The sequence below is a fragment of the Lactuca virosa genome, chromosome 7, assembly GCF_052849685.1.
Source record: "Lactuca virosa cultivar CGN04683 chromosome 7, Lactuca_virosa_CGN04683_v6, whole genome shotgun sequence".
Taxonomy (NCBI): domain Eukaryota; kingdom Viridiplantae; phylum Streptophyta; class Magnoliopsida; order Asterales; family Asteraceae; genus Lactuca; species Lactuca virosa.
The window spans coordinates 176,303,621-176,375,709 of record NC_136432.1 but is presented as its reverse complement, the minus strand read 5'-3'; the positions used below and the strand labels follow the sequence as shown (position 1 = coordinate 176,375,709).

Below are 72,089 nucleotides of genomic sequence, written 5' to 3'. Positions count from 1 at the left end.
TCGACCTTACGTAGAAAATAAATTAAAAAATTTGTCCCTATAATTTACAAAAAAGATTGTTGTGTATTTTTTTTATAGAAACATTCCATTTATTTAAAAAAATTACAGAAATAGTTTGTACCTAATAGAAAATTTGTAGATTATTCCTCTTGCACGGCCCAACAATACATTTACATGTTTCGTACATGAATTTTATATATTTGCAGGTTTGCTCCCTATATTTTCGTAGTTACGCAATTTCGACCACCGCAAAGTGGGGATAGTAACTTAGTAGTTTCTTTAATTAAAACAAAATGTAGTTTTGTCATCCTAGCCAAAATAGACAAAATAATTTACTTTTATAAATAATAGTAATATTTTCTATATATTAGGTTCAAACGAAACAAATGAATTTTGAGAGACGTAGAGACGTATTTCTAGCAAATTATTTCCGTTGTCAACAAAAAAATATTATAAAATGCAAAATAAATGGAAAATTTTGAAAAGTATAAGATTAATTTCGTCATTAATTTAATGAAAAAATAAAAAAAATGATAAAAAATATCGTTTTTTTACATTATATGAAAAAAAATTAAAATCGTTAAAATATTCTAATATTCTACTAGAATATTACACTATAAATATTCAAATTAGAACTTTAACCTATTTTCCATATGGATTTGTGACTCTTGATATATAACTTTTAATCACATTGTAATGAGATTCTGAGGTTTGTTATTCTTGTGTTAGTAATGTCCTTATATTTTCCGATCAATATTAAATGACGATCAATTTCTAAGAAAAACAAGATTGGTTTATGTTTTTTATGTTAGTCTTTACGTTTGGTCTTTAACTTTGGAATGTCCCGACTTTCAACCCAATTTTTTTCATTTTTATTTATTAAATTATATCATAGTGTAATTACATTATGCGGAAACATGTTGTGAATGTGCGTGTGTACAGCCGAACCTTGCCCTTCTTACGAGTTAATGAAGTACCTGAAAAACAATTATATTTAACTGGGTAAGCACGAAGCTTGGTGAGTTTCCCAAAATATCATATACCACAATACATATATCAGGCCCCACCCAAACTATACAATGGGCCTTGCCCAACCTACTTATAAACGGGCCTCGCCCAAACTACCTAATGGGCCCGACCCAATCCATGATTGGCCTTGCCCGACATGCATACATTATGGGCCCCGCCCGACATACATAACCATATTGCACATATAAAGACTACAATTTTAGGCTATACTACTACATGAACATAAAGACTGTACTTTCTACTATACTAGCTTCGAATACACTAATATTGGGCACATAGAGACCATACTATCGGCTCTACTCTACTAGCTCTTATATCCTAACACACATGGACATGTATTGTAATACACAGTATAGTGAGATAACTCACTTGGACAATTACTCTGACGATTGACTGCGATTTAGGTGATCTTAATAGTAATCCAACTAGCAGGTAACGCACCTCACAATTATTAACCGATAATACTTTAACTTATTAATCTCTATGACGATCTGGTAATGAAATCTAGATCATTCAGTAATCCCAATGAATACTGAATGTTCTATCAAATAAGGTTCAGCCAGGTTGGACAGTTGGGAGGTAGGACCATTTCGGCATATAACCTTTCTGAAATCCAATATGCAATCCAACATGACCATTCTAGACACCTCTCCCATAAGTAGATCAATCAGCATTATAATTCGAATTACCGATAAATCTTATTTATAAGTTCATAATAACGATTATTATTATAAATATAAGTTACACTCAAAGCAATATAAGTGTAGCTTAACTTACAAAGATTTTCCTGAAAAAAGTCTGGAAATTGCACTGGCAGAATCTCGACTCGAGAGTTTCCAATTTCCGGGCTCTCAAGACTCCATAGCCTTGCTAGAATACCCTAAAATCTAAGGATATTTTAGACTAAGGGACTGGTTTTTTCCGGATGAGAGAATAGAAAGTATGTGGGAAAGAATGATGGGTTGCTGCCCTTTTATAAGCCGAATCTAGGATTGTGCGCCATGCTTCTTGAGGTGCGCGTCGCGCCCTTCTGACACGACGTTCCTCTCGCCTTGTGACACAAGGCATGCTCAAACTGGTCTGACGTGGCCCCCTTATAGAAGCGCACGTCGCGCCTTTGTACGCGTGAACCAAAACATGAATCTTGTGAATTCCGTAACTTCTTCATACGAGCTCCGTTTTCAATTTTCTTTATATCTACGCGTAGATATCGATGATATATAAGCTTTCGTTTAGACTCTGTCAGCTAATTCTCACTTTATTTTTAAATTTATATTTTTAACAGACTTACTCTATTAAAACTCATATAAAAATCATAACTCTTTCATACGACATCCGTTCTCGTTATATCGAAGGAATTGTATCTACGAGATCTTCAACTCTCGTTTAGATTGTTTCGACTAATAATCAACCGATTTGTATTTAGATTTTTATGTCGCACACTTCTGCGTTGCAACTTCTAAAAATCACAAGTTCCACATCTGAAGTCAGATTTGGACGCTCTCTATATACACGCTCTCGTTTTTACGATTACTCATGACTTGCATCAAAACTAGTTATCCTACATAGCCTTCTATAAAAAACGTCTATTTACGTAACTGGTCGTTTATATTGTAAGGCGAAAATAGGTGTTACTACTCTCCCCCACTTACAACGATTTCGTCCCTGAAATCCTACTCCTAACGCACCTTAGAATAATTCCAACATACTATCCTACTGGGGTTTCACGAAATCAACTCAGGATCTAGCTGACGTTGCTGCATCGAATTCGTCCATCCGTACTTATTTAGTTGCAGAACTTCGTTTTCTGTCTTAGACATACTCCCGAATTCCTCGCAAAATCTTCCGAGACCGGGAATTTGTCGGTCTGGACTTCCATAATTTACAAGCTATGTTTGACGATCGCCTTTAGTTGTAAAATGTCGAGACCATTGACTAGTTATGAGGTGATTAACTATGGAATTTTATCTACGACATCCTAACGGAATCCTTGTTTGGGAACATGCCTCTAAAAGGATTATGGCATATCCTAAAACACACACTAATCTAGATCCCAACATTCTGAAATTTACTATAACCGGTTTAGTGGCTTGAAAACACTGGAACAAATACTCTAATATTGGTGACAGACTCATGATAAGGCTTGCTTATCTTCCAACCTACTAGATTATAATGAACACTAGGTCACCAATAACCTTCTCGCAAGGTTCTAACTACTTCTCCTATATCAAGGAACAACTATTGTTCACACAATTCGTTCTTCTGCTCGTTCACGACACGTCATGACAATATCCAACTACTGGGATTTCGATGTCGGATCGCTCTTGTCATCATATCCCCTCGGGCCTGAAGACTCACGATCAACCCTTCGATGGTCCTAAATACCCACTATCTGTAACGCCCGGTTCCTGATACGTATTTTAAATAAGAATTATGCATTTTTACTAAGGGACTCTACGAGTTGGAGGCCCCAAACTCGTCGAGTAGGAATGGGAGAAGTTTGGACGCGGGGCTCAAAATCTACTCAACGAGTCGAGAGCCTCGACTCGACGAGTAGGGCTGCCAGAGTGAAACCCTAATTTTTAGGGTTTTCACCCTATTTAAACACTTTATTTGGCCTCAAATTCAGCCTCCATCACCTCCAAACATCAGTCACAAAACCCTAGCCAAATTTGAGTGTTCTTGAACCATTGTTGTGTGGTTTTGGTGGTTTTGAAGCTTGAGAAGGAAGTGGAAGCTTGGAAGATCAAGAGGAAACAAGTAGATCTAGAGTTTGTGCTCCATTTCCAACTCATTTGAGGTATAAAGTCTATACTTTGTCCATTCATTTACTAGATCCTTTCATGGTGTAGTTTAGGGCTTTTTGGAGCATAATATGAGACCACTAATGGATGCAAGCATGTTTTGGGGTAATAACGTTAGATCCAGAGTCTTAGAGGGACTCTATGGCATAAAGGTGCCAACTTTATGGCCATGGGAGTCCCATGCATCCTATGAATCACTTTTCAGGGCTTTTGAGCTAAATAGCCAATGCATGAACGTAAAGTTTGTAACTTTACGTGTTATATCGACCCTAGGAGGCCAAATCTATGTTTTGGATGCATTAAGCCCGACAGAAATCGACTGTATGGATTTGGAATTTGGGGGACTCAACGAGTCGTTCTTAGGACTCGGCGAGTTGGGTCGTGGTTCCCCAACCTTTTATGTTACTAAGAAAACTTGTTGAGTCTAGAAGATGACTTAGCCAGTTAGACGTGTTTATGGACTTGAAGATCTAAGAACTCGACGAGTCCAAGGATGAACTCGGCGAGTTGATAGCAAATGTCCCGACCTGTATGAAGGAGAACTCGACGAGTCCAAGGAATGACTCGACGAGTTCAAATGGAAAGTCTCGATTCTGTAGTAAGGAGAAACGCGGCGAGTTAGAGAGTAACTCGACGAGTTAGATCGCTAGTTCGAGATTCTCTGAATTATGGAACTCGACGAGTTGATGGACCAACTCGGCGAGTTGAGTTAACCAGGATGTTGACTTTGACCAGGATGTTGACTTTGACCAGGGTGTTGACCTTGACTTTGACCGTTGACCAGAGCTGGCCCTAAAAGGGGTTATAAGTTTGAATGAGTAATTAAAAGAGATGTTATGTGTAGAAGTTTGAAGGAGAGTTGATACCAGCACCAAGGACAGTTCAGTTACTGCACGACATTGAGGTGAGTTGTCTTCCAGTAGAAGTGGGTCTAAGGCCACAATGACGGCCCAGTAGTAGGAGTTGTTGTTAGATGATTGTCTTCGTGATAATTGTCTGGTATGCCACTATCTGATATGCTTTATGTGCTAGGATGCTATGATATATGTGTTAGTACTAGTAGGGGTGAAATAGTCCCCGATTACCGGTTGAAAGATACCGAAGGGGTAGACAGTACCCATGCATGCCTAGCAGTAAGTTCATGTTATGTTATTATGTGGTAGTGGTAGGGGTGAAATAGTCCCCGGTTACCATTGAAAGATACCGAAGGGGAGGCCAGCTCCCGGTTACCGGTTGAAAGATACCGAAGGGGAGGCCAACTTCCAGTTATGCCAGTCAGATACCGGTTGAATGATACCGAGGGATAGGCATTTTGTGTTTATGGTATGTAGTATGATGGGGGAACTCACTAAGCTTTGTGCTTACGGTTTACAGTTTTTGTTAAAGGTCCTTCTTCTTCGAAGGGAAAGGAGCCAACACGGTAGCAGCGCATCACACCATGATTTTCCGCACTATGTTGTTCTTGGGATTGTACTATGACATTATTACTTTACTATGACTAGTTTTTTATACATATGATATATGGCTTTCAGAAATGAATTAACTTGATGTTTTCTATAAATCGTTTTATGAATCGTTATATCAAAAATGAAATTTTTGGTCATGATTTTTGGGATGTTTCAAGTTGGTATCAGAGCCTTGGTTTGAGGGATTCCGACACACCTTCGGGGGTGTCTGGAATCAAATCGAGGGCTTGAAAGAATTTTACAAGAAAAAAATAAATTTTCCAAAATTAAAATAAGGGTTTTGAACAAAGAACAAGGTGTCTGATGCGTGCAATCGGCCGAGCTCAAGTAAGTTTTCCCCAAGATACCCATACATGTTATGTTATGATATATGATATGATTATGAGAACTGCATGCTAGATTAGGGTTGAGGATCTAGGAAGGATGCCTTATATGCCTACTATATATGTATGAGATCTGCATGCTAGATTATGTCACACCCCAAAACCGAAACGGCGGAAACGTTCGGGGGTGGAGGACGTCATGTTCAGTATCACAACAATGCAAAGTAGTAAACAAGCAACAACATCATCCATTGCATTAATAATATAATTTCATACAAGTGTGTTCTGTCAAGTTATATAGACACCAAAAATATACATAAAAAAAATAAAAGATGAGTCTTGAACGAGCTCCATCTTCTCAGAACCTGGCACCGGTACCTGTCTACTGGTGACCTGAGAATACAAGTTATTTTGAAAGAGTTTATCAGCTTTAAAGCTGGTGAGCTCATAAGTATATTAGTGTCTGTATTTGTATGAAAGTGTTTGTAAGTCTGTAATGTATAAGTTTTGTAAAAGTTTATAATTGTTTGAACTCTCCTAGAAAACCCTATGTTTCCTACTAAAAGTAGCCTTCTACCAAGGCATCTAGTGTCTGTGTGTGTGCCTCTTGTAAGAGTATGTATTTTCCCAAATCTGACTATTATTAACCAAAAATATAGTTTTTACATTATTGTTTATTGTGTGAATATCACAAAGTAAATGTAAAGGGAAAATGAAATAGTATTGTAGTGTTGTATTAAGTAACTACTGTTGTACTAATTACTTCAAACTATTTGTTATTTAAGGTACCATGTGATCGGCCTGTATCCTGCTACCGACTCTATAGTAAAACGACGATGTAAGACGTCGTAAGAAATGACATTTGGCACCCGTAGACTAGCAAGTCCCACTGTAGCGAGCAGCAAGGTGTAGGATAGTCAATCCAGTATAGATCTATACACAAACTCATACGCTCCCCAATTAAGGAGATTCTGTATACAAAACGGGTCATGACAGGTAGTGTCATGCCCCCGTTAAGTGGCTCACATAACTATAAGTAATGTATATGTATATGTATATGTGTGTGCTAGCTGTATTATGTGTTCTTTCTCTGTCTAGCTTGTATGTTTTGTTTCTCATCACTGTATATTACGTTTGTTTCTCATCACTATGTATTATGTTTGTTTCTCATCACTATGTATTATGTTTGTTTCTTTTCACTATGTATTATGTTTGTTTCTCATCACTAACTCATGAATGAACTGACTCATTGTATGTTTCATTGTTCTAGTAATAGTATCTTCCTAAACTATACCTATTATAGTTTACTAGTAATGTTGTTTGTGTATATGAACATGTTTGTATACCTTTGCTACCCAAAGGCATTGAACTGAATGAAAGAAGTAACCTTTTATATCTATACACATATACATGATATATAACTAGGATTCAAACGACCTTCGGACAAATAACCTGAATACCCTAAGTCCACAACCAAACAAGGAACAGGAAGTAAGGTGAGCTATCAGTCCTAAGTCCTTTCAATCCTACTTATATAATTATATCCATATAGATACACAAAATATAAGTTAAAAAGTTTAATAAAAGTATTTGATAAGTAAAACAGTTTGAAGTAAAACAGTTTGATAACACAGTTTGAAAAGTAAGAAATCCACTTGTTTGGTAGTTACTAATCACATGTGATTGATATAATAACTATAATAGTTCAACTTGTATTCCCCCCATAAAAGCATTTAAAAACATTTAAAAGGTTAATTAAGGGGTATGAACTCACCTGTAGTGAGTGGTTTGGATGAAGGGAATGTATAGGATGCTAGGTGTCAAGTGAAGACTTGTACACACACGATGATCCTAGTTAACATATAATATCACATATATGTATCCAATTAGTCTTTAAACAACTAATTAACAAAGTTAAGACATCATAGGACATGTAAAACACCTTATATAAGTGCTATAAGTCCTAAGGATTGCATCTAAGTGTTGTAGGACATTGCTATTGAGTTTAGGGTTCAAGGGGACCCTTTATTTGAGTTTACGGTTTTGTGACCATAACTCATTGAGTTTACGGTCATAAACCCATGAGTTTACGACCGTAAACTCATGTTTCTTGACCATCTTGTGTTTTGAAGCCTTAAAGATCACAAGAAGCATTCATACTTCATGTTTAAGCCTCAGGAAGAGATTAGGGCACCATTTCACTCCTTTTTAGGAGTTTACGGTCCTTGGACCATTTCCCTTTGGGTTTACGGCCGTAAACCCAAATGGTTTGTGGTCTTTTGATGTTTTAAAGTCCTAAACACATTAAGGAAGGGATCTAGGCTAGTTTCCAAGGCTTAGAAGGGACTAGGGCACACTTTGGCACCCTTAATAGGGTTTACGGTCCAAGAACACCTTGGACCGTAAACACCTTGATCTTGTGTTTCTTGGGTGTTTTCTTGATGTTTAGAAGTGTAACAAGCCTTATAACACACTAGGGTAGGAGTACTTACTAGGTAGAAGCTTGAAAAGGTGTTAAAAGTCCAAGAACACTACTGTGTGTTCTTGGTGAAACTTGAAGATCTACACTTTTGGAATGATTTCACGGATGGAATCATGTTAGATCACTAGATTAAGTAAGATATCAACTTTTTAGGGCTAGAAACACTTACAATGTTGAAGATCAAGAAGAAAAGTCGATGATACTTAAGAGAGAATTGAGATTTTGGATCTTGAAAATGTGAAAAGTGATAAATAATGACTAAGTGTCATATTTATACCCTCTTTTAGGGTTTACGGCCGTAAACACCTTTGTTTAGGCCGTAAACTCCAAACTCTTGGAGTTTTGGAATTTTATTGTTGCACAATAAACCCTAGGGCATCCTCTCTCCTGTTATCTCCTGGAGTACTAATCTTAAAATACTCAAACTTATTCCAAAAAGCTTGAAAATTAGCAGAAACAGTTTTGACTCCTATTGAAGTGAATGGTTGTACAGAATAGAAATTTCGGGTTGTCACATCATCCCCCCGTTAGAAGGAATTTTGTCCCGAAATTAGAATTTAAGCAAATATGTAGTTACAAATAACTAAGTAAAAAGAAGAGGATATTTCAGTTTCATCTGATCCTCTCGCTCCCAAGTGAATTCAGGTCCTCGCTTGGCGTTCCAGCGAACCGTCACTATCGGGATACAGCTTTGTTTCGTTTGCTTGACCTCCCGGTCCATGATCTCTACTGGTTCTTCCACGAAGTTGAGGCTCTCGTTGATCTCGATCTCGTCGAGTGGGATTACAAGAGTCTCGTCGGACAGACACTTTTTCAAGTTCGCTACGTGGAAAGTAGAATGTACGTTACTGAGTTCGCGTGGTAAGTTAAGTTTGTAAGCTACAGGGCCAATTCTTGCGAGAATCTCGAAAGGCCCTATGTACCTTGGATTTAGCTTTCCACGCTTTCCGAAGCGTATCAAGCCCTTCCAGGGTGAGGCCTTCAATAGAACACGGTCGCCCACCTGGAATTCCAACGGTTTCCTTCGTTTATCAGCGTAGCTTTTCTGTCGGTCTCTAGAGGCTTTCAATCGTTCACGAATCTGAACGATCTTCTCTGTCGTTTCCCGAATGATCTCCGGACCTGTGAGAGTGCTTTCAGGAACTCGTCCTTTAGCTAACTGGGTATCACCACCTCAGCCCAGCACAGAGGGGATCTGCACTTTCGGCCATAGAGTGCCTCGAATGGAGCAGCCTTTATGCTCGTGTGATAACTGTTGTTGTAGGAAAATTCGACAAGGGGTAAATGAGTATCCCATGCTTTCCCAAAGTCGATCACACAGGCTCGCAGCATATCTTCCAAGGTTTGGATAGTCCTCTCACTTTGCCCGTCTGTCTGTGGATGGTAGGCTGTACTCATGTCCAGCCTAGTTCCTAGGGAACTTTGTAGCGACTGCCAGAACCTCGAAGTGAATCTACTATCTCTGTCTGAGATAATAGATATGGGAACACCGTGTAGTTGTACAATCTCCCTAATGTAAGTTCTTGTAAGTTTCTCCATCTTGTCTGTTTCCTTGATAGGTAGGAAGTGTGCGGACTTGGTCAATCTGTCGACGATGACCCATATGGTATCAAGTCCACCCGTTGTCTTGGGCAACTTGGTTATGAAATCCATAGTGATCTGCTCCCACTTCCATTCCGGTATCTCTGGCTTTTGTAGTAGACCGGAGGGTTTCTGGTATTCGACCTTGACCTTGGCACAAGTAAGGCATTTACTCACGAAGGTAGCAATCTCTGCTTTCATGTTAGGCCACCAGTATAGCTTTTTAAGATGCAGATACATCTTATCTGAACCTGGGTGGACGGAATAACGAGTGTTGTGCGCCTTGTTCATGACCAAGTCTCTGAAACCACCAAGTTTCGGGTCCAGATCCGATCCATGAGAAAATAAGCTCCGTCATCCTTAACCTCCAAGTTCGTATCCATCCCTCTCAGGGATTCACCCGCCACATTTTCAGGTTTCAAAGCATCGAGCTGAGCCTCCTTAATTTGCGTGGACAAGTGTGAATGGATAGTCATAGTCAATGATTTGACTCTACGACCAGAATATTCTTTCCAACTTAGGGCGTCAGCTACTACGTTGGCTTTACCCGGATGATAACGAATTTCGCATTCGTAATCACTGAGTAGCTCGACCCACCGTCGTTGTCTCATGTTGAGCTCTTTCTAGTCGAATATGTGTTGTAGGCTCTTGTGGTCTGTAAAGATTGTGCTCTTTGTACCGTACAGGTAGTGTCTCCAGATCTTCAGAGCAAACACAACTGCTCCTAGTTCAAGATCGTGGGTAGTGTAGTTGACCTCATGTGTCTTTAGCTGTCTCGAGGCATAGGCGATGACCTTACCTCACTGCATCAGAACACATCCGAGTCCTTGATTTGACGCATCGCAATAGACAACGAAGTCTTCTATCCCTTCGGGGAGGGATAGTATTGGTGCGGTGCACAAGGCTCTTTTGAGCGTTTGGAACGCTCTCTCCTGCTTCTCTTCCCAGTCAAAGGCCACGCCCTTCTGGGTCAGTGTCGTAAGAGGTTTCGCAATGCGGGAGAAGTTCTGAATGAACCTGTGATAGTAGCCAGCGAGACCTAGAAGTTGACGAATTTCTGTAGGCGTCTTCGGTGCTGACCAGTTCTCAATGGCTTTAATTTTGGAAGGGTCCACGTGTATTCCCTCTTCGCTAACCACGTGCCCTAAGAACTCGACTCGTCGGATCCAAAATTCGCATTTTGAGAACTTTGCATAGAGCTTCTCCGAACGAAGGGTTTCTAAGACTAGTCGCAGATGTTGACTATGCTCCTCCTTACTACAAGAGTAGATAAGTATGTCATCGATGAAGACGATGACGAACTGATCCAAGTAAGGACGACACACCCTATTCATTAAGTCCATGAATACAGCAGGTGCGTTTGTTAATCCGAACGGCATCACTACGAATTCGTAGTGCCCATAACGAGTTCGGAAGGCTGTCTTCGGAACATCCTCCCCTAGCACTCGTAGTTGGTGATATCCGGACCTTAAGTCGATTTTTGAAAAGAAGTTCGCCCCTTGAAGTTGGTCAAATAAATCGTCAATACGAGGCAAAGGATAACGATTCTTGACGGTCAGTCTGTTGAGCTCCCTGTAGTCGATGCACATATGAAACGATCCGTCTTTCTTCTTGACGAACAAGACTGGAGCTCCCCAGGGTGAGAAGCTTGGTCTTATAAAGCCCTTGCTGAGCAGTTCGTTAAGTTGACAGGACAACTCTTGCATCTCTGCAGGTGCTAGACGATAGGGCGATTTGGCTACGGGGGTAGCCCCTGGAACTAAGTCGATTCGAAACTCGACTTGACGTTGCGGAGGTAATCCTGGGAGTTCTTCCGGAAAGATGTCGGGAAAGTCGCGTACTACTGGAATGTTCTGAATGTCTTTCGCTTCTTGGCTCACATCGACCACATGAGCAAGGAATGCGTGACATTCCTTTCGCAAGAATTTTTGAGCTTGAATGCTAGAGATGATACGAAGGTTCGTGCCGGGTTTGTCGCCATATACTACTAGGGTTTCGCCAGACGACATATTAAGGCGTACAGCCTTTTCGTAACACATGATGTCGGCACGATGAAGACTCAACCAATCCATGCCGATAATGACGTCGAAACTTTTAATAGAAACCGGCATGAGGTCGATCAAAAATGAATGGTTATCAAGTGTTAGGGTACACCCTATGAATATACTGCTAGTGCTCTCTGTCTTTCCATTAGCCATTTCTACCGTGAACGGTTCTTTAAGTGCTCGTGATTTTTGCTTAAGTAAATGAGCAAATTTTTGATTCACGAAGCTCATCTCCGCTCCACTATCAAACAGTATGCATGCATAAGAGTTATCAAGGAGAAACGTACCAGTGACCACTGTGGGGTCGGCAACCGCTTCCTCGTGGCCTATGGCCAGAACTCTTCCCACTCCACCGGCATTCCCTGCCTTCGGGCAGTTCCTTTTGTAGTGGCCCACCTCGCCACAACCGTAGCAAGTTTGGCTCACACCAGCGCCGGGGACTTGGGTGATTGGCCTCGTCGGAGCTTTGCAGAAACGGGCAGTGTGCCCCTTCCTGTTGCACTTCAAACACTGCATTTCCCGGCAGGCTCCTACGTGGTGGAAGTTGCACTTGTTGCACTTGGGCAAACTTCCAGCGTACTCCTTTACCGGAGCAGCAGCGGCAGGTGCTATCGCAGCATGAACTTCCATGACCTGCTGCTTTTTGGCAGCCTTTGTCTTTCTCTTGTCCTCCCAAAACTTCCGCTTGGAATCAGTGGTTCTGGCGGGTTCTGAGATGGCCAGGGTTGTTGTTGCGGCCGGGGTACGAACCCCATGGTCTATGAGCCGCTGTGCCAATCGCTTGGCACTATCAAATGTAGTGGGGTTTGAAGCCAAAACATTTCCTTGGAATGGAGGCACCACCCCCATATGTATCTTTCAATCTTCTTCCTCTCTGTATGAACCATGTTGGGACAGAGGGCCACCAGTTCACAGAACCTGGCGGTGTAGGAGACTATGTTGGAGCCCTTCATGGTTAGGCTCCACAGTTCTTCCTCTAGCTTTTGGATTTCGCCCCTCGGGCAGTACTCCTCAACCATTAGCTCTCTCAGAGCTTCCCAGCCCATAGCATTTGCCACTATAAGGGATAGTGACTTGACATGGATATTCCACCATGTTAGGGCTTTTGACTCAAAGGTGCAAGCAGCAAACTTGACCTTGCTCCCTTCTGGACAGGAGCAGATCTCGAAAACCGATTCGGCCTTCTCGAACCATTGCGAGAGGGCAATGACTCCGCCAGTCCCTTTGAAGGACAATGGTTTGCAGTTTGTGAAGTCCTTGTAGGAGCACTCTCTGGAGCGCACAAGGATTTCACCATGAGTAGATAGGAAAGGGGTTCATCCTCCAGTGGAACCAGAAGAATGATATTGTGCCATGGCCGTAGCCACAGCCGCAGCTACAGCAACATTCAGGGCTGCCGTGTCGTATTGAGGAGCAGGTGGTATCGGCGCGGGAGGATCGCGTCTTGTTGATTTACGTGGAGGCATATTTTAACTAAAAGTTTAGAAAGATGAAGATATTGATAAGAATTTAATAGGAAGTAGATAAGAATGACTCATGGACTAACTCTCCATAGTCCAACAACACAAATGAATAACACGATTGAATAGTATGATTGAATGAAGATCTAGTACTAACAGATGATAACAATTGGATATTGATTTCCATAAGGTTAGATATCTGTCAATAATACTGGAATTACAGATGTAATGAGTTCGGGAAAAATGACCTAGAAGTGGGTCTCACATCAACCAAGATGGAAAATTTTGACAGACTACTACCTAATCAAGACCTAACGGGTCTAAGATTTACAAAGATAGGAAATTAGACTAGAGTTTTTTTTTCTCAAACTAGGTTATATCCAAAAGAGAAGTCGATAAGACTCTATCGGCGACGAGAACTACTAGAGTGAGTTCTTGAATCCGACAGAAGGCGTTCTATGTCTCTCACGCGCCTATCAGATCTTGCTTGCTGAGCTCGAAGTTCCCTGACTTCAGCTTGGGTTTCAGCAAGTTCCCTCTGTAAAACTGCATTGCGGACCTGAGTCCTTTCATGAGCAGACTCTAGTTGGCGAATGCGGACTGTGTTAACGCCAGAGTTGGCGTCAATCTCCACGACTCGGTCGATAGCTGCTCGACCTTGCTCGGTGTTCCGAGCAATCCTACGGACCATTATGGGTAGGACCCTGTCAGCTGAACCTCCCTCAGTGAGGTTGTAGAAGCTTCTGTCTCCATTGTAGGGTATGGGTTGACCCTATTCCTGACTCCATCTGTTCAAGTTTGTGGCCCACAGAGGAGTGGGTCCTTGAAATGCTGGACGAGGGTTCAGGTTTGGGTCTTGAGCAGCTGGGGGTAGGTTGTTGACTTCAGGCTCTGAGTCAGAACCATCAGAAAAGCCTTCAGCTTCGTGATCATCCAAAAGGATTGGGTGATCATCTTCTGGCTCTTCTCATAGCCATCCTGCATTGCCATTGTTGGGATAGTACGGGTCTCCGGGAAAATGGAATCCAGCCATTATATCTACGCGAGAAAAGGGGATAAGGAAATAATCAATAGACGAACTAACTAGATAATTATAAGATGATCTTTATCAGTTACTCCAACATTTGGTTAGTGCATACCAGTCATAGGTAACCTAGACAGGATAGACCTTCGAATAAGTGACCCTAACTCTAAGCCCACAACCAAACAAGGAACAGGAAGTAGAGCAAATATCATAGATTCTAAGTCTATGCCATCCTAGTTACCTATAACCTTAATGTATCCACCCCGCAACTATTGACATACCAATAAAGACCTTTTTAGTTCTCAGATAAGTAATTAATAGACACACAAAATACTCCTATAGTATTTTAAGTTTATGTTCTGTTCTACTGTTCTCGTTGTAGTAGTGTTGGTAAGTTTTTAGACTTGTTGCAACCTCACAACCACACTTAGGCACATGCTAATCACTCCTCGGATAATGTAGTTGATCAGGCTACATCTTCCCAGGGTTGACCATATGTCTCTAAGTCTACTTGTGATGTCCAACAATCGTAATTCTTTTGTTCTGTCCTAGTGACACTGATTTTAGTATGAATGCATGTATGTATACTTAGTTAAATATTTTATTATTTAAAAGTATAAACTCTTTATCAGAGTATTTTAATCCCGCTGTGTTTATAGTTCGTATATCTTTTATGGGTTGATACACTCGATTCACCATAAACAATGCTCTGATACCAATCTGTCACACCCCAAAACCGGAACGGCGGAAACGTTCGGGGGTGGAGGACGTCATGTTCAGTATCACAACAATGCAAAGTAGTAAACAAGCAACAACATCATCCATTGCATTAATAATATAATTTCATACAAGTGTGTTCTGTCAAGTTATATTGACACCAAAAATATACATCAAAAAAATAAAAGATGAGTCTTGAACGAGCTCCATCTTCTCAGAACCTGGCACCGGTACCTGTCTACTGGTGACCTGAGAATACAAGTTATTTTGAAAGAGTTTATCAGCTTTAAAGCTGGTGAGCTCATAAGTATATTAGTGTCTGTATTTGTATGAAAGTGTTTGTAAGTCTGTAATGTATAAGTTTTGTAAAAGTTTATAATTGTTTGAACTCTCCTAGAAAACCCTATGTTTCCTACTAAAAGTAGCCTTCTACCAAGGCATCTAGTGTATGTATGTGTGTCTCTTGTAAGAGTATGTATTTTCCCAAATCTGACTATTATTAACCAAAAATATAGTTTTTACATTATTGTTTATTGTGTGAATATCACAAAGTAAATGTAAAGGGAAAATGAAATAGTACTGTAGTGTTGTATTAAGTAACTACTGCTGTACTAATTACTTTAAACTATTTGTTATTTAAAGTACCATGTGATCGGCCTGTATCCTGCTACCGACTCTATAGTAAAACGACGATGTAAGACGTCGTAAGAAATGACGTTTGGCACCCGTAGACTTGCAAGTCCCACTGTAGCGAGCAGCAAGGTGTAGGATAGTCAATCCAGTATAGATCTATACACAAACTCATACGCTCCCCAATTAAGGAGATTCTGGATACAAAACAGGTCATGACAGGTAGTGCCATGCCCCCGTTAAGTGGCTCACATAACTGTAAGTAATGTATATGTATATGTATATGTATGTGCTAGCTGTATTGTGTGTTCTTTCTCTGTCTAGCTTGTATGTTTTGTTTCTCATCACTGTGTAGTATGTTTGTTTCTCATCACTATGTATTATGTTTGTTTCTCATCACTATGTATTATGTTTGTTTCTCATCACTATGTATTACTCATGAATGAACTGACTCATTGTATGTTTCATTGTTCTAGTAATAGTATCTTCCTAAACTATACCTATTATAGTTTACTAGTAATGTTGTTTGTGTATATGAACATGTTTGTATACCTTTGCTACCCAAAGGCATTGAACTGAATGAAAGAAGTAACCTTTTATATCTATACACATATACATGATATATAACTAGGATTCAAACGACCTTTGGACAAATAACCCGAATACCCTAAGTCCACAACCAAACAAGGAACAGGAAGTAAGGTGAGCTATCAGTCCTAAGTCCTTTCAATCCTACTTATATAATTATATCCATATAGATACACAGAATATAAGTTAAAAGAGTTTAATAAAAGTATTTGATAAGTAAAAGAGTTTGTAAAACAGTTTGAAGTAAAACAGTTTGATAACACAGTTTGAAAAGTAAGAAATCCACTTGTTTGGTAGTTATTAATCACATGTGATTGATATAATAACTATAATAGTTCAACTTGTATTCCCCCCCCCCCCCATAAAAGCAGTTAAAAACATTTAAAAGGTTAATTAAGGGGTATGAACTCACCTGTAGTGAGTGGTTTGGATGAACGGAATGTATAGGATGCTAGGTGTCAAGTGAAGACTTGTACACACGCGATGATCCTAGTTAACATATAATATCACATATATGTATCCAATTAGTCTTTAAACAACTAATTAACAAAGTTAAGACATCATAGGACATGTAAAACACCTTATATAAGTGCTATAAGTCCTAAGGATTGCATCTAAGTGTTGTAGGACATTGCTATTGAGTTTAGGGTTCAAGGGGACCCTTTATTTGAGTTTACGGTTTTGTGACCATAACTCATTGAGTTTACGGTCGTAAACCCATGAGTTTATGGCTGTAAACTCATGTTTCTTGACCATCTTGTGTTTTGAAGCCTTAAAGATCACAAGAAGCATTCCTACTTCATGTTTAAGCCTCAGGAAGAGATTAGGGCACCATTTCACTCCTTTTTAGGAGTTTATGGTCCTTGGACCATTTCCCTTTGGGTTTACGGCTGTAAACCCAAATGGTTTATGGTCTTTTGATGTTTTCAAGTCCTAAACACATTAAGGAAGGGATCTAGGCTAGTTTCCAAGGCTTAGAAGGGACTAGGGCACACTTTGGCACCCTTAATAGGGTTTACGGTCCAAGAACACCTTGGACCGTAAACACCTTGATCTTGTGTTTCTTCGGTGTTTTCTTGATGTTTAGAAGTGTAACAAGCCTTATAACACACTAGGGTAGGAGTACTTACTAGGTAGAAGCTTGAAAAAGTGCTAAAAGTCCAAGAACACTAGTGTGTGTTCTTGGTGTTCTTGGTGAAACTTGAAGATCTACACTTTTAGAATGATTTCACGGATGGAATCATGTTAGATCACTAGATTAAGTAAGATATCAACTTTTTAGGGCTAGAAACACTTACAATGTTGAAGATCAAGAAGAAAAGTCGATGATACTTGAGAGAGAATTGAGATTTTGGATCTTGAAAATGTGAAAAGTGATAAATAATGACTAAGTGTCATATTTATACCCTCTTTTAGGGTTTACGGCCGTAAACACCTTTGTTTAGGCCGTAAACTCCAAACTTTTGGAGTTTTGGAATTTTATTGTTGCACAATAAACCCTAGGGCATCCTCTCTCCTGTTATCTCCTGGAGTACTAATCTTAAAATACTCAAACTTATTCCAAAAAGCTTGAAAATTAGCAGAAACAGTTTTGACTCCTATTGAAGTGAATGGTTGTACAGAATAGAAATTTCGGGTTGTCACAGATTAGGGCTAAGGATCTAGGAAGATGCCTTATGTGCCTACTATATGTTCTTATTGAATTACATGCTAGAACTTATTAGTTAGTGATATGATGGTCTAAATAGAATATGCTTGGATTGCTTAATCAATGCCCGAATGTTGCTTGCTTTGTGCTTTTAGGAGTTATAGCTATCTTTAACTAATTAGTAAACGAATACGTTAAGTTAGATATTGCAAGGACTAAATAATTTCAGAAGGTTAGGTCTAGCCCTATTTTGCAGCTCTTGTTTGAGTCCAACCGTTGTAGGGTAGGACCTCTCATTCGAAGAATTATCTGGTCTTAGTGATATGTAATGGTATTCGCAAGCTAGATAGGTAAAGGTATCAGGAATTCCTTATGCAGCTGATGGCGGAGAGTAGGTCAGAGATTACCCTAGGGTAAGCCTAGGAAGAGAATAGCATGGAGGGCGATAGTAGTAGAGGTAACTTGGTGAAATCAAGGCAATCCTTGAGGAAAGTACGGATAGATGTGGAAGGTAGTATGGGCCCATACTACTAAAAGAAGAGGATCCGTACTCGAGTCAAGGAGGCCTGAGATAGAACCAGAGAACTTGTTGAATGTGTGAGATCTCTCGAGGTTATGTATGACCCTGACAATTATGTGTTTTGTTTTGAATGGTGGTGATTACGCATTACGGAGCAGGAGGTTCAGGGTTTGGGTCAGGATCAGGTTCGGGTTCGGGTTCGGGTTCCGATCCAGTCGATGAGGGACTACACGAGTTTATCGCGTCTGAGATCACGAGAGCTATCCTTGAGTCGCCCCCTGTGATTTTCGGGTCGATCAAGGAAGGGATTATCGAGCTGATGGAGGATCGCATCAGGGCATTTTGGAGTGATATGGCGTCTAGCCAATCACGGACACGCACACTCTCCTTCACGGATTTCAGGGGATGTGGTGCGCCAGACTTCCATAGGGTGAAGGACCCCATCTTGGCCGGGAGGTGGATTGCAGACATAGAGTCTGCTCAGTTGATGAGCTTCTGGCCTGAGGGGTCGAAGGTCCGGTATGCTGCAGGATGTTTGAGGGACCGAGATCGAGATTGGTGGGAGGTGGTCAATGACACATTGGGAGCCCCAGCCATTGAGGCTATGACCTGGTCGGACTTTGTGACCAAGTTTAGGGCTGAGTTTGCACCGGCTGTGGAGCTTCAGCAGCTGGCCAGAGAGTTTATGGATATGAGGCAGACGACTGAGTTGGTGGCGGATATTACTGCCAAGTTCAGGGAGAGGGCCTTATTGGTGCCTCAGTACGTAGGGCATGAGGAGATGCGGAAGACCGCTACCACGACATGATGAGAGATAACATTCGGAAACATGTCAGCTACTCGGCATGTCCTACATTGGATTACATGATTGCGAGAGCGAGGGAGAGGGAGATTTTCAGATATTGCGTTTTGAGGTTATATGGCGAGCGTTACCTCGTGGACTTGGTTCCCATTCTGTTGCGTGGGAACGAGGTTAGCATCGGCATGGATTAGCTGAGCCCTAATGGGGCGGTGATCGACTGTGCACAACAACTGGTGCGTATCAGGACCCCAAGTGGGAGAGAATTGGTAGTTCAGGGCTAGAGGCCGCAACGAGGACCAGCCTTGTGCTCAGCAGCGAGGGCTAGGCGCTACCTTCAGCAGGGTTACGTAGGGTACGTCGCCTACGTTATGGATACCCGGGGGGCGGGTAAGGCGACTGTGAGTGATGTGTCGGTGGTGTGAGACTACCCAGACGTATTTATAGAGGACTTTCCTGGGATACCTCCGGAGAGACGGGTGGACTTCAGGATCGACCTAGTCCCAGGTGCGTCTCCGATAGCCAAGGCACCATATCGGTTGGCTCCTCCCGAGATGCAGGAGTTGTCTACACAGCTGCAGGAGCTGTTAGACAAGGGATTTATCAGGCCGAGCAATTCGCCTTGGGGAGCCCCGATCCTGTGTGTGAAGAAGAAGGACGGGTCGCATCAGATGTGTATAGATTATCGGGAGCTGAACAAGGTAACGGTGAAGAACCGTTACCCACTTCCGAGGATTGATGATCTCTTCGACCATCTACAGGGGGCATCTTGGTTTTACAAGATAGATTTGCGTTCAGGCTACCACCAGATGCGAGTCAGAGACGAGGATGTACAGAAGACTGGTTTTCAGAGTCGCTATGGCCACTACGAGTTCGTGGTGATGCCCTTCGGGCTCACCAATGCTCCTGCCGCGTTCATGGATCTCATGAACCGCGTATGCAGACCGATGTTGGATCGATATGTGATAGTCTTTATTGACGATATCTTGGTTTACTCCAGGACGCATGAGCAGCACGATGAGCACTTGCGAGAGGTGTTGGATACCCTGAGGAGGGAGAGATTGTACGCCAAGTTCTCCAAGTGCGATTTTTGGTTGTGCGAGGTGCAGTTTCTGGGGCACCTAGTCAACCAGAACGGGATTATGGTCGACCCAGCCAAAGTGGAGGCCATGATGAGATGGGAGGTTCTGAAGTGTCCATATGAGATTTAGAATTTCCTAGGGTTAGCAGGCTATTACCGGAGATTCATTCAGGACTTCTCCAAGATAACGATACCCTTGACCGGGCTGACGAAGAAGGTCGTCGTATTTCGTTGGCGGCCTGAGCAGCAGGCAACGTTTGAGACTTTGAGGCAGAGGTTATGCGAGCCACCAATCTTAGCCCTACATGAGGGCGTGGAGGATTTTGTGGTATACTGCGATGCGTCCATTTTGAGTTTGGGCGCAATATTAATGCAAAGAGGGCACGTCATCGCCTACGCATGGAGGCAGCGGAAGCCTCACGAGGCGAACTACCCGACGCACGATCTGGAGTTGGGGGCAGTTGTCTTCGCCCTCAATATTTAGCGACATTACCTCTATGGGGTCCGTTGTACCATTTACATGGATCACAAGAGTTTGAGGTACCTCATGGGTCAGCCGAATCTGAACATGAGGCAACGTCGGTGGCTAGATGTCGTGAAGGATTACGACTGTGAGATGCTCTACAACCCGGGAAAGGCCAATGTTATGGCCGATGTGCATTGCCACAAGGCAGCCCCGATCAGAGATATCTGCTTGAGGACAACGGTGGTGACTCCATTCTTGGAGTAGATCCGAGAAGCCCAGCAGGAGGCTATGAAGGAGGAACATCGGAAGATTAAGCGTATTATGGATCAGGTTTCCTCCTTCGACTATGATAGTCGCGGGCTGTTGATACTCCATCGCAGAGTGTGGGTTCCGTATCATGGAGGTGTGCGCCAGGTTTTGATGGAGGAGGCGCACAAATCCAGGTTTTCTATCCATCCCGGGGCGACGAATATGTACAGAGATCTTCGTCCTAACTATTGGTGGCCCTGCATGAAGCGGGATGTAGCCTGGTACGTCGAGAGATGTCTGGTCTGCTGGAAGGTCAAGGTCGATCACCAGATGCCTCACGACAAGGCACAACCGTTGGATATCCCTATGTGGAAATGGGAAGATATTACTATGGATTTCATCACAAAGCTTCCCAGAACCACACAAGGGGTGGATTCAATTTGGGTCATCATGGATCTATTGACCAAGAGTGCTCGTTTCATACCGATCCGGGAGAGTATCTCGGTCGAGAAGCTGGCTGATATCTACATCAGAGAGGTAGTATCTCGACACGGAGCGCCAGTTTCTGTGATTTCTGACTGAGACGTGCGATTCGCTTCCAGATTCTTGAAGAAATTCCATGACGAGTTGGGTACTCTTCTGCATTTTAGCATGGCTTTTCACCCTCAGATGGATGGTCAGAGTGAGCGGACCATCCATACCTTGGAGGACATGGTGCGAGCATGCGTATTAGACTTCAGTGGTAGCTGGGATACCTACCTTCCCTTGGCAGAGTTTTCTTACAATAATAGCTACCACGCGAGTATCAACCGTCCTCCCTTTGAGATGTTGTATGGGAGGAAGTGTAGGACCCCGATATGTCGGGCAGAGGTTGGGCAGAGGGTCATGGGGAGTACCAAAGTGATGCTCAAGACAATGGAGAGGATACAGCAGGTCAGGAGCAGGCTTCAGACACTGATCGGACCTAGAGTTCCAGGTCAGGGATAGGGTCCTCCTGAAGGTGTCACCTTGGAAAGGTGTCATCCGGTTCAGGAAGCGGGGCAAGTTCGGGCCCAGGTACATTGGTCCTTTCAGGGTTGCAGCCCGAGTGGGCAAGGTGGCATATAGGCTGGATCTGCCAGCCGAGCTTAGTCAGATCCACAATACTTTTCATGTCTCCCAGCTGCGGAAGTGCCTGGTAGACGACGCTGCGGTGGTGCCTCTAGAGGATATTCAGGTTGATGACAGCCTGAACTACATCGAGTGACCAGTAGCCATTCTCGACAGGAAGACGAAGGATCTGAGGAATAAGAAGGTCGAGTTGGTGAAGGTGCAATGGCAGCACCGCAAGGGTTCAGAATGGACTTGGGAGCCGGAGGACTAGATGAGGGAGCACTACCCAGAGCTTTTTCCGGATGCTGCAACAGACTTCGAGGACAAAGTCTAAAATAAGTGGGGAGATTTGTAACGCCCGGTTCCTGGTACGTATTTTAAATAAGAATTATGCATTTTTTACAAAGGGACTCGACGAGTTGGAGGCCCCAAACTCGTCGAGTATGAATGGGAGAAGTTTGGACGCGGGACTCGAAATCTACTCGATGAGTCGAGAGCCTCGACTCGACGAGTAGGGCTGCCAGAGTGAAACCCTAATTTTTAGGGATTTCACCCTATTTAAACACTTTATCTGGCCTCCATCACCTCCAAACATCAGTCACGAAACCCTAGCCCACTTTGAGTGTTCTTAAGCCATTGTTGTGTGTTTTTGGTGGTTTTGAAGCTTGGGAGATCAAGAGGAAACAAGTAGATCCAGAGTTTGTGCTCCATTTCCATCTCATTTGAGGTATAAATTCTATACCTTGTCCATTCATTTACTAGATCCCTTCATGGTCTAGTTTAGGGCTTTTTGGAGCATAATATGAGACCATTCATGGATGCAAGCATGTTTTGGGGTAATAACTTCAGATCCAGAGTCTTAGAGGGACTCCATGGCATAAAGGTGCCAACTTTATGTCCATGGGAGTCCCATGCATCTTATGAACCACTTTTTAGGGATTTTTAAGCTAAATAGCCCATGCATGAACGTAAAGTTTGTAACTTTACGTGTTATATCGACCCTAGGAGGCCATATCTATGTTTTGGATACATTAAGCCCGACAGAAATCGACTGTATGGATTTGGAATTTGGGGGACTCAACGAGTCGTTCTTAGGACTCGGCGAGTTGGGTCGTGGTTCCCCAACCTTTTCTGTTACTAAGAAAACTTGTTGAGTCTAGAAGATGACTTAGCCAGTTAGACGTGTTTATGGACTTGAAGATCTAAGAACTCGACGAGTCCAAGGATGAACTCGGCAAGTTGATAGCAAATGTCCCGACCTGTATGAAGGAGAACTCGACGAGTCCAAGGAAAGACTCGACGAGTTCAAATGGAAAGTCTCGATTTTGTAGTAAGGAGAAACTCGGCGAGTTAGAGAGTAACTCGACGAGTTAGATCGCTAGTTCGAGATTCTCTGAATTATGGAACTCGACGAGTTGATGGACCAACTCGGCGAGTTGAGTTAATCAGGATGTTGACTTTGACCAGGATGTTAACCTTGACTTTTACCATTGACCAGAGCTGACCCTAAAAGGGGTTATAAGTTTGAAAGAGTAATTAAAAGAGATGTTATGTGTAGGAGTTTGAGGAGAGTTGATCCCATCACCAAGGACAGTTCAGTTACTGCACGACATTGAGGTGAGTTGTCTTCCAGTAGAAGTGGGTCTAAGGCCACAATGCCGACCCACTAGTAGGAGTTGTTGTTAGATGATTGTCTTCGTGATAATTGTCTGGTATGCCACTATCTGATATGCTTTATGTGCTAGGATGCTATGATATATGTGTTAGTAGTAGTAGGGGTGAAATAGTCCCCGGTTACCGGTTGAAAGATACCGAAGGGGTAGACAGTACCCATGCACGCCTAGCAGTATGTTCATGTTATGTTATTATGTGGTAGTGGTAGGGGTGAAATAGTCCCCGGTTACCGGTTGAAAGATACCGAAGGGGAGGTCAGCTCCCAGTTACCGGTTGAAAGATACGGAAGGGGAGTCCAGCTTCCAGTTATGCCAGTCAGATACCGGTTGAAAGATATCGAGGGATAGGCATTTTGTGTTTATGGTATGTGGTATGATGGGGGAACTCACTAAGCTTTGTGCTTACGGTTTACAGTTTTTGTTACAGGTCCTTCTTCGAAGGGAAAGGAGGTGGCACGGTAGCAACGCATCACACCATTATTTTCCGCACTATGATGTTCTTGGGATTGTACTCTGACATTATTACTTTACTATGACTAGTTTTTGAGACATATGATCTATGGATTTGAGAAATGAATTAACTTGATGATGTTTTCTATGAATCATTTTATGAATCGTTATATCAAAAATTAAAATTTTGGTCATGTTTTTGGGATGTTTCACTATCCGTCTGTCCTAGTCATCATCCTTCCTTGATAGCTACTTATCACCACAGATATTTGCTTTTTAAAATTTTGAGGCTACAAATGATTAGATGTCCTTAATCTACACTATACGAATGCTAAAGTCTAACTGTCATCCTATGTCAACCTATGAACATCGGAATTCGATCCTAGTTTTCTATTAATTCTTATGCTTATCGACTAAGGAATTACTAAACCAAACACATAGCTTACCCCGAAGACCAATGACGCATATGAAGTTGCACTCGACAATTTATCTAATGTGAATTTTAACTAAACGAACGTGTCTATGAATTTATACTAATCGCTTACGATCCTTTGGTATTCTCTATCGCCAATCGAAACCTTGCATCCTAAAAGATTGAATAGCTCCTCGACAATATTCTACCGTCTTATTGCAGTTTTAAACCTCACAGGAAATCCTTAGATCTTTTCATTGCAAGTATATCTTTTATTGACATCTAACAAGGCTTCTTTACAACCGAATCTCCAACAACTACTACTGCTTATGCGGTTTTAACACCGAGTCACTCCTAAATTTGAACTCTTCCCAATTTATGCTAGCGACTCTTAGTTAATCTTAACTGCTATTGATAACATCAAGACCGTTTGGTTGAACCTAGATTAACAACTCAATCTATCAATCCTATTATGTATACTGCTGATATATATGTAACCCTTGGAAAGTACTACCGTCTCTCTTAATCGATATGGTCCATCTCGAATGATCCTCTTCTAGGCATCTCTATACGCATATTAGATGATGACTTGAAACGTTTGTACAACAGAAACGCGTTTTCCTAGACATCGATCATATGGTTTCCATCTTTTAGCATAGGGCAACTAAGTTCTTATTACGAGTTTTACTAAGCTTTCTAAGTCTGATGTATCCCTTGATTAGTCGACGCTCTCTACGACAAACTACACCACCTAGTGAATTATTGATCCTCTGTTGTGAGGATATATCCCTCATCCATAAATGTATGAACCTAGATGGTTCTCTTGCCTATCTGAGCCGCACTTGGGAATTCGACCACTTCCTAAATCCTATTAGTTGTTTGGGAGGGAAGACATACCTTTCCCTGAGGAGCAAGAAACCCATAGCCTATGGGTAATCTAACAACAAACTTCTTTCTTTTGTAACTCGTACAAAGAAATCGAAACTAACAACCTCCGCTTACTCGTGTTGCAACTCTCCTGGACCTTGACGTCGAAATCGAAAGTCGAACTTCTTTTCACACTTTCTCCTTAAGGGTCGGTTCTCCCCCACTTGGGTTCAACCCATCATATGCTGATGCTCATAACTAGCCGAAGTCTAAGCTGGCTTTAACTATGTAACTTGTAGCTCCTTTTGACTTTGAAGAAACTCTTGGTTGTCATAGTCAATGACCTTCGATATTCCCATCATCATACTACTGCTTGTGTCTACCGCAGTGACCTCATTGCATAGCCTGAGCAAAAGATGATAAGGTTGAGCACAATGTTGTACAGTAACAGACATGTATAACTAAATGGTATAAGGGGGTATTACTATTGTAGTCGAACTAATAACAACAATGATGGTTGCTAAATACACTCCATCCTTCTCGTTTCTATAGGACGATCACTTTGTCGTGTTCCAATTGTCCTTCATTCTCACGACTAAAACATGTACTACATCGATCGAGGTTCTCAGAACCAACTCACTTACGTAATTCTACTTTATTCGGACTCAATCTTTTATAGCCACTTGGGCCCAAACTTAGAGTAACTCTCCTAAACATCATCGTACAACAAGTAATGATGGAAATAACGCAAAACGAATTTATAGTGTTAGCCACACTATCTACCTAACTACTAGTGCCTTAACAACTTTGTGACTCTTCCTAATCCAAGTGTGAGTCCTGCACTTCGGGTAGTACAAGCCTCTACTACCTTTCACACCTACTCATACTTGTCCCAAAACGTGTCTCGTAGTTTACAAGTCACTTCCAATACTACACACGACGACTGCTAAACATATATGTATATGTTCCAAAAGCACATACAACAGGTTTTCCTAGACTCCACTAGGACTTTACATATTTACTGATGCCCTACCTTACGAATATATGCCTAATCAAGCATATATTAAACTTCCTAGACTCTCCTTCTAATATTACTTTCCACTTCACCTTACTATTAGCTGAGGAAGAACTTCTACCAATATTAACTAATTATCGGACGAATACAACAGTTGGAATCAAACGAGAGTTGTGCAATAGCATTTGTTTCAGTTGCTCCCAAGGCATAGCATTAGTGTTGGCAAGGCCTAGATTCTTGACGTGGCCATTCCACCAAGACATGACTGCATCTGCAAACGTGCAGGCGACGAACTTGACCTTGCTTTCCTCAGCATAAGAGTTGATCTTGAAGACAGACTCGTCTTTTCGATCCACCTGGTGAGGCCTACAAATCCCTAGTTCCCATAGAACGGCTTAGGTTTGCAGTTCATGAAGTCCTTATAGGTGCATGCTCTTGGTGCACCTTTCTCGTTTCCTTGAGAGCCTTCTCCTCCCATTCCAGAGTTCTTGTGATTTCCATGTGCGGATAGTGTCTCGACTATTCTTTGTTCGACCATTGCCTCAACAGTTGCGTAGTCTAGGGGTGGGTTACTTGTGCCGACTGAGCATCCTGCTCAGCTTGAAGACCTTGACTAGATCTGTTAATTCTCAGATGTGCCATTTCTAGATTCCTAAAGTTAGTGTCGAGACATGAGTTAATTTGTCGGAATTTGTAAGTTCGCACCCTCATGGTTAGGTCGTGGTGTGTTAGTGTTAATGTTAATGGAAACAATAACAACACATATTTCATGCAACTAGGTATGTATAATATGTATCATATATCATGCCGAAGTTACCAAAACAGGGTGTGGTTAGGGTAGGAAAAGCTCTAAGATTACAAAACATACATGTGTAAGCTTTTCCCATTACGCTAACCCAAAAGAAAAGTATCCATATCCCTCCTAGGTATCATGCTAGGGCCAAACCAAAAGAAAACTAAAATCCACAGTACACCATAAGGAATGTCATCATCTGAACTAACTGTCTATATACAAACTCTAACCAAATATCAAAAAGAGAGACACGAGACTCCACCCTCTCCACCTGGAGCTCTAATCAATTCGTGTGGCTAATCACCTACTATAGCACCTGGTGATGGAACTGGGCCTCCTCTCGCACCTTCTACAGCTGATCCTACACGAGTAAGGTCCTCATCTCCATCAAGTCTCTCTCCTCCTCCAAGTATTGTACCCGCTTCGTGAGCTGCATCAAGGTCATCCTCAATAAGAAGAGCTCAGTGTCCATCGCTCCAATGTGGTCTGAGTGATGGGCGGTGCGGGGCACCAGAAGAGAGATGGCCTGCTCGATAGGAGTATCCGGGGTAGGGGAGGTGCAGTGGATGACTCCCCCACCTCAAACTGTGAGCCGATATCCTCCTCCTGCACCCAGGCTCATATTTTAGGGCATCTAAATGGCGTCTCCATGGGATTTCTTTGTTGTCGGTGGTGATGCTGGTGAGGACGCCACCCTTTTCCATGAGGGGGTAGAAACAACCTTCCTCGGGGTCTGCTTCATCTGAGTACCCGTGGGTGTCCTGTAAGACCGATGTGAAGGAGTGGGGCGAGGTAGTGAGGTCTCTGGTGAAGTGGCGGTGTCCTCCTTATCCTCGTTGGGCTCATACTCAGAACTGAGAAACTCTAGCCCAACCAGTGTGTAGTCTGGTGAAAGGGCTGGCTCTGACGGGTGCTCAGATTGAGTATAATCGGGTTCCATGTCATCATCGTCCTCCAGGGTATCGACTGAGTCATCAAGTGTCGTACGCTCCTTCTCTGATGAGGAAGCTTCCCTCCACGATCCGTCGCCTGCCATGCTCTCGACAAACCTGCATAAGACATCAAACAGGAAAATGTTTATGAGAGATGTGAAGATCAATTAAATACTATATAATATCAAATTGTAAGTATGTAATCGATAGTACCTGTAACTCCTGAATCCCCAACTATGTCATAAGTTAGAGGTTCTTAGGGCGGGAAATCCTCGAGTGTAGATGTTGTTGAATTAGCCATCCTCAGACATAGAAGTCTCTAACAGAAGCCTCTGAGTATCCTTGCCTATGCATCCAATCCAGAAGTCCTCAAGTGTTTAGATTGCCAACCACCGTATCCGAGTTCAGTGGTGTGTCGGTAGAACCATAATAAAACTTAGTTGCGTATTCTAGGTCTAGTCGTGGTACGGCTGTTGTACTATACCAACTCTAAATATGGTTTTTGACCTAAAATCGTGAGTTGTGACTTTGTGGGTAGTAGGTATACTTATATGAACGTATCTATATCGCTATTAATATTTGTTGGGTTGGGTCTATTTAAGGGTTTTGTACTCCAATACTATCAAGGAAGGATCAGCTAGATGAGAAGTACTGGAGGGTAGGAACATTTTAGCATATAGCCGTTTTGAAATCCAGCAACCCAAGCGATAGTTCAAACTAGTCACCTCTCTCGTAAGTAGTCAAGAAGCAGGGTAATTAATATTAATACTTATTATTAGGCTTAAAGGGTTAAACCTAATCAGAATGTAGTCCTAGATTATAGTTATATTTCCTAAGGAATTACTAGTTCGCTATAATCTGTAGCTCTAATACCAATTTATCACACCTCTGGCCGGTGGCGGAAACGCCAAGCTGCGCGACGTTAGGATGTTGGGATTCATGCCAAGATATATGTTGAATAATACACATAATGTACTAATTTTGGATTAGGTGTCTAAGCCCATAACTATAATTGATATGTACTTGACCCGAGAGTAGCATGGTCCATTTGGGTTGCATATCATCAGGACAATTTGTTAGGATGAACTTTTGAGAAGAGGTTATTTATGGTTTATTAATATATTATAAGTTCTAATATATTAATATGAAATCATATGATTTAATTAGTATTGATCAAGAATTAGTTTGCAATTAATTTAGTGATCAAAAGAGACTAATTAAATCAATGGGGACTAATTGTGCAAATTAGTTATATTTATATGTTGGGCTTATGATCCATGTTCGACTAAGTTTATGTATGGATACATAAGGAGTTGGGCCACATGAACCATGGATCATAAACCCATGGCTATGGATTATGGTTAACCCATGACATTTGGAATTCCACATATAAATATGTTACTCCATAGCCAAAATCATAACCAATGTTCTTGGAGTTGATATGGACGGTTTTGGTGTATGAAGATTCTCTCTCAAAAAATGTCATTCTTTGTCCATGGTGTGTTGTGATTCCACTTGAGGCATCCACACTATTGGTGCTAAGTTCTTAAGGGCCAAATACTCCAAGGCTTACAACTACAACAAAAGGTATGTCATCTAACTTGTTTTATTACCCAAGTATCAAAGTTTTGTATGCTAGTTAGGGTAATACGTTGGAATGTTCAAGTTTGCATGTATAATAGAGAAAACATAGATCCAAGGTATTTAGGGTTGCATGTACACCTTAGGAGTGCTAGAATGCTCAAAACCCATCAGTGGTATCAGAGCCTAGGGTTGTTTTCAATTATACTTGATGTTGCTTGCTTGAAAATGCCTTAAAAATCGATTTTCTGCTGTTATGGACAGTGGACTCGCCGAGTCCACTGGGGGACTCGCCGAGTCCAAGCACAAATTCATCCAACTCGCCGAGTTGGTTCATACACTCGACGAGTTGGTGCCCCAGAATGCAGTTTTTCGAGTTTTTTTTTTTTTTGCTAGAATTGGACTAGGATCATTACCCTAAGTTGTTTTTGAACTTATAAACCTATTTTTGATGTGGTAATGATCATGCTAATCCAATTTAAAAGATAATTGTCAAAGTTTCATGTTTTGTATTAGTTTATATGGTTAGGCTAATTACATGAAATTTGTTTGATATGAATTGTCTTGTTCTTATGAGTTTAATTTAGATCATAGACAAATTGATTGTTTTTCTTGTTAGAATTTTTTATCTAAATGGTTTTTGATGAATTCCATAACTTGTCCTCAAGTTATGGAAAATGAAAAGTTTTCTTTTAAAAAGATCATTAAAATCATTGGTTATGAACTTGTAAAGTCTTTTTCCCATAAATGGTTTTATGAACTCCATAACTGTGACAACCCGAAAATTTCTACCTTGTAAGTCAATTCATTCAACCAAAAGTCAGACTAGTTTCTATTGCCTTTTAGCTTTGTTAAGGGTCATTCTAATGAGTTCTAAGCCTAATACACTTTTGGATTGGATGTTGAGAAGTGTTAGCTTAGGATTAGAGGAATCAAATCAATCTGGAAAACCCATCAAAGGGTGTTCACGGCCGTGAACCCAAGGGTGGCCGTGAACCCCTCCCATATATATATATATATATATATATATATATATATATATATATATATATATATATATATATATATATATATATATATATACTTTTCCTTCATTAAATCCTCACTTCTTCTTCTCTTGGCCGCAAACAACCCATTTCTCTCTCAAGTATCTTAGTTCAAGAACACCATCTTTCACTCCTTAACACCCCCTTTCCTTTGATGCTTCATAGAAGCTTACTAGGATCTTCAAACACTCACCAAAACACCTAGATCTTCAAGTGTTCTTCACATTTGGGCCGTGAACCCTCCAAGATTGGTTCGTGAACACCAAGTGGGCCGTGAACCACTCATCAAGTTGGGCCGTGAACCAACTTGGGCCGTGAACCATTCATCCATTTGGGCCGTGAACTCCATTGGGCCGTGAACATCCAATCAACCTCCTATCTTGTTTCCAACACTTCTTTGGTGAGTTATCCTTGCATCCTAGGTTGTTTCCCAATCACCTTTGTAGTTAGATTTGCTAATTACGTGCCTATATGTATCAATATATGTCATTTAGGACTCGTTTGTGTCTCGTGACTTCATTCGTGGAACTTCTCATCCTTACGCGAATCTTCAATTGAATCACCCACATAAGGTGAGTTTATACCCCTATAATCAATCTTTTAAATGTTTTAAATGCTTTTAAAGGGGGGGGGGGGGATACAAGTTGAACATAATGATAATTGTGTAAATGTTATTTGTGATAAACATAATTTTAAAGGATTGCTTATGCTTTTATAAGTGATCAAATCATTTCAAAAACTCTTTTAAGTTATGTTACATTGTTGTTTATAAAACTCAGTTTTTAAAGTACACTCATAACTCAGTAGATAATCGAGTCTTTTCTACAAATCAGAGACAGTTCAAAACAAACATACTAGTAAACTATAATAGGTATAGTTTAGGGGTTCAAAACATACAATAACAAGAATAGAGAGGAACGTACAATAACAAGAACAGAAAGGAACATACGATAACAAGAACAAGATAACATTAATGTGAGACTACTTCACGGCTTAGCAATATACTTGTTAGGTCGCATTTTGTAACCAGAGTCTCCTGGAGGGAGAGAATGAGTTTATGTATAGATCTATACGGGATTGACACCCCACACGTTGCTGCTAGCTACAGTGGGACTTACAGGTCTACGGGTGACAAATGTCACATCAGTTTCGATGCCAGAAGGTCGTCGTGTTAAACACTTGTCGATTAGTATGGTTACAACCACATCACATAATTTTAAACCTTAATTAACAAACTGGTTTTAAGGTAGTCAGTACTTCGGTAGTTATTTTATACAATACTACTGTATACTTTCATTTTCCCATTACATTCATATAGTGATATTCTCACATAAAAGGTTATTGCAAACTATTTTCTAGTAAAGATAGTTATAAACTAGGGAAACTTACATCATTACAAACGACAAACAGAACAGTTGAGTCTTAGTACATTCAGTTCGAAGGGGGCCTATAATTCTAACTTTATGATTCCTTGATGGATGCATCAAAAAAATATATATTAATCGGATCCGATAGACAGTAGGATGTGTGCTTTCCACTTCATTTCCTGTTCCTTGTTTGATTGTGGGCTTGGAGCAGATTCACACAATCTACTATCTATTCAATCTTAGCTATATATATATATTCTGTATACACCAAGTAATCATAGGGAGTAACAGGTATGGGTCAGGTCATAGCATTCAAATTCAGTAAACCGTTTTCTAGTACAAAACATAATTTTCAAATAGAACATTTGGTAGACAAAACTAGAAACTTATCCGTAAAAGGGTTTAATCCATTTTATTAAACCAATATAACTTAAAGGACCATTAGTGGTTAATTCTATAATACCTTAGTTTATACATCAGGGTTATATATAATTAATATCTGATAGGTAGTTGGATGTGTGTTTTCCGCCTCATTTCCTGTTCCTTGTTTGGTTGTGGGCCTAGGGCAGATTAACACAATTAACTATCTGTTTGATATTAGATTATATATAGCTAGTATAAACTAAGTGATTATAGAAAGAACTATTGTGGTTACCATGTTTACTAAAGGAAATAAGGGTTTTTCTTAAAGAATGTTTTCATCAAATATAAAGGAACTATTACAGTTAACTCCGTAAGTACCAAATGAATACACCGGGGTTATATACAATGAAGATCTAACAAACAATGGGATGTGTGATTTCCGCCTCATTTCCTGTTCCTCGTTTGGTTGTGGGCCTAGGGCAGATTCACACAATCGATTGTCTGTTTGATCTGGATTGTGTATAAATTGTATCCATTTAGTACTCATAGAAGAAATTGTAGAGTCATTTTTACTTATCTTTCATCATATCAGAAGATATAGGATCTTCTGTAGGAACAGGCGAACTTTTCTAAAAGAACTTTCAACTTACTTTACATCACTAAAATACTTATTAACTCACCAGTTTAAATGTTGATCTACTCTTTCAAAATAACTTGTATTCTTAGGAAACTAGTAGACAGGTACGCTCACTGGGATTCAGAAGATAGAGCATAGTAGCTTCATGTCTTGTTTTGTTATTTACTTTTGGAGTCTATCTTATGTGAACCACATACTTTGTAAACACTTTCATTCTAATGAAATGGTTGTTTGTTACTTTGATTACTATGATGCATGTGTTGTGATACTAAACATGACGTCCTCCGCCCCCGAATGTTTCCGCCGTTCCGGTTTGGGGGTGTGACAATAACTTGTCCTCAAGTTATGGAATGTCAAAAGTCTTTTCTTAAAACCTACATTAAACTCATAAGTTATGGATTCCAAAAGTTTTTGAATAGTTCAAAACTTGCCCTCAAGTTTTGGAATTTGTAAATGTAAAAGTCTAACTTTTGAAACATTTAATTCCAAACCCTAGAATTTTAAAAGTTTAAAATTCTACCCTTATACTATTATAATATTATAGGTTTAGTCGAACGGGTTTGACAAGACATTTAAATTCTTCATTAAAAGTATAATGATAAATATAAAGTAACTAAACTTTTATTAAATTCCCAATCTTAGTTACTTAGGAAAATGTGAATTTGGCGCTAACCCATGAAATTGCACTTTGCACCTTTTTAAGTCGTTAGTGGAGCGTGTGTGGTTAACCAACACACTAATTTGGGACTGACAGTGCGTGGAAAAGGGTAGCTTGATGTTAATCATAGGTCAATGGAGCGTGTGTGGTTAACCGGCACATTGATTAGGTGGTTGTAACATTGAGTGTACCAAGCTAATTTGCATGGTTATTCACACCTTGTTTGTGATCCTCGGCATCCCAGTCACAAAGTTGAAGGGAACAATCGAGATTTAAACATGTCATTGAATAGTTCAATGAATCTCAAAGGATCTAGGAGTTTCAATTCACTTAAAACCTAAAATTCTTTTTCGTTTTTCGTGGTGGAAATTGGTTAATCGTCATTTACCTACCGTCAAATATTTTGCAATTTGGATTACGGCATCCCTCTTCTGAATTGTAAAGTATTGTGTTGGGTCCTAGCCTTAATATTTCATTTTGGGTGTTATATTAAGGACTAAAATCAACTAAACTTGAATTTCTCCCTCATAAATGTCTAAGTTCAAACAACTATGGTCTTCCCAAATCTTTTGAAAAAACTTTCTTTATAAAGATGATTTTCACAAGGCAATCAAGGTGAAAGATTAATCCCTTCTTTGTGCTTTAGTGGAACGTCACTTCCTTCACCTCCTCCAATTATTCTCCCTAACCACAAGTTCAAGGTCACTCAAAGCCCTATTGGTAGGAAAGAAAGTCTGTATGTGCTCACGTCTTGGAGATGAAGTTACATATTGACAAGCTGGGAGAGTTGGGTGTCGAAGTGTCAAGGAAGTTGGCGGTTGACTGGTTTCTTCAATCACTTCCTAATTCATATAGCGGGTTCCCTTAAGGACTACTATATGGGAGACCACGACATGACCCTTATTGATCTAAAATATTTGCTTATTGCTGCTAAATCAGCAATGAGTTGGCGCACTGGTAAAGCAATTTTGATTGGAAGGTCTACTTCCCAAACTTCCATTGACATTGACAATGGTAACATTAGAAATCTAGAAAAGCTTTCTCTTCCCAATGAAAAGGGATCGGCCATGGTCAAGTCATTTGACCAAATAGTAAAGAGAAAGGCTAAGTCTGAGATAATCCCGTGTACCATTCCAAAGAGTCCATATATTTCTATTGCCAATAGAAGGGGCATTGGTTGCGAAGCTGCCGTATCTACCTGAAGGACCACAAGGGTGGTAAAGTCAGAGTGTATGACTCTGCTTCAGGTAAGTCCACTATCTAACTCTATTAAGATCCTATTTGGAGATTCTTAATACATGATGGAATGTAATTACATTTTGATGTTTTGAAGAATCGAAGAAATGAAAGGAAGCTTAAAAGAAGAGTATGTTGAGTCTGATCACGAAGAGATGGATTCCGATCGCATGGTTAGATGATCAGATTTGTGAGCTGCTTCTTAAGAGTTATGATAGATTTCTTAAGAATAGATAACAACATATTTTCACTTGTATTTGCATTGTAAGGATAAGTTTTCCACAATTTTTATGAATAAAGAAAAATTTTGAAATTTATCTTATTTTAAAATTTTCCTTACAATGGCATTTGTGAAAAATTGTTGCTTATATGTTTCCATTGATAGCAATGTTGGAATATGGATTTGATTCTTTCATTTGTGGTAATGTCAAAATTTACCAAGTAAGGAAAGATTCTCATCACCCAAGTTTCAATTGGATAGAAACTTGGAATTATGCAATTTGTATTATATGATGAATGAGAATTTTCATCTTTGGTAAATTAAGACAAGTTCCTTATTCACATGTATATGTGAGTCAAGTGAAGGACTAAGGGATTGAGTACACATTCTTGTGCACTGGTCAAGGTCCACCACAAAGATCAATCAGACTATTCGTCATGATTTACTAAAGTTTAGTAAATATGATTATACTTACAAGATTACGTATAATTCTGAAACATTGGAAAAGTTTCAATGTATGGCAGAACGAATGAGAAGAATCAAATTAGGCAGAAAGATAAAATTTTCTTCAATCTGAAAAGATGGGAGAATACTTTAGTATCGTGTTTTATGATCATCTTAATGATTATGGAAAAACCGTATCACAATTGATCCTCTAAGGACATCTTAGTGCATTCGTATAGCTAAGAAGAGGAATCATAAATTGTTGAAATGGTTAAATCAAGAAGATGAGTCATACTTCGTTCCAAAACAATTCTTAGAGTCATACTCCAAGATTCTAACCTTGAGTGACATAATCATAAGAAGGTTTAAAACACTTATCAAATGTAGAGTAAAAGTTTTCTACTCTTGTACATTTGAAATTGGTAAGTTGTGATGTTTTGGATAAAACAAAGACCAACTAAGGCCAATTATGTGAAGTGTTTGTCTTGATTAGAATCCGCACTAACTCTTGAATATTGGTTTGTCAAGTAATGTTCCTTGACAAAGTGAATCATATATGTCAAGAAGTCAGTGGGAGTCTTAAGGATCTTGACAAGTTTCAAGAACTAATCAAGAATAAAACCTATTGTTTATCACTAGCACATGACTTGAGGTTTGTAACCTATCATGTTGACATATTCTTGTTTCTGTGACCATTCCAGTAAAGTTGACTATGCATGTGAGTTCTATGAGTTCTCAGTTGTTTGCATAACAATCTTGGAAGGAATGGTAGGCCCTTATGCTGCCAGGTGGCAAGAAATTAAGATTGAACAAGTTCAGTCCATATGAGTTTGGATTTGTCACTAACCATGTCTTGTGATTAGGGTCATGACAAATTCACATGGATAGGAACACATACACCATAAAATCTAAGTGTCATAAGGTTTCTCTCCGCCTCATGAAAATGATTGTGAGGAAACGCTTTCACTAAGTAGATTTTAAGGAGATAGCAGTTGTGATATTTGCATTCTCAAATTTGATTATGATTACGGAATACCTTTTCATAATTCGAATTGTGAGGAATGGAAAAAAGTGTAAACATTTGAGACTTATTGCTGTAAGTTCTTAAATTGTTTAGACACACATGTGAGCTATCTAAGGAAAGGTGTATCAGTTTGAGAAGCCTAGATAAAGTCTTATCAAAGCATCTCGTATCAGAAATCTGAACTTTGGTAATGAAAGTCAATAAGTATTGATTTCTAGAAGTCTAGCTGATTTCTGGGTACATGCCAAAGCTAGTGGGAGCATAAATGTTATGCTAGTAATAGTAAAGTAATTATTATGCTAGTGGGAGCATAATCAATTATGCTAAGTGTTGCAAGTTAGCAATGTTAATTAGAAAACAAAGGTTTCAATTCGCCAAGTTGCAGGGTTTGAAAAGTTGTTTTGCTATAATTAAGGGAGAGAAATTCATACTTCATTTCAATTCTAAAAAGCTTAGATTGAGATTTTAATCAAATTTAGTCAAGTATATATATGAATGTTATGTTGGAATGGTTCAACATAAGGAAATTCTATATATGGAAATATTATTTGCGTTCTAAAATTCGATTATAATTACGACACCCCTTTTCATAATTCGAATTATGAGAACCTGGCAAATAGAAATAGAAATATTATAGCAAAAGACTGATCTAGTATCATGTCTTTATGTGAGACATCATGAATCGTGTCACATATGCTTCGGATATAGGATCGATTACATGTGCTATAATATTTATCCGTTCTAAATTTTCCAAATGCCTAGGGCATTAAGAGGGAAAAAGGTCTAGACACGGATATGACTAAAATGGTTAAGCAATTGTCGAGGACAATCTGAGGTTTACCAAAGATTGGTTGCTCATGGACAGTTGGAAATGTATTTTAAAATCTTGGAAATGACCATATTGACATACTCTGAGAAGAGGTAACTCTTATTCAGAAGTGATAGTCAAAATAGGAATATGGAAATGTTTCCATAAGTGGAAGTTATTCTTTAAATCCGTGAAAGATTAGAAAACTTAATGCAAGAAGGATGTTCAAAGGAATGTACTTTGAGTTTGAGACTTCGTTTCCATGGAATTGTCTTGCAACAATCTCCAAAGGAATACTTTGTAATATCGTTGGTCAAGTCTCTATGACTTTTGGTACCTAGACATTACAAAGGAATCATTGCATGATAGTTTAGAATCTAACACATTCTGGTGTGACAAGAATTTGGAATTCTTACACTGGTGATAAAGATTTGGAATTGTGAAATGAGCATCATTGAGATATTTTCAATTGATCTATTTCACATAAGTAAACATAGCGTGCATGCTTGGAGCATGGCATAGCTATTGTTTTAATTCAAGTATTAAGTTGATTATTCGAAACATTATACAATGAATAATGAGTAATCAATATGACTCAAAAGTTTTTGGGTCATATAGGATTAGTATTATTATTGTGTTTCAATTCGCATGTTTTGACTTCCCGAATAACTAGGTTATTCAAACCATCCACAGTCGATCATACTTTAGAAGTAGGTATTGAGGCAAGACTGTCATGAATGGGTCTATAGTTTGTCTAGGTGTTTTATACATAGCTGTAGTGTTCATGAATGCTCCTGGAATAAGATTCGAGTATTGCATTAAATCCACGCTCATTTGAATCACTTCATGGATTTTATCACAAGTGATTATGAGACGATAATATCTTATATTCTTGAAACTAAGAGATATGAGTTGCACTTTACAATTCGGTTGCACATTGATGATGTGAAAACGCACCAGTAACTTGGTGTTATAAAACGCATCATTGTGTGTGATTTGATGAGTAAATAGAGCAAGCATATGAGTCGAAGTTTATCCATTCCTTTTACCCTTAGCGATATCTATGGGCCCCTCGATGATTTAATGATGACAACCCTAAGTGCTCGGCCGAGCCTGGACTGATTTGATTTGCTCAATTAGTCGGTCATCATAATTCGGAAATCGGTAAACAACAAATGGACGGAGAGAATGATTATAATCCATGTCTCAGTCCATATGATATCTAGAATGGAGGAATATGTGATCCCTTATCTAATGGACGCATCATTGACTAGGTCAGAGTTCGACAACGGCTTTTAAGAGCTACGATTGCTAGTCGGGATTTTGGAGTCGTACTTGCAATAATAGTTATTAGACTTATTCAAGTGGGAGACTGTTGGATTAGGTGTCTAAGCCCATAACTATAATTGGTATGTACTTGACCCGAGAGTAGCATGGTCCATTTGGGTTACATATCATCAGGACAATTTGTTAGGATGAACTTTTGAGAAGAGGTTATTTATGGTTTATTAATATATTATAAGTTCTAATATATTAATATGAAATCATATGATTTAATTAGTATTGATCAAGAATTAGTTTGCAATTAATTTAGTGATCAAAAGAGACTAATTAAATCAATGGGGACTAATTGTGCAAATTAGTTATATTTATATGTTGGGCTTATGATCCATGTTCGACTAAGTTTATGTATGGATACATAAGGAGTTGGGCCACATGAACCATGGATCATAAACCCATGGGTATGGATTATGGTTAACCCATGACATTTGGAATTCCACATATAAATATGTTACTCCATAGCCAAAATCATAACCAATGTTCTTGGAGTTGATATGGACGGTTTTGGTGTATGAAGATTCTCTCTCAAAAAATGTCATTCTTTGTCCATGGTGTGTTGTGATTCCACTTGAGGAATCCACACTATTGGTGTTAAGTTCTTAAGGGCCAAATACTCCAAGGCTTACAACTACAACAAAAGGTATGTCATTTAACTTGTTTTATTACCCAAGTATCAAAGTTTTGTATGCTAGTTAGGGTAATACCTTGGAATGTTCAAGTTTGCATGTATAATAGAGAAAACATAGATCCAAGGTGTTTAGGGTTGCATGTACACCTTAGGATTGTTAGAATGCTCAAAACCCATCATTAATCAACATAGCTATTTATTCATTAAATATAAGATATTACATAATTGTTCGAGATACAAGTAGGTTATGAAAGCAAAGTACAAAAGCAATAAGTTTCGGGCTGCATCATCGGGGTTATCTCCTCCTTCAGACGAGTTCATTCTCTTGAGAATACATGTGGTTTGAGAGGTCAACATAATGTTAGTGATTCCACAAGTTTTATTGTTATAAAACGTGTGTGTGTATTTTAGTTATTTTGTTTATCCTAAACTCACTTCCTTGAGTTCATGAGTACTATCACTACTTCCATAGGTAGGTTCCTAGTGGTAGTCTAACATAGTTAGATGTTGGTTGACCTAAACGCGCTTCCTCGAGTTTGTGTGTATTATCACTACTTAATTGGATTAGTTCCTAGTAGTAGTTTATGATAGTTAGCTTTACTTTGACAAAGTTACGATGACTTTCTATAATCGAGCTATGACTTTGATCCCAAAAATCCAGGACGCTTCATCAGACGTCGCTTTGTTTAGAAAGTTATGTCTGCTTCGACTTGCCGTTGGGTTGTAGCTAGCAACCACAGGTGGGAGTGTCAATCTCATATAGATTTGTACATATCTCTCTCGCTCACTTAAGAATTAACGATTATAGGCCTGACGCTAGCTGAAAATCTATCAGCGTGTTGATCAATCGTGTCTCATCTAACTCTTTTCATGGGGGCCTCCCCTGGTCGGTCGTGTTGTTATTCGCGTTATATTTATACGATTTTACATATATATATATATATATATATATATATATATATATATATATATATATATATATATATATATATATATATATATATATATATATATATGTGTGTGTGTGTGTGTGTGTGTGTGTGTGTGGCTAGGTTAATGTGTTTCCTACATTTATTGTGTGTTAGAATGCACAAATAAGAATTTAGTAAAATTAAATAATTATTTAATTAAATAAAGATAAATATTAAATGATTTCCATAATTGTATGTATATTAAATGATATCCATAATTATAATTCTCTTTTTATGGAAACTAAATAAATTTGTCATTAATGTCAGCAATAACATTCTTTCAGAATGAATTCACATCTAGGTTTTTATGTATGGATTCGTGTTTTGTTTTAGGACTCACTCACCTAAAATACAATAAAGTTGCATTAAATATGAAGAACGATGGTGTATTCTACTATAATACACTCTTATTATGCTAGAATACAATCTCATTCTTCTGAATACAAATTTATTCTGAAAGAATATTATTGTTGACATAAATGACAAATTTAATTAGTTTCCATAAAAAAAGAATTATAAGTATGGATATTATTTAGTATACATATAATTATGGAAATCATTTAGTATCTATCTTTATTTGATTATATAATAATTTAATTTACTAAATTCTTATTGGTGCATTCTAGCACACAAGAAATGTGAGAAACATTTGAACCTATATATATATATATATATATATATATATATATATATATATATATATATATATATATATATATATATATATATATATATATATATATATATATATATATATATATTGTGTGTGTGTGTTTTGCGTAGCCGAAAATTTATGCAGAGTAACACTAGGTACTAAGCTTATCCAAAGAGTGGCTATAATAAAGAGTTTCAATGTCTCCTGGCAACTGGCCAGCGTGACAACTAGGTATGATCTTATTAATTATAATGATTCAACATAACAACTAAGCATAATACTCCCTCCGTCCCATATTATTGTCCACAGAAAAAAAAAACACACATATTAAGAAAATCATTAATTACCACTAACTTTATTTTATAAAATGACAGTTTTATCCTTACTTTGCATTTAATGTTCCATTAAATGCATAGTTGGTTAAGTAATAATGAGGGGGTATTTTGGTAAAAATGTTATTTATTTTTAGAAGTGGACTATTATTTTGCGACAAACCAAAAATGAAAGATGGACTGTAATTTTGGGACGGAGGGAGTATTAGCTAAAGAGTTTGGGCAGAGTAACTACCATACACAATCTCATCCTAATGTTATAGGCATAATTATCTAACTATAATTAGTGATAACTATGTAAAGTTGCATTTTAGACATGTATCCCCCAGAAAAGGTTTGGAAACTGGGGCGGTGAACTCACCTATTAGTATGAAAACGTTGGTGTAAGGTAGAAACCACAAGTTAGCACTTTGAGAGTCCACCGGGGCGATGGCATGTGAAACGATATAGAGAGATAATCGAAGAGATGGGTGAGGAAAAGGAGCTGTCGAAACCTGCTATTTATAGCAAGTTTTGGAGTGTGCGCCACACAAATGCGCGTGAACCGCACGATGTTGCCATGTGTTCCCATCTCAGCGTACCACGTCATCCCGTATCTCGACGTAATCGAGTGTTCGTGCGCACGTCGCACTGCACGCTAGTGCGCGTGACGGTAAAAATTCAACTTCGAATTTTCGTGACTCTCGCATACGAACTTTGTTCTCAACGACTCTTATATATCGGTGTAGGTCTCGTCATTCTCTACGACTTTCCTTTTGATCGTTTTGTCTAGTTTTGATTTTCGTTCTTCGATGTGTTTTTATTACCGTTGTAATTTTGTAAAACTCATAACTCTCTCATATAACGTCTGTTTTAGGCGTTCATTGCCCCATAATTCCTACTTTAAGTAGTAGTACGATTGTCAAGTTGGTGATTTTCTCCAAAAGTCAACCAATCCCCTTATAGTTTTTGTCGTTATAACTTTTAATTACGATAGATATTTATTACCATAAATGTCATATCTTACTCATATTGTGTCGGATTCTTACGAAATTTTATTTCTGGAATCGTGGTAGTTTAAGGAGTCTAAATATGCTAACATGCTCTCAAAATGACGCGACTTTTCGCGCACTTATTTTTTAGTCTAAAAGTTGACATAATTAAGGATGAAAAATTCGATTATATTAAAATATATCGTGCGATTACAAGAGTGTCCTTATTACATCTTTACGTCCTATCATTGAATATTAACGGTGATTTGTAACGTATTCTTTGAGTTATCACAAACATCCCCTATTCATAACAAACAGCGAAAACTTGAATGGAAATAAATAGCAAACAACAATCCCATGTGAAAAATGTTACAATATCTCTCCCATTTTTGTCAAAGCAAAAAATGAAGATGTATTATTTCTACATACATGGTAACCACCAATATCCGAATTAGCACAACACAAAATGTTAATGCTTAATTTCTTAGAATTCGATATACCAATGTTTTAGGTACCTTTAAGATAAAATATTCATTTAACGACCTCATAGTGTGATTGTATAGGTTTGGGTTAAAATAGGCATAAGCCCGACATTGTGCATTATAATCAAGTTTGTCAAAATCGGAATCCTACGTATGATCGTTTTCAAATTTGCAAAATCGGGATTGGGATCCTAAGATCCCACAAAAAAATATAAAATAAGGTAATTGATCATATATAAAACTTTTTTACGTGTTTCATGGTTAAATTGCTCAAAAAAGTAAGTGATCATGTAGTAATTAATGATGTAATTAATGATAAGACTAATCATTTATTATACAACCATAACAGCTCACAACCTTCATGTTATATGTTTTAAATATTTAACATTTTATTTTCTTTAACTATAAAAATGGTACGGATAATAATTTTAACTTTTGAAGCTCAAATAAAAACCATAATTTCTCAAGCTCTCAAGGAAAAGGGCTTGAGCAGTCAAAGAAAAGAATCCAGAAAAGGTTCACATTTATTGTTGAGCTTGAATTGTTGAAGAAAGAAATTAATCACAATTTGAAGCTAAATCTCAAATTCTATTATGGATAAGGGTAAAACATAAAAGGATTAAAATAATTCTAGGGTTGTTGGTCTTTTACGGTTCATAAAACAGTACAATAATGGAGCTATTCTCGATTGACCTTTAGTTAAGGAGACCGGGTCAACCAACAAATGGGTAAATATATTAAAAACCGGATTAAAATTTGGAAATTTTCATGGATTGGTAGGATCGAATCGGAACCCAATCTTACGATCTCGATCCTTATATTACGATCCTATTTGCGATCCTACTACAAAACGACCCTATTACGATCCGACAATGTTTTCATAGGTAGGATCGTAGGATCTTACAACGTTCAAGATCCCGATTTTGACAACCTTAATTATAACGTGCCAATGAGACTCATGAAAAGAAGGGTATCTTTTTTATCACTTAGACGGTTTAATATTTATAGTCATAAATATATCAACTGAGTTTAACATTTTCAAGACCAATTTCTTTTTTCAACGTATCTTGGTGCATTTGGACCGATAAATAAAAATTCTTTCATCTACTTGTTTATTTTGCAATCCAAAGAAATTTTTGAGCTTAACCACCATGCTCATATCAACTTCATTTTTTGTTTTAAAAGCAAAATCTTGAACAAGTCTGTTTTAAAAGCAAAATCTTGAACAAGTCTTTTGTTGAACCAAAAACTATATCATCTATGTAAATTAAACCACAATATGTTCACAAATAATTTTAAACAAACACAATGGTGCCTATTCTACCCATGACAAAATCACTTAAAATTAAAAAAATGATTTTAATCGTACCAAGCTCAAGGCACTTGATTCAAACCATCAAGTGTTTTTGTTTAATTTATATATATGTGGATGAAATTCATTTTTTTCAAAACTAGATGGTTGAGTAACATAAGTTTCTTCTTAATAACACCGTTTAATAAAAACACATTTTACATTCATTTGAAATAGTTTGAATCTTTTTGCATTTGCAAAGGCTACAAGCATTCTGATAGACTCCAATCTCGCAAGAGAAGCAAGGGTCTTGTAACTTGTTTATCATCAATACCTTCTTTTTGGTTGTGCCTTTTGGTTACTAAAAGCGTAATTCTATTATCTTACAAATTTGCTAATTTTCTATGTAATTGGTTGTTGTTTATTAAATCAACCACTATGTAATCTCGTCATTGATTGTTTTCATCGAAAGGCATTGAGTTATGTAGTTGTGATATAATTTGGTTATTTGATTGTTTTCATCAGAAGGTCGACATTGAGTTATGTAGCTGTGATATAATTTGGTTATGTTTTGAACTTCTCTTCCTCCCTTCTTAAACTGGTTATAAACTCTTCTATTAGGCTACATCACGATGCCTCTCAACAAAGTATTGATTTTAATCTACTTCCCATTATTAAACATAAATTAATTAACAACAATGGTAAGGAGGATTATCTCTCCACATATTATATACCTCTGGTAGAAAACGCCCTTCCATAATCATGTCGTGGTTTCTCAAACTCAATGGCAAAATAAATTAGCAAACAATTCATGTTCTACAAGACAACTATCAAGATATTTGGAAGCAACACTAGACACATTCTCAAAGAAAGACAACACCTCGATTATCTTTAAGATCAAAGGTTTTCTACACAATCTTTGTCAAAAAGAATTATCAGTCACATGCTATGATATCGTGCTAACTCATTATTGGCAACAACTAGATGAAGTAGACACTCATTGGTGAAAGTGTTATCACAACCGATTTTTGGTTGATACACTAACAAAAGCTCTACCAAAAATCGAAGAGCAAGGGGGATATGTAGTGATCTACATATCCAACTTAAAGGCGAGTGTAGACTTATCTTAGAAAATTCATGTTGAATTATTTGATTATTGCCATGTTAGTTAAAGAATTGAATTCTAGTTAATTAGGTATTGTTTCCGGTATTATTTCCTTAATGAGATTTTATTTATTTATTTTTTTGAGAAAGAGATAAAGATAGTCCCTATTCTAAAATAAGGAGTCTTCACTTATAAATATCTTTTTAGGGCCATTTCTCCTAAAATAACATTGCATTTTTGACTAAGTCCCCAATGTTCATTTTGACCCTCATAGCCGTTAATTAACTATGCATTACAAATAGAAATAAAAAACCATTTTTCTTTACTATTTATATTAAGTTCAACTTATTAGTTAACATCTTCAACCCGATTACATAATAAATAAATCGTTTTATTTAGTTTTTTTTTAACAGGAAATACACTCGTCCATTATATCTACCCACTTGATACCACTTGACCAAAGGCCATTTACTATTTTTTTTTTAATTTAACCACGACTAAGGTATAACTAAAAAAAACTAATTTATGAGGTGTTAGTGTGTTACAAATATGATGTATGTATAATGGATTATGGAGTGATTCAATATTTATTGTTTATATGATTCTCCACTTCCTACTGATATTCCCTTGTTCTATTGGTTACTCCGTTTGTAACAATAATTCGCAAAAGATACTTGAATAGATATTAGGCTAAATAAATAAAAGCAACTTTATTTTAGTTATTTTTATGGTTTAATCACTATATTTATTTTCTTCAATGAAAGCAACTCAAATTCGACAATTTTTTCTATATCGATCATTTTCACCTATTATAACAGGTTAACATGATTACAATATGAAATTGGTTAACATGATTACAATATGAAATTTGTCACCTAACTATTACTACCATACGTATAATTTCTTGCTTGGTGTCGAGGAGGCTGAAAGAAGTAGGAGACAGTGAAAAAGAATATATAAAATAAAAAATAATATTATATCAAGATAATTGTAACACGATGAAAGTTATTGATTACATTATTAAATCATCGGTATGGCATATGTCACTAATTTATCTTGACAATACGTTAATCTGTCCATTTATTATAAAATTAATTTTTTTTAAACATTTGGAAAGACCCACCAAATAATTCAAGTTTTGAGATTTTTGTGGACATACGACATCCACCTAATAATAATGATGATAATTCAACGACTTAGCTACCGGATGCAACACGAAAAGAGTTTACCTATTTGTAACACAGTCAACCGTTTAACCTTATTTACATATATCTATCGAATTAAAAAATAATAATAATAATAATTTTGCCAACATAAGAAGATAGGAAAATTAATAAAATAATATCTTATGTACACAATTACATGCAAAGTTCCTTCATTACTTGTCATCTAATTGTCTTTGTCAATAAAATAAATTCATTTCTTGTATCGAGGAAGAAAAAGTCAACGAAACAGCAAACATTTGGGTTTACGATTGATTCATAACTCAAAACAGGGTTTCAATTTTCAATTCTTCTTTATCATAATTCTTTAACAAGAATGGAAGCAATTGCCATCACCATTATTGCTTTCATTTTCTTGGTGTTATTATTAACAGTTTTGATCACTCTCTTTTATAAAGGAGGCAACCTTGAACACCACCGGAGGGAAATTCACAAAAGATCAACCACCATGAATCAGAGCCAGGTGCCGCCAGCCGAATAGGTGGCGGGTGGTGGTGGTGGTGGTGGTAGATGGCGGATGGTGGTGGAGGAAGATAGGAAGAGGCTGACATTGGAGTCAAACTATGAGGTAGCTTGTGTTTATATGTCATTATGTGTTTGTATAATTTGAAATTTATATTTGTAAGTAAAGTGTAGAAGTTTTGTTTGATTAATTTTCTGTAACATGATTAAAGCGACAAGATCCAATTAATATGAAACAGCCATGAAAAGTTGAAAACATACCTTTAAAAGTGTACGCAAACGCAATCATCGCATTCCAAGAAACTTAATTTCTTTAACGCATTTCATCAAACACTTTCCGGGCATTCCTGGAATCCCATTATCTTTGCGTTAGAATATTGATATCCGATTGAGTGGCGTTAATCATTTACTCATCGTATTATTATATTAAAGTAGAACGCATTGAAGATCATTACCCTAAATTCGTGGCGATAATCGAGATCTTCATAATGATGATTACGAAACTAAAGTGGAGGAAACAGTTGCTTAATCTACAACTAGGGTTTTCCGAATTTGATGATAAGGAGAGAATTACTTACGAATCACGATATAGGTTATATGTGACATCTGCGTTCAATACGAAATATGCTTTATATCAGATTCCACTAGTGTAGGTTTAGAAAGCGAAAAAGCTTCATTCAACATCAATGGTAGTAAACTGAAATTCCTCCTGATTTGAGGCCAATAAGATAAAAGCATCGTCAACCCACGATTCATTTGTTTATTGTTGGTAAAACGAGAAAATATATCACCACCTTTTCGGAACAAGTTCTTACGTTTTTTGGCAATTAGATGCTAATGTTTTTGGGGCATTTCAACAAGTTTGGAAAATATCAAAAGCAGAAGATGCAAAGCATTTGAAAAATGGTCGATAGATGCTGATTTTGACTTATACCTCACACTCACAATTGCAGATTCCCTCACGTACACCAAGAACTTGTCCCACGAATAATATTAGTTCTTGCTTTTTGAAGAACAAGTGCTAAAGTGGGGTTCTTAGCAAAACGATGGAGGGTAAATCCGTAACAACCATCGATTCCACTTTAAGTATGTTTGCAAATTAACTAATTATTCGCAATATTAAAAAAATTTAAGTTGCGCTAAGCATAATAGTATAATATAGCTAGTTGAAAAAATAATTTTAATATGTGTGACAAGTTTGATGAAAACTACCTTATAAGCTATATAATAATTATAAAATTACATAAAATTCACAATTAGATATATAACTAAAACCGGATTTACACCATTTTATTGGAGGAGTATGAACAAGCTTCCTAGTGGTCTTAAATTGGAGGCAAAATGCATTGATTTACCCTTTGATTTATGGGCTTTCATACAAAAATGGTGTGATATAGATATTCCGAATTTTACAATTGCGGTCAAGGTAGTGCAATAGATTGATATCGTTCATTTGTCTAGTTCTAATCGTATGGCGTTCGTTGGAGGCGATTGTTAGGACAATATAGAAGTTTATTTGGAATTTTAGAAATTGTATTGTTTTTAATGATCATAGATTGAGAAATGGTTCTTTAAAAGATCCAATAGTTGAACAACCGTTTTCTTGGTTTATGTATAGGAAGGTTTATGTATAGGAATAGAAAGTAAAAAAGTTAGTTAGTCCAAACAATAAAAGTTATCTCCGTCTCTTTAGTTGTTTTTTTTAAACTAAGTTTTAAACTTATTGGTCCAAAACATATGGGTTTGGTCCCAAGAAAAGGGGGGTCATATATTTATTTTTTTTCAATCCACTAATCAGTCACATATTCGTTACTAGTATAATTTTCGTGTGTACTAAGACTATACCGTATGGTGGTGTATTGTCATAGGCATCCTATCTGGCCAACATTAAACACTGCCCTTGCTCCTTTTTATGGCAACAATAAACCAATGACATACTATTGTCGTTCAAAAAAAATAACTGTTTAGGCGTAGTTATTGAAATAGCTAATGTTTATATATATATATATATATATATATATATATATATATATATATGGCGTAGTTATTGAAATAGCTAATGTTTATATATATATATATATATATATATATATATATATATATATATATATATATATATATATATATATATATATATATATATATATATATATGGGGTGATTACTAATCTAGCCAAATTAAGAAAGTCATTAGCAATTTTTAGCCAAAAATTAGTAATGTCCAAATATAGCCCACGAAACCGTAGGTTTCAAGATTCGTCTATTATTTCGTGTTTTGTATAATTTTTTTTTTCATTTTCAACATACAAAACCGTAGGTATCTTGAAACCTACGGTTTCCTCTCTCGAAACCTACGGTTTCCCTAACCGCAGGCTACGATTTTATGGGAAAAAATACGGTTTTTTTTTAATCTACTATTTTGGGGGTTTTTAACTACTGTTTTGTCAAAAAAAGCCACGGTTTTAAATTTTTTTTTTTTTTTTTTGTAATAAAGAGTATAAAAAAGAATGTTTATAATATGTAGAATAATTTTAACAATTATTTTGTTTAAATTTTAACAATTATTTTGTTTAAATTTGACTATTATTTGGGTAAAGTTGACTGCTTTGTTGGTAAATTTGACTATTTTTTTGTTAAATTTGACTACTGTTTTGTAAAACTTAACTACTTTTTTGTCCGATTTGACTACTGTTTTGAACCTACCTTATATATATATTAAGTATTTTATATTTTTGGAAATATTTCATATCTGAGAAATTTTCTTCTCTGTAGCTTCTTTATTCTCAAAATTAAGATAATGAGTTGTAATGAGTATTTTGTATTTCTCATTACGGATGAAAGATGAGAGTTTGCTAATTCCCAATTATCATATGTTTGACCACCGGGATACAATCCGAGAATGTTTTATTTAGGTGTTGAATTTTACGAAACCACGACGTTTACCGAATTTGTTCATTTGGTGAAGTGCAAGATGGGTCTTCATGAAGAATCAAAAGTTAGTCTGGCTTATCAACATCCAGAACAACTTTATTATTGTGGTATTGTTGATGATTGTGATATTAGAAAGTTGATCAAGGTAATAAATGTCGTTGGAGATAAATCTGTGTCTGTGTATGTGGTGGTTGAAGAAGGCGTTTGGCGTAACGAAGTGGATGATAGAGGAAAGGCATCTACAGCTAATTTATCAAGTGGAAAAGGGAACAACAACCCATTAGGTAATTTTAAAAATCCAAGTAAAAGTCAATATCATAGTGTCGCTGAAAATGTAAATGTAGTGCCAGAACCGATTATGTATGTTACACCGGAGAATTATAAGTATATCGGTGATAATGATGTTGGTACATATGTTAATGATGTTGGTGTAAATCATTACTCTGACAAAAAAAAAGTAGTAGCCGTGGTAAATAAGGTTGGTAATGAATCTGGAAAACAGGAAGTTCCGTTTTTGCATGATGGTGAACTAAAAGGATATGACAAGTTTGCGGATTGTGACAAGTTGGATATATCCGGCCTAGAGAGTGATTCTAACGGAGAAGAATTTGATGACGAACCTAAGCTTATTTATTAAGATACCATGTTTCATGGTATGCCCCCTTTGCCTTCGTGTCCTGTAAACGCTGATGTGAACATTCCATGTCAGAGGGTGGATATAAGTGAAGAGATTAAGGTTCTAGATATTTTTGATGACAAAGAGTTGCTCAAGCTTGCAATTGGAAGACAATGCATGGAACAAGGTAAGCAGTATAAGACTACCAGATCGAGCAAAGAAAGGTTCGAGGTTGTTTGTTTGGTAAAAAATTGTTCATGGATGGTTAGGGAAAAAAATTGTTTGGTACTCACAAAAGTGTCATTGTTGATTTCCAACAAAGAACCTATACATGTAGGCGGTGGCAAATAGATGGCTTACCTTGTGGCCATGTCATAAAAGTGCTAACAATGAGCCGTTATGAAGATTGTTCGGAATTTGCTTTAAAAGCTTACTTTACAGAGACACCGAGGAAAACTTACGAGGAGTCTGTGAACCCCTTACCAAGTCCATCTGAGTGGGAGATCCCGGATGATTTGATGACCGTGAAGCCACCCATAATGGAGAGACGTCAGCCGGGTAGGCCAAGAAACACTGGTCGTATTCCGTCGCAAGGTGAGCATCCCATACGACAAGAATGTTCTACATGCGGTCAATTTGGACACACGAGGAACGATTGTACGGGTAGGGGATCGGGGAGCGGATCTGGGGGGGAGGAAAAAATCTACACAAAAGGGCATAAATGACTGATGAATTTGCATCTGGAAGCGGATCACAGAACGAAAGCGTGTACCCTACTTTTGATTTCAACATCACATTTGATTTAAATTGTCCTTAGATTAATGTAGGAAAGTAATGAATTCCCGTATTTGTAATTTGTATTGCTTGTATTAAACTGCACTTCTGATATTATTAATTAAATCTACTTTATTCCATGAAAAATAAAACACAAACATAAAACATTATTGGAAAAGAGATATACCCGTAGGAAACATTACATAAGACATTTCACATAAAAGTGCCTTCTACATGAAATGTTTGTTATTTTTAACTAGAATCCATGCATCCTCATACTCGACGTCACTTCCCTCGTGCTCCAAAATGTAATGATCTTTAACCATTTCTAAAAGATCTTCGTCGTTGTTTGTATAACTATACCTGTTTTTAAGATGATGATACCATCGATTGAACCATGTGATTTTTTCCTTTAAATCCATCCACTTACCAATAATATCTTCTTGTGTTCAGTGTTTTCCTTCTCCCAACGAGAGGTTAAACATAGCTGTTATGCGGGTCCATTCATCACCTTCAAAGCAATCAGGGTTAACCATGGTTACATCATCGTAAATTTTCATCCAACATCGTGTTACCACCATTACCTCTCTTATCGTCCATGGATTTGGAGTATTGGATGGAGCAGCTACGTTGGAAGAAGTTGCTTGATTGGAGGCCATTTTTTAAATTTGTTTGTTAGTTTGTTTTAATTTTATAGTACTTAAATAAGAAAAAATACCGACATACAATTAGGTGGATTCCCATAAGTATTGTTTGAAAGTACATTATGCAGGCTACAAAGCAGTAATCAAAGTCTATGAAACCGTAGTCAAATAATGAAAGAAAGTAGTCCAATTGTCAGATACCTTACACGGAGATACTGTTTGAAACGACAAATATACTGTTCGAAAAGACAATACATTATGCAGGCTACGAACCAGTAGTCAAAGTCTATGAAACCGTAGTCAAATAATGTGAAAGAGTATCCAATTGTCAGATACATTATACAGAGATACTGTTTGAAACGACAAATATACATGTTCGAAAAGACAAGACATTATGCAGGCTACAAAGCAGTAGTCAAAGTCTATGAAACTGTAGACAAATAATGTGAAATAGTAGTCCAATTGTCAGATCCCTTACACGGAGATACTGTTTGAAACGAAAAATATACTGTTCGAAAAGACAATACATTATGCAGGCTACGAAGCAGTAGTCAAAGTCTTTGAAACCGTAGTCAAATAATGTCAAAGAGTATCCAATTGTCAGATACCTTACACGGAGATACTGTTTGAAGCGACAAATATACTGTTCGAAAAGACAATACATTATGGACCTTGCCTTTATAGCTCCTACATACATATGTGTCCGCATGTGGTAATGCCCTTACCTCGACAACCTTAGGCAAACTAAGTAATTGGTAATTGTCTCTTACAAGTGATTTGAAATGAGTTTCTCTGACAGTGACCATGAAGAAAGTTTTAACAACTTGCCTGTATACCTTTATAACCTAAGGCGAACCAACCCGCATACTCACACTCACATCAAAACGGATTTGATGGATCGTTTCCAATCTTGTTTTCTGGCTATTGGATGGGTGGTATATTTCTTTTCCAAATTTCTTTTGTTGCTTTACATTTGTTAATATTTGTACATTTAAACTAATTGCTTTGCACTCTTAAAAAATACAGGTCCATGCATTCGTAAATTGTTTCTTGCCTGTCCTCTACATAGATAGTGTCCGTCTTAGAGGCGACTACCTAAAAACAATGTTTGTAGCGGTTGCTAAAGATGGGAACAATCTGACTTTCCCTATAGCATTTGGTATGACGGTTGAAAATAATGTGGTAACTTCTACGTGGTTCCTAATGAGGTTAAACGAATGTCTCAGAGAGGGTAAGGAAGTAGCGTTCATATCCAATATGTACGATGTTGTTGGCTCTTGCGTAGATAATGTTTTCACTGATTCTTATCATGGTTACACTTGTAAGAGCTTCCACAAATATTTACGCACAAGAGTAGGCTCTGGAAGATCAATGGAAACTTTGTTCTGGATAACATTAAAATCGTACACTATGTCGACTTTTGAACAAAAATTTTCTAGGCTACACATTGATGCTCGTGAAGTGCTTACGAATATCGGTCATCCGAAATGGGCAAGAGCCTATTTCCCTAACATCCGTTCGAATGTACTCAACATGGAAGTTCCTCAATATTTTTCAGTAATATCGCTCAATCATCGTAATGTACCGATAATAGCGCTTATCGAGGGAATTCGTGGGTACATGCAAAATACATTTGTTGAACGAAGTATAATGGCATGTATATTTTCGGGTGCAATATAAAAGAATAAAGTAGGTTGTACAACAACCTTTTCTAACCATATTTATTTTTCAGGGAGTTTGACTGGTGTACTAACACTGTATGCTCAAATGGTGGTTCAAAGAAGGATGCAAAAGTCTGTTCATTGGCAAGCAACACAGATCCCCCAACAGATCTCGTCTCACATGTCGACATATGTGTATGAAGTATTTGATTTTAAAGCAACTTGTGTTGTAGAACTTAACGGTCGTACTTGTTCATGTGGAAAATGGAGCAGTCTTGGTATAGCATGTGGTCATGCCATCGCAGCAGCACGTGATTCAAACATGCATGAAATAGTTAATTTGGTTCAAGTATATTACCATGCTGATGTATTTCAGCTCTTCTACGAGACACAAACCGTTCACCCACTTCCCCCACCATCTGAATGGGAAATACCAGACCCTTTGATGGCTGTTTTATTGCCGATGTAAAATTTATTCCCTCTAAATATTGATGCATGTAATATATTTGTCGTTGACTATGTAATATATTTGGTGTGTTGTTTGTAATATATTTTTATATATTATGTTTGTAATATATTTGACATTGTGTTTGTAATATATTTGAAATATATTATGTTTGTAATGTATTTGCCATTGTCTTTGTAATATATTTTCCATTTGTTTGTGCTGTTAAAAACCACGTAAAATAACATAAGTTGTCATTTTTAGCTTACGATAAAATTATGTTTTTTAGTTTCATTTTCATGTTTTATATGTTGGTTACGTTGTTTTTACATAGTTCTTCGTCCAAAAATATCCGGATTTCAAATCGGATATCGTTACATCATTGGTTTTACCCTCCAAAGTATGCTTCGTGCTGTTAAAAACGACATAAAATAACATAAGTTGCCATTTTTAGCTTACGATAACATATGTTTTTTAGTGTGATTTTAATGTTTTATATGTTGGTTACGTTGTTTTTACATAGTTCTTCGTCGGAAAATATCCGAATTTCAAATCCGATATCGTTACATCATTGATTTTACCCTCAAAAGTATGCTTCGTGCTGTTAAAAACGACATAAGTTGCCATTTTTAGCTTACGATAACATATGTTTTTTAGTGTGATTTTAATGTTTTATATGTTGGTTACGTTATTTTTACATAGTTCTTCGTCGGAAATTATCCGGATTTCAAATCCGATATGGTTACATCATTGGTTTTACCCTCCAAAGTATGCTTCATGCTGTTAAAAACGACATAAAATAACATAAGTTGTCATTTTTAGCTTACGATAACATATGTTTTTAGTGTGATTTTAATGTTTTATATGTTGGTTACGTTGTTTTTACATAGTTCTTCGTCGGAAATTATCCGGATTTCAAATTCGATATCGTTACATCATTGGTTTTACCCTCCAAAGTATGCTTCGTGCTGTTAAAAACGACATAAAATAACATAAGTTGTCATTTTTAGCTTACGATAAAAGTATGTTTTTTAGTGTGATTTTAATGTTTTATATGTTGGTTACGTTGTTTTTACATAGTTCTTCGTTAGAAATTATCCGGATTTCAAATTCGATATCGATACATCTTTGTTTTTACCCTCCAAAGTATGCTTGGTGCTGTTAAAAACGACATAAAATAACATAAGTTGTCATTTTTAGCTTACGATAAAATAACATAAGTTGCGACATAATAAACACAACATAATTAAATTGGTTTCCACAGATTAGGAAACTGTTTGGGATACAAATTTTGTTCACGATCGATAAAATCCCCTCTAATTCTAACAACATCTGTTAGACGGTCCCGTTCAGCTTGAAGCATATTAGACTCCCTATTTTCCTCTCGAATCCATTTCTTAGCCTCTTTGATTTTTTTTTGTAGTTTCAGCAATCCAATTTTCTTTTTCAATTACTTGATCTGCTACGTCGTTTGCACATTGGTTGAGTGTGCAACTAGTTTGAGAGTCCCTTTCGTTGGCTTCTTCAGTGGCCTTCATAGCTTGGAAAATGTCGTCAGGCATGTTACCTGGGAGTGGGAAATCTGGGCCTTCCGGAATTGGGTTGTTATCGGAACAAACATATCAATCTTCTTCTTCACAATGCCAAACACCGAACTCAGATGAATTCATTCTAAATTTTTAAATGTTGTAATGTATCACGTTTAAGATGTATGTTAGTTGCATATTAATAGGGTGAGACCAACATAGAAGTACTGTTTGAATGTTGTAATGTATCACGTTTAATATGTATGTTAGTTGCATATTAATCCAATTCCTTTTACGGTCAATATAACCCCAGTAGTTGTCTAGAAGGTTTCGTTGGAAACGATAATCTTCAAAAGCCTTATCCACATCAGCTTCTCTTTGTAACAACACTTTTTTCACTTCCTCATCCATCTTCTCCCCTAATATAGGAAGATCGACGTGGGGAGGGGGATTGGTTGAAACGTTATTGGAATTTGACTCCAAAGGAGGCTTATTGTTGGACGAGATGACCAATTAAATTTTTCCAGGATCCTTTTCATCTCGTCTGATCTTTCTGTCATTTTCACACTACAATTTTTTTTAATGTTTCTTTGATTTCTGAATTGATAACAAATTTACATTAAATATGACATTAGATAATAGTCAACGACTATAAGATAGTAGTCAAAACCTATAAAAAATAGTCAATCGAATAAAATAGTAGTCAAACACTAATAGACAGTAGTCAAAACCTATAAAAAAGTAGTCAAATAACAATCATGTGTCGAATCTTCACTGTACGATAAGACTGCACATGAGGTAGTAGCCAATGGCTAGTAGAGAGTAGTCAAATCTTATAAGAATGTAGTCAAATTAGAATAATGTCTTGGTACTATATGACAACACCTAATATAGTAGTCAAAAGCTATTTGACAGTAGTCAAAGCCTATAAAAAAGTAGTTAAATTGTAAATTATATATAGAGACTTAAATGTATGCGTCTGAGATTTACAAATCATATATTAGTGGTTAATCTATAACCGTCGTACACATACAATCATGTCCACCTCTCAAGAAAAATGGAGGTTGATGCCACAAGAGAAGCGATTGCAAATGTTAATAAAAGAAGAAGAGATCAAGAACGAGATTAAAGGCGTTGAAGAAGATAGGAAATGGTGGGATAACTTACAAGCCGATATTTGGTCTAAAATGAGGTCGGTTCAAGACAATGAACGCGACATAAAAACTACAAGGGTTTGGGTACGAGATGCAATAGACTACGCCAACAAAGAAGATGTTAAAATGAAAAAGATTCTCAAAAACATACAAAAAAATTACGACTGCGTGATTCAAGAAAAAGCAAACTTTCCAAATGATTTTCCAGATGTTTGAATTTAATAATTATTGATTAATCAAGTAGTAAGTTTATGCATTATTTATGAGTTTATCTATGTATTAAGTTTTATATTTGCTTGTTTATTATGATTAATCTATATAATATGTACTATGCTCTTGCTAGTTTGTTTATGTTCAATAATTAAGGGACATTTTCTTAACCAATCGTCATGAAACAGTACACATTGAATGTCACTAAAAACATACAACTCGGACTAACTAAAAATCGCTTGTGTAGAAGATCCATAATATATCATGGACATCCTATAGCGAAACTGAGTAGCAGCAACAACAGGTGCCATCGATATACCAATCGGTCGACCTGAAACAAGCTGCTCCATGAACATCAGCATAAATACACCGCACTCTCCAAACATCCCTTCTTGTTGGGGCACGTTCGTAACATCCGTAACAGTGATGGATGCTTTCTGAACAGGCAAACCCATGTGGTTCCAATAGCCAATTTCCAGTAGAATGCGGTCCATAAGCTCTTCAAACCGCACAAAATCAATAATCTTCACGTTGCCAAATAATCGGAAGCTGTTGTACAAATTCAACGACAGCGTGTCCATCCATAACTCGCCAAGTACCCAATGATGTGGGTTGATGAATATTGGAAAATAAAAATGTTTTAACACACAACCGTTGCAATATTACATCGTTTAATTAGTGTAATATGACAATTAAAGTGACTGATAATATATATATATATATATATATATATATATATATATATATATATATATATATATATATATATATATATATATTATTTCTTTACTTAAACGGTCAACTTCTAGCCAAGATTTACATCCATCCAATGGGTCAAACGGATTTCCCATTTCACTTCCTGCCCACTGGAACATCTCAAATGCACAAAAAAATGACGATGGCATGATTGTTCATCGAGCATCGTTCGGTCTCCGCTCATTCAAAAGCCTTCCCCATATGTCAACATGCTGCATTTAAAATTAATTTAAACGTAAGTAGCTTATTAAATTATTTAAATTTTAAATATAAAGGAATGTCTTCATACCGATTCATCTAAAAATCCCAATTCACTTGCATAAAAAAGCAGATCCAAAAACTTTGCTTCCATTTTTTCATTGTATAACCGATGTTTAAAAAAAAACAGTCGGTTTGTTTCCCATGTATAGAGCAGGGGCGTTACAACCCGGATTCACATACGGCTCCAATAAAAGTGTCGGGGGATCGCTGACAAATACGGGGGGTGGTGGTTCGTTGTGTATTACCCCACATGTATGATATTGGGGGGCATTTTGAACCTACATTATATACGTAGTCAATAACTATCCATATAGTAATAAAATTATAGTAAATATGATTTTTAACATACTTACCGAAACGTATGGGGAGCTAAGATATTGAGAATGTTTCAATTGCCTAACCGGACGACTTTCTTTCACAACAGGAGGCCGGGGTATATGATTTTCCGCATCCACAATCTCGCTAGCAACAACCTTCTTTTTCTTCTTCTTCTACAAAAAAAAAAATATTAATTTTTTTTAATATACTTTAATAAAATAAAAAGTTTAATATACAAAAAAAATTATAACCTCCTTCACGATTTCTATTTGTTTTCTAGAATCAAACAATGGTGAATTATCAACATCTTCATCCTCGTTTACTCGATTTGATTTCTGTGGACTACCAACCACATTCTCATTCACCTACACTTAATGAAAAAATAATTAATAAAAAGTTTCGTTAAAAAAATTAAATAATACATCATATATATATTTAAATTGATAGTAATACCTCAAAAGCTTCGTTAAAAAATTCTTCCAAATCATCACCGTCTCGAGTTCCACCTTTATTTTTCAATCCTCGGATTTCTTCCTCCAAAGATTGAAGTCTTGCCATTATTTCTCGCGCGGTTTTTTATTTAATTCCCACCGTATGAGTTCCATCGGTAGACTTGGAAGATTGGCTGTTTCCACATGATGGATGAGACGAAGATGCCCCCTACATAAATTATTTCATATATCAATAATAGTTGAAAATTTTTATTATACTAGATTCTGCTTTTACAAATTTACTTACATCATTTCTAAAGTTATAGCGTACAGAAGAAGGGACTTCAGACGATTCACAATTCAGACTAGTAATATATGACAAATAATGTGGAGTAGAGGACTCAACATCTGAGGCAATCATCTTTTTTTTTGGGTTGATGCGTCTCGTCTTGACCAACATCGAAAACATCGCAAACTTTCGCCCAAGTTAACCTCCTAATAGGAAACCAACGCAATATACGAGGATATAAATAATTACGTCGTATCGCAGCATTTCCCCGAATTACTGGGAACATCTCCCATATCCATATCTTGTAATAAATATACGTTAATTTATAAGTGTTAGCACTAACTAAAATTTTTAAAAAAATAAAAACCGATAAATTGTTAAATATATTTTTTTAATTACTTAAATATACCTTCAAAGGAATAACAAAACCCGATAGTGTGTACACAATCACTTTTGTTGGATGGTTGGACATATGATCATCAAATTTCTTAAACATACCCGACAATCTAGGGTATGTTTTAGTCGATAGATAACTCCCCCACGAGAATCTATATTATAAGAAAAAAATATTAGTTAAACGTATAAAAATTAGTATTTTATTATAAATATTAAATTGACAAATACATATTCCATTGATCCAGGTTCTCCACCACCCACAAAAATTCCTTGGTGACTTTATCATTAAGCTCCTTTCCCAAAAAACATTGATTGAGGATATATAGCAAAATGGCACAGACACCGTCGTGAGCCGATATGTCATTGAACCGTTGATTCAAGATAAGGAGCTCTAAATCTTCTACAACTAAAGAAGTGTTCGTGCGATATGGGAAGACTCTGGACCGAAATGTATTTTCACCATATCTGTGTGTATACATGGTTGAAAATTCGATCCTTGATGTAGGACACTGGCCCATGTAAAGTTCGGTCACAAGACAAAACTCATATGGCCCAAATGACAGTGTACATCTAGAAAATCTAAAATATAGACGTTCAACGACGTCCGTTTCAGTAGTAGGACGCAACATATGCAGTAACAGCCCATGAATAAGAAGTCCATCTCCGGATTGAGCTGGTAGGTCCAACAAGTAACCAAAGCTAGTTGTTGAAAAAAGATCGTGCACGGGTCCGTTCAAGCGACTCAAAACTTCATGCAATTCATGGCATGAAGCTTTGACAGATAAGTGACCCATCATCGTTTTGTTTGGAAGCTACAAAATTAAATAAACATTAAGGTTAAATAAAGTTTTATAAAAGAAAAAGAGCTGATAAACAATTATAGAAAACACACAATATAAGACTTAATCATTTCATATATTCTATTTACTTTGTTTAAAATACCAAAGGAAATTAATTGACTACATTTTTTTTGTATTTTCTATACTACTAGTATACCAAATTTAGCATTGTACTTTGAAAATGGTGTGACAATAACATATTTTATTACAAACCCGAAAGTACCAAAACACAATGTTATTTTATCAATACAGTATACTTCAAAGTATCTACACATTATAAACATAAAAACATTTTCAAATCGATAGTACATTGCTATTGTATGCTATAATTGAGACATATAAAATAACATCATTTTTAACAACATGCAAACATTGAATCATAACATACATACAAGGGGATACAATCCTTAAAAATACGTTTAAACAATTTTTTTTTTGAAGAAAAATGAAAAATATATATATAAAACCATAGGTTTTAGGAAACCTACGATTTTTTTTCCAACAAAAAATCATAAGATACATACAAGGGGATACAAATGTTTATTAGTTATAATTTTTTTTTATTAAAAAAAACCGTATTTTTTGGGAAACCTACGATCTACAAATGTTTACTTCACAAACTGTGCAGTAAATGCTTGTACACCGTAGGTTTCCAAAAAACCTACGGTTTCCTTTTTTTTTGTTTTTTTAAAAAAAATTATACGACTACAAAATAAATAAAGTTTCGATGCTATTGAATCGATTTAAAAATAAACGAAAAAAAAATTCCGTTCGGTTCATACGAAACCGTAGGTGTACAAGTCGACACTGCACAATCTGTGCATTTGGCACTTGTACACCGTAGGTTTCGTATGAAACCTACGGTTTTATATTTTTTTTTTCGATTTTTTTCAAAAAAAATTTAACCATATATACAAAACCTACTCCTAATCACAAACACGGTAAAATTTTGATGAAAAGTAGACAAACCTGGTTGTTCTTCAGGTGCTCCATTGAGAGAAAAAAGTAGCCAAACCAAATAAAACAATAGGAAAAAAGACCTAAACTGAAATTTTTTTCATTTTATACTTTGGGCTAATGGGCCACGAAAAAGTAAACGGACCCGTGAAACAGTAGCCCATTACCACGAAATAGTACTTTTCGGCCTAAAACAGTAGTTAACCACGTTGACCGTAGTCAACCATAAGTTGACTACGGTTTTGTGGGCTATTTTTGGCTATGTGATATTTTTAGGCTATTTTTTGATAAATAATTAACAAAAATGGCTAGATTAGTATTTTCCCATATATATATATATATATATATATATATATATATATATATATATATATATATATATATATAACAAAGTAACCACTTCTGAAGCATAATGTTACCAAATGAACCAAAATGACCATTTTAAACCTCATATGAAAGAACTACCTCTCAGGGAGAAGGGAGTGATTTCCTTCCAATTCACTCAACCCATTATCACATTCGCTCCATATCGTTTTTTTTCTTTTTTTTATTTCATCTTTTCCAACCTACAACAAATGGAAGTACCATTTTTTCCAACTCACTCAATTAAAAACATATAAAACAACATTGTGTAAGAGAGAGAGAGAGAGAGAGAGAGAGAGAGAGAGTGTGTGTGTGTGTGTGTGTGTGTGAGTGAGTGAGTGAGTGAGTGAGTGAGTGAAGGAGGAGGAGGAGGAGGAGGAAAACGGCTTCCTCAAACTGCATGTGAGGCCAAAGCCTCAACCGCTTGTTCTCGGGGCAATCCCCCTGCAGTATTGTCGGTACCGCCAACCCAAATATGCCACTTCTGAACCAGACATCCCTTACAATTTATTACGAAAATTGAATAAGAGTCAATAACATTGTAACACCCGTGACTTGAGGTAATGATAATTATTCAATTTCTTTGTAATTAATTGTTGGACTATGATATTAATGTTGGATTATTGAGTTGGGCCCTTAATGAGTGGGCCATTATATAATTGGGTTGTCTAAAGACGTATGATGGGGCGTAAGCTTGGCTTACGCGGCGCGTAGTGGAAGCCTTGGATGTGGGGGATCGATACGCGTACGCGCATCGTACCAAGGAGTACGCACAGCGTATGCAAGAAGACTCAAAACCCTAATTTTTAGGGTCTAAGCCTTATAAATACCTCATTATGTCCCAAACCCTAGCCTCATTACCAACCACCTTGACTCAGAAACCCTAAAAACCTAACCTTCTTCATCTTTGTGTGATTTTAATCTTGTGAAGTCCATTTTAGTGGCTTGAAGCTTGGAAGGAAAAAGAAGAAGTTGGTGAAGAAGAACTTGAGTAGCTTGAGCTCAAGGATCTGAGATATCATCACCATTTAGCACTCATTTGAGGTAAAAAGCTCACAACTTGCCTCATGTATGCTTAGATCTATGATAATGGTGTTTTGGACCTTTTTGGTCCCAAGAATGGATTTTTATGGTCCAAATCCGTTTCTAGGCTTAGGGTTGCCACCCTTAGTGTTATATGGGTCCCAAGAACAGAAAAGTTCCCATCTTGAAGGTCTTATTGTGGCCATGCATGAATTTTAGTCATTTCCATGGAAGTTAGTTGCCAAATTTCAAGTTTGGGTCCATTTGGTGGTTTGCAAGCCACCAAGTAATTGAATTTATGGGTTAAGACACTTTATTGGACTCAAATCTGCGTTGGACTTAAGGTCTTAAGGGATTAAGCCTTTTGGAGATTATGGCTTAACAGGGTAGTACGTTGGGCGTACAAGCCCGTACGCACAACGTACAAGTCATGCAGCCTGTACGCTTAGCGTACAGAGGAGTACGCCCCGCGTACTCACTGGATTTGGGTTTTCGTTATATGGGCCTCAGGTTGGGCCATTTTGTGGACTTTGCTATTTTAGGACATAGTGGGCCATCAGGAATCAGTTGTTTTGGGCTAAGAATATGTTTGGGCTTAAGGGAAGGCCCATTTGAGGAGTTGGGCCCAATTTTGAAAATCGGGCCATTAGTGGGCTTGGAAAGGCTATATAGAATTGGACCTTTCATGTTATGGATTTGGGCCTTGTTCATGGACCAAATTAGATCAGGGGTAAAATGGTTATTTTACCCTAAGAAGGATTATTGGATTTTGACTAAGAGTTATTTTGGTAATAATAGCTCGGGGAGTCATCGGGACAGCCGTTAGAGATTCCTTACCGTAAGATTCTGCATTCAGCTTTGCGAGGTGAGTTTCCTCCTGTATGAACGGGTCGAAGGCACTAATGCCGACTCATATATGTATGCTAGTATGTTCCGGACCAAGGTCCGATGTCGGGCAGTACCAGATGTAGGTTTATATGTTTCCGGATTCCGATCCGATGTCTGGCGGTGCCCGAGGAATCTTTGTATTCTTGATGTCTTCGTGATTCTTGCATGTGTCTCTTTTGTATGTTTCCGGATTATGGTCCAATGCCAGACAATGCTTGATGAATGTTTGTATGCTTCCGGATTTTGGTCCGATGCCGGGCGGGGCCCGAGGAACGTTTATATGTTTATGTTATGTGATTATTTATGTGTATATGTTGATATGTTTATATTTATACCGAGCTTTTCTCGATACCGGACTCTATCCGATGCCGGGTGGGGACCGATGCCGGATTCTGTTCGATGTCGGGCTGGGCCCGATGAAGCGGGCGGGCCCCATGATATGTTATTATGTGATTATGTGTATGGTATGTGCTAGTTTGGGGAGACTCACTAAGCTTCGTGCTTACAGTTTCAGTTTTTGATTTTAGGTACTTCTGGTAGCAAAGAGCTTGGGATGACTGCATTACACAAACCAAGATATTTAGCCTAGGATATTTTACTCTCATATATTGACATGTGTTTGATATGATGTTTTGAGATAGTATGACTTATGTTTTGATGAGATGATTTGATAACTATGGTTTATTTAATAAAGTAAAACGAAAATTTTTTGTCATGATTTTCGGGATGTTTCAAACATTTACTAAATCAGGTTGGCATATGTCTATCTAATCTGATCTACACACTATTAATTATATGTGGCAGTTTTGTGGTTAACATTTATCAGGAAAAATATGTATATCGTTATTCTAAATACACATCTTTAAAGATATGATTTATGAGATTATATATATATATATATATATATATATATATATATATAAATAAGAGGAGGTTGTTGTAATGTCATAATCAAGCTAAAAATCATTTTAAAAAAATGATTTAAACCAATCAACTATTTAAAAGTACATATTGAAATCATGGGCGGATCTTCATTGGATCATGGGGTATCCCGGGATGCCCCTCAAAAAAATTTCAGTAGTATAAATTTTTTCCGGAAAATTTTGTTTATGTTGCAGTCCTTAATATAAATATGTTTAGCGAATTAATAACAAAAGTCGTAGTTGGTTTATGTGGTTATGACAATAGAGTGTTTTTCTGGAGCTTGCAACTTCAAATCTTCTTACTAACATTTATTTTCGCATCTATATAAAGGGATTTTATATAGCATTATGCAGATTATATATATATATATATATATATATATATATATATATATATATATATATATATATATATAATATTATATTATATTATGATGTTGTGAAAATTAAACAAAGGTACTAAGTTGTCTAGGTGGTAAAACGTTGGACTTTTAACTTGGATGTTCATATTTCGAATCTCGGCCTTGACATGGGTGTATTTTTTTATCAGTTTCTATCATATATCCCTTCAACTTTTTTTTTTATAATTCTAAAATGTCCCACATCGGCCATAACATAAAACATAGCTCCTATACATCTGTTATATGAGCAATACAAGCTTCTAAATTCTCAGCAAGTTAAACTTTCGAATGAGTTTGGGTTTAAACACGAAACTGAGTTTGGAAAACCAAAAAAACGAAAAACCGAACTCATCGGTTTGGGATACATCTTTACTTTGACTCTGGCTCCACCACCGATTGAAATGACTTATTTCATTTAACAACTTACATTTATCTATAACTTTAGTATGTAAATTTTTTGCATGTACAAGAGACCTACGTACGTCTAACTTGTTTATAAACATCATACATGTATGCACTTATGTTATATTTCATGCGCCACAAATAACTCATAAGTTAGTTTATTTTTTGAATTTTTTTGAGTGTCTTGTTTGACAAAACAAAAAATATGTCTTACATTAACTTTTCAAAAAAATAGTTATACTAGCGTTTCAACGATCTTATGGAGATTTTTATATAATTCTCCTAAATATATTATTTATTAATTCTAAAAAAAATCAATCTTCTAAACGTCATTTTTATATATTTTAACTATTTTATCATTATATAGATCCTATAATAAAAATAATCACTGGTTGAATTTTTTCGGGCCATTTCCCACTAAGTGATTTATATGAATCATTAATTTTTTTTTTCATGGTTATCAAACTATATTTTTATTTGTTAGCTTATCATCTAATAACTAACTTATTATCTTGTTTTTCAGCTATTAATTAATCCCACAAATATATTTTTATTTTTTAGATTAATCAAATATGATGTTTTCGTGTATATATAAATTAATAATCAGTACGAGATAACCCCTTTTCTTGTTTCGACACTCAATCATGTAATGGTTTGACTAATAAGATTCATAGACAACATGCGTTGTTGAGTTTAAGGTCTAATAATTTGTTTTGTTTTAATAATTAACAAATCTCCATACTTTGTTAATCTTTTTTAGACTATGTTTGGTAACTTAGAACTAGCTTTTTTAGACTATGTTAGGTGTTCAATGAACTTATAATAAAAAACTTAGGATTAGGAAGCCTAGACACATTGTTAGGATCCAACACTCACGAGACTTTCTATATGAGCAATGTTCGTTTCTAAAAGTCATAGGAGCTAGAATCATTTTTCTAAGATATATGGGCTATGTTTTTGTCTACACAATGATTGTATGTTTTAGTCAATGTCCTCTGCGTTATAATCGTTAATCGCTATGGAACGTGGAACGTCATGTATAGATCGACGGTACCGATTTATACGGGTAGACATCAGGCCAACAGTTTCTAGCTACAACCATCGTATGACGAGTCAAAAATAGGCGTTGACGTTTCGATACTACTTATTCCACGCCGTTTACTAAGCGTTGATGTGGACTTTCAACACTCCCCTTTGTAGTGCTGGTGCAGAGGCTTCGAGTCACAGTTCTGTTATGAGCTCGTTATAGATCACTGATTTTTTTCGTTACCGTATAGATCTGAAATAGGATTGCGGGGTTTTGTTGACATATAGAAATTGAAAGAGATAATACATAATTGGATAGTTGTGACTCATAATGATAAGTGTCATTACTAAAATTAAGTCATATACTTAATTAAATTCATGACCCGACTAAATAAAGTTTATTAACTTACATTTAATAAGTTATTTATACAAACCTTTCATTTTTGTACGAAATCATTTTTAGTGAAACAAATTCTCCTGACACAAACATAAATGTTTAATATGATACTTAAGAATTATTGTGACACGTAAACACAATGTTTATGTAGGAAGATTTTGTCCCACTGAATGGATGTCGATTCCAAATTAAATAAGATGACACTTAATAAATACTACGATACGACCATACTAGTTTTATAAACTCAAAATTTATAAGTTATACAAATAAACGATACAGCCACTTGTACAAAATTACGAGAGTGCAGTTGATTATTTTATACTTTCACAAGGTGTGACAATTCTTTATTTTACATAACTTGATATTCAAAATCTTTATATAAAATACAATTGATCATAGAAACGGTAAAGTTTGATATAAGTTTTAATTACTTTTATATTTTTCAAATGTTGTACTTTGGATTTGAGCAAACAATATTTATATATGAGTCCAAAAACACTTTTATAACAAATATATTTTATACTTTTGATTAAATTAGTACGGATTTATAAAAGTTGGTCAACTAGCTAACATTTTATAAAACATTTTTGGTTACAAAAGTACTTTGTGTCAAAACCTGTAGAACTCACCAACAATCTTTTGTTGATGTATCTTAATGCATGTATTCTCAAGTTTATTATCAGGTCGGAAGAGTTCACATAGAAGACTTTCCGTTATTCTAGTATTCCTTTGTAAATGCTAAATTACAAGGCGTGTGTCGTAATTTAGCAATAGTCATCCAAAATGTAATTTCTATTTTCGATAATAATAGAAGATTATATTTGTATTGTTCAATGTATGTTCAATAATTGTGATCACTAATTTACAATGTTCTAAAAATCTCGCAATGGCGCGTCATGGCTACAAGGCTTGTACTTGTCGCCAAGCTTTGAGAAAATGCTGCCTTAAGTCACATAGGTATATGAAAATGAATAATAGTCGGAAATACACTACTAGAAAAACAGCCTTTTACGACGCGTAATGCGTGTCGTAAAACGCTCAGACGACGCCCAAATACGTGTCAAGAAAGGCCCTGTCATAACGAGAGACGACACGCTTTTGCGTGTCGTCTATTTACGACACGCATTTACGATGCGTAATTACGACACACATTTATGACGCGCGTTTACGGCACGCTTTGCGTATCAAGGAAGGCTCTGTCATAAAGAAAGATGACATGCATTTGCGTGTCGTAACCTTACGACTCGCATTGCGTATCATTAAAGCCCCTGTCAAGAAAGGCCATGTCATAAATGAAGATGACACACATTTTTGCGTATCATAATTTTAAATGTTTAAAAAAAATATTATTTATAGATTTACTAATTTTCAAATTAAATTTGTATTTAATGTCTCATAATAGAAAATAAAATATCATATACAAAAAATACAATCCATTGCATAAAATTTAATGTCATACAAATAATCCTTCCATGGAAAGATAAAACAAATCAATAGAAGTTGTAACAAAAATTTACAAACTAATTAGATACAAGAAATATAAAACAAATATACCCTCAAATGATTTTCAAAGTCTAATCTCCATGTCAGCTCTTCAACTCACTTCTCCAGTTTGTCCTTAGCTTCTCTAAGGGCTCTAGCATCTCTTGCAGCCTGTGACAACATTCTTAATTCTTTCCTAAGTGACACCTTTTTCCTGTCTGTTAATTCCCCTGTGCTTGTGTTGAGTAAAAAGTTCAAAAGATGTCCATCCCCAAGTGCACACAACAACTAAGGTATCTGTAATTAAACATTAAACACTTTTTACAAATTTGCCCTCATAGATGAAGATAAAGATGAAGATGAGATGAGAATCATACACCTTCAAAGGCACAAAGAAGAACAGAACGTGGTATTATTTCGCCACCTAGAATAGGGGGGTAAAACAGTAAATAACAAATATTCCAAATAAGTCCCTCCATCTTTTCCCCTATATTTATATAGGACCCATTCTCTATCAGAAAGCAAAGTAGGATAAAGCTCAACTTCCAAAATCCTAACTAGAGGCATGGGTCTTGTTACGCCATTTATAAGAAGGGAGGGACCTTTTAAGCCTGAGGTGGTGGATACCACTCATGGTGATCAACTGTAACAAGAACAGACTTCCTCCTATGCCTATTTGTATAGCTTATGTATTCTAAAGGAACCCTAGCTCCTTTACATAAATTAGAAAGAACATTGATCAAGTCTTGAAGATTTGAAATGTCTTTATTTGCTAACTTGTTGATAATAGCATGTCGTGGGACTCCTGCTCTATACAACATGTAACTGCATATATATGCCAAAAGTTAAGCTATCATACTAAATAAATTTTAAACAACTTAACTTAACTTATTACTTACCCAAGTTCTGATACATATACAAGACCACAGTGAAAACAAAAATTCCTAGCCTATTGATAGGAGAGAGGGTGTATAACAGCACCACTAACTTCAAGAAAATGGTTTGGAGTTATGGAGTGCAAATCTTCCACCTGAAGATAACAATAACATATGGAGAATTTTAGTATCATTGACTAGTATTTTGACTTTTACAAAATCTTGGCATGATTCTAGAGAATTAGAGAATATAGTTACTTACCTTTAACTGAACAGTTAAAGGTGTTCCACCTCTTTCAAACTGTAACTCCACATATTGGCCAACACTATCATCAAGTAAAGTCACCATTTTCAGAAAATGAGTAGTCACCTGTATACACACTTATAAATTAGTATTTGTTGGTATGAAATATGGTGATATTTATATTTTATATTTTATATTTTATACATATACATACCTCACCATTCATGCGAAGGTTTGAGTTGTTTTATTTGTTCTTCTCCAGGGGTATTAGCCCAAACAGAAGGAGCAAATCTTTTTCCTTTAAACCAAACAGATTTATGCTCACGTGCATATGTGATTTCTCCTCTCTCACCTCCAAATGGTGTTGTGGTAGCTTTTATTCTTGAAATTATAGGAAGGAAATCTTCTGTAACCTTACAAAAAATGCCACCTGGCATCTGTTAACTTACTACAAGATAATAATAATAATAATAATAATAATAATAATAATAATAATAATAATAACAAACTATGGAAGCAAAGGAAGAACACTTACTGCTAAAGATAAGGCTTCAGCAGCTTTATCAACCTCTTCATATGATTCTTTTAGATGGATCTTTTTAACACGGTTTTTCCATGAAGATTCCATCTCTTCAAAAAAATCATTTGGTATGTTTGGATATGAACTTGTTTTCTGATCATTTTCACCATCTAAAGAGATAAGTTCACCAATTCTATGGGAGATAGATTCACATTCATTCACCTGAAAATAACCAAAGAAAGTATAGATAACAGATAAGTCTCATGGTATATAAAAGAATATATATATATATATATATATATATATATATATATATATATATATATATATATATATACTATCAGTTGCATCTCCAGAAAGAAGTAAAGAAGTCACACAAAAACTTACCAACAAAATATTGGCTTCATCCATAGGTGGCAGATCAACACCTTTCTCAAAAATTGGCTCCACCTAACAAAAAGAGCACATAGAATAAGGGGAGGAAATTTTCTTGACACTTTAAACAGAGATATCAAAGTTGTACCAGATCGAAGTTGTATCATAGTATTTATCACCTTTCTAATGGAAACAGAGTCTGAACAAGTAACAAGCAGGTTCACAATGCTTTTACAAATGCTTTCTTCGTGTGGTCTGATATAATCAGCAAAGCTCTTCAAAAGGTAAGTCAGGAAAGAGACAGTCTGCAAGAAGAAGATAGGGTATAAATGTATAATCTTCAAATATGATTTAAAACTTAAAAGGATGATAAAAGAATGATCTTGATAAAAATTACCTTAACTTGAGCCCCTTTTAGCTCAGTGAAGTGGGTCTTCAAATGAGGTGAAACCTTGTCAGGACCCGGGACTGAGATAGCAGCAACCATCAAAGGCAACAACTGAGGTATATTAGTCTGGACAAGGCGATTATACAGCTGAAACAGAAACATAACCACCAAAGGACCTCCCCATACCTGCTTTAAATGAAGAGACAACATGCTTCTCAGTTTCTACCAATCATGACTGTAGTGTCACATCACATATGTAAAACTAATAATACTAATCATAATTCATTAAGATACACTTTCCAGTCAAAGTAGGGTGCTAAGCTATAATAAACAAACGAATGGAAGTCTGTACATTTGTATTGTAAAAAAATAAAAATAAAAAGGTACCTGGATTCTTGAGGGACTTTTGACTTCAAGGTTTGCAGATGCAGTGGAGGTGAAAGTAGAAAAAGGGGTGGAGAATGCGATGGAATTATCAATGGTAAGGGTGGTGGTAGAGATTTGTTGACAAATCTTGTCAACCTTCAACAATGGAGTTGTGCCCACTGCCAGAAGTGGTAATAGCTCAGAAAATGCAGTGAACCTGTTAATTGTTATGTTACCACACAAACAGAAAATGTTTCAGAACACAACAAGGGCAGAATGGGAAAATTAAGAAATTATGAGGAAAATGGTTGGAGAAAGATGTAAACATGCTCACTAAAATAAATGATTAATAATTAAGTGAAGCAAGCAAAGTAAGAAGAAACAGGTATATAGGGAAGGAACTTGAAATTACTCTTACAATGCTTACAAGGAGAGAATTCTAAAGGCTTTAAGTAGTATAAAGAAAGGGTGGGGATATAGAACAATTACAGTTTCCTTATAGTGCTCACTTTTCTTTAATTGCTCTTTTCTATCATATTGATCTAAATCAATTGGGAACTGGAGGATAAGAACAACTAATAATTAGTTATAACAACATAAAAAAGGCATATAATTAATCCTGGTTGATTCTATACCTACCTCAGTTAGGATCTTCTAGAACTCCATGATCTAGAAACTCTAATTGAAGTTGTTTCCTGCATTAAGAATTTAAAAAGGTAAATGATATAAACAATACTATGTAACAGATGTTTGACTTTTGCAAATAAAAGACTTTACTTAGATAGTACTTCAGTTAGAAGTGGCAACTTTCTGAGTTTATTAATAGCTGGTTTTGATTGTCTGTTTAGCTCTGCATCTTCTTCTGCTACAACTTCAAGTTCAGCCATCACATTTTCAACAAGTAATGCAATCTCTGCAGCACTTTTCTCGGTCTTCTTCTTCTTCTTACTCATCTTGAACATGTCCAATTCTTATCCACAAGAAGATTTGAAGACTTCAAATCACGGTGAATAATCGGTGGGTTGCAATGATGAAGACAATTTATGCCTCGTGCCTTGAGAGAATCACAAATAAGACAAACAAATCAAAAGAAATATGGAAAAGATGATAATTAGCATGCTTGATGCTACTTACGAAAATAATAGTTACCTCCTGTTTAAATGATACCATCAAATCCTCTGGATACTCTTGATATTCAAATAACTTGATCGCAACATC

General features: G+C 36.8%; 2 protein-coding genes and 3 long non-coding RNA genes across 8 annotated transcripts; 1 reads left to right on the top strand and 4 right to left on the bottom strand.

Moving 5' to 3' along the window:
• Positions 1–15,068: 15,068 nt before the first annotated feature.
• LOC145123546 (uncharacterized) lies at positions 15,069–48,066 on the bottom strand. Of its 4 annotated transcripts, none has more exons than XR_013715188.1 (4): positions 47,807–48,066; positions 47,447–47,700; positions 47,253–47,338; positions 15,069–15,180 (listed from the first exon to the last, which is right to left on the bottom strand). It is a non-coding gene; the product is annotated as an uncharacterized LOC145123546 (long non-coding RNA). The 4 variants fall into 4 exon arrangements; XR_013715189.1 differs by lacking the exon at positions 15,069–15,180 and adding an exon at positions 46,080–46,229 and having other exon boundaries at positions 47,926–48,065; XR_013715187.1 differs by lacking the exon at positions 15,069–15,180 and adding an exon at positions 46,080–46,229 and having other exon boundaries at positions 47,786–48,064.
• On the bottom strand, positions 27,204–28,875 carry LOC145126108 (uncharacterized). Its single transcript, XR_013716324.1, has 2 exons — positions 28,360–28,875; positions 27,204–28,263 (listed from the first exon to the last, which is right to left on the bottom strand). It is a non-coding gene; the product is annotated as an uncharacterized LOC145126108 (long non-coding RNA).
• On the top strand, positions 46,636–47,249 carry LOC145123547 (uncharacterized). The gene is made up of 2 exons (XR_013715190.1): positions 46,636–46,802; positions 46,928–47,249. It is a non-coding gene; the product is annotated as an uncharacterized LOC145123547 (long non-coding RNA).
• Positions 48,067–58,862: 10,796 nt separating the features above from the next.
• On the bottom strand, positions 58,863–61,234 carry LOC145127334 (uncharacterized). Its single transcript, XM_079062550.1, has 4 exons — positions 61,211–61,234; positions 59,631–60,214; positions 59,416–59,554; positions 58,863–58,946 (listed from the first exon to the last, which is right to left on the bottom strand). The coding sequence occupies exons 1-4, from the start codon at positions 61,232–61,234 to the stop codon at positions 58,863–58,865; spliced, it is 831 nt and encodes a 276-aa protein (XP_078918676.1).
• Positions 61,235–68,928: 7,694 nt separating this feature from the next.
• On the bottom strand, positions 68,929–70,179 carry LOC145123632 (DNA mismatch repair protein MSH1, mitochondrial-like). Its single transcript, XM_079058836.1, has 5 exons — positions 70,130–70,179; positions 69,758–69,964; positions 69,437–69,635; positions 69,241–69,348; positions 68,929–69,133 (listed from the first exon to the last, which is right to left on the bottom strand). The coding sequence occupies exons 1-3, from the start codon at positions 70,151–70,153 to the stop codon at positions 69,438–69,440; spliced, it is 429 nt and encodes a 142-aa protein (XP_078914962.1). The 5' UTR covers positions 70,154–70,179; the 3' UTR covers positions 68,929–69,133; positions 69,241–69,348; position 69,437.
• Between the last annotated feature and the right edge of the window lie 1,910 nt (positions 70,180–72,089).

Bases quoted from the DNA above. Each gene is read 5' to 3' on its own strand.
- LOC145127334 (XM_079062550.1), bottom strand. From the start codon at position 61,234: ATGGAGCACCTGAAGAACAACCAG. The intron at 60,215-61,210 runs GTTTGTCTACTT...TTAATTTTGTAG, and splicing joins AGCACCTGAAGAACAACCAG to CTTCCAAACAAAACGATGAT. The intron at 58,947-59,415 runs GTATATTTAAGT...TAATTTATGTAG, and splicing joins GTTTTGTTATTCCTTTGAAG to GGGGCATCTTCGTCTCATCC.
- LOC145123632 (XM_079058836.1), bottom strand. From the start codon at position 70,153: ATGGATGAAGCCAATATTTTGTTG. The intron at 69,965-70,129 runs GTAAGTTTTTGT...GGTTATTTTCAG, and splicing joins ATGAAGCCAATATTTTGTTG to GTGAATGAATGTGAATCTAT. The intron at 69,636-69,757 runs GTAAGTGTTCTT...ATTTTTTGTAAG, and splicing joins CTGAAGCCTTATCTTTAGCA to GTTACAGAAGATTTCCTTCC.